Consider the following 65,794-nt stretch of genomic DNA (forward strand, 5'->3'; position numbering starts at 1 on the left):
ATGAAAAGTACAGATTGTCCCGCAATAAATAAGCCCTCACGCAGCTCCGGTCGTGAAAAAATAAAAAAGATCTGGCTCTCAGAATATGGCGATGCAAAATGTGCAGAGTGTTCCAAAATCGGATAAGATCGGGCGCCATTTATCAGTGCGACACCAGCCACATATCTATGAATTATTATTTATTTACCGCATTATTATACCCTCTTATTATACCCCTGATGTACTCCGCACAGATTACATATGCCCCCACATTATAAAATGAAATACCAGCAAAACGCCAAACAGAACTACTACCAAGCAACATCTGCGCTCCAAAAGCAAAATGGCGCTCCCTTTTCTGAACCCTGCAGCGTGCCCAAACCGCAGTTTGCGCCCACATATATGCCATCGCCATACCCGAGAGAACCCGCTTAACGTTTTATCAGGTATTTGTCTTCAGTGGCACAAACGGGGCACGACATATTATGCACTAAAATGGCATATCAGTGGAAAATTGCAAAATTCACACCATCTGCTGTGCATTAACCCCTTTGCGCACTATGACTTAATAGCACATCATGGTGCGGGGGTGATGTATGGAGCGGGCTCACGTGCTGAGCCTGCTCCATATGCTGCGGGTGTCAGCTGTGTATTACAGCTGACACCCAGGACTAACGTACAGGAACAGCCTGTAAAAATAACAATATACTGCAATACATTAGTATTGCAGTATATTATACCAGCGATACAATTATCGCTGGTTCAAGTCCCCTAAGGGGACTAATAAAATGTGAAGAAGAATTAAAGTTATTAGTAGTGAGAAAGAAAAAAGTTTAAAGTTAAAAAAAAAACCTTTTCCCATTTTTCTTCTAAAGTAATGTAAAAAAATAAACAAAATTGGTATCGCTACGTCCGTAAAATGCCAAACTATTACAATATACCATTATTTAACTCGCACGGTGAACACCGTAAAAAACTTCAATAACTTAAACCTCCAAATCACTGTCGTTTTAGTTTTTACGAAAACCCCAAAAAATGTAATCACATTTTTTTCCTATATCAGCCCGCAAAGATTTTTTTTTTCAGTTTCCCAGTACATTTTATGGCACTTTAAATGGTGTCAATAGAAACTACAATTCCTCCCGCAAGGAATAAGCCCTCACATCACTCTACTGACGGAAAAATAAAAAAGTTATGGCTCTTGGAAGGCGGAGAGTGAAAAACGAAAATAAGAAACCAAAAAATGGATCAGTCCTGAAAGAGTTAATTCATTTCTAATGAAAAAAAACTTTTGACCACATGTGGGGTATTTCCGTACTCGGGAGAAATTGCTTTACAAAAATTGGTTGTTTTTTTTCTCCCTTAGCCCTTGTGAAAATGAGAAAATTCAACATTTTAGTGTAAGAAAATTGTGATATTCATTTTCGCGGCCTAATTCTAATAAATTCTGCAAAAGACCCGTGGGGTCTAAATGCTCACTATACCCCTAGAAAAATTCCTTGAGGGGTGTTTCCAAAATGGCGTAACTTGGGGGGTTTCCACTGTTTTGGTCCCTCCAAGGCATTGCAAACGCGACATGGAACCGAAAACCAATCCTGCAAAATCCGTGCTCCAAAATCCAAATGGCGCTCCTTCCCTTCTGAGCGCTGCCATGGTCCAATCAGCCGTTTATTACCACATATGGGGTATTGCCGTAATCAGGAGAAAATGCTTTACAAATGTTGTGGTTCTTTTTTTCCTTTATTCCTTGTAAAAATGTAAAATTTCTATGCTTTCTCAGAAAAAAAGTAGATTTTTATTTTCATGGCCTAATTCCACTGAATTCTGCAAAAAACCTGTGTGGTCAAAATGCTAACTATACCCCTAGATAAATTCCTTGAGAGGTGTAGTTTCCAAAATGGGGTAACTTTTGGGGTGTTTCCACTGTTTTTGTCCCTCCAGGGCGTTGCAAATGCGACATGGCACCGAAAACCACTCCAGCAAAATCTGTGCTCCAAAATCCAAATGGCGCTCCCTCCCTTCTGAGCCCTGCTGTGGGTCCAATCAGCAGTTTATTACCACATATGGGGTATTGCCGTAGTCGGGAGACATTGCTTTACAAATGTTCGGGTGCATTTTCTTCGTTATTCCTTGGAAATATTAAAAATGTCTATGTTTTTTCAGAAAAACAGTAGATTTTCAGTTTTATAGACTAATTCCAATAAATTTAGCGATAAACCTGTGTGGTCAAAATGCTAACTATACCCCTAGATAAATTCCTTGAGGGCTGTAGTTTCCAAAATGGGGTAACTTTTGGGGTGTTGGCACCACAAGACCTCTTCAAACCTGACAAGGTGCCTAAAATATATTCTAAAAAAAAGGAGGCCCAAAATCCACTAGGTGCTCCTTTGCTTCTGAGGCCGGTGCTTCAGTCCATTATCACACTAGAGCCACATGTGGGATATTTCTAAAAACTGCAGAATCTGGGCAATAAAATATTGAGTTGCATTTCTCTGGTAAAACCTTCTGTGTTACAAAAACAAAAATGTATTAGAAATAAATTAAGGCAAAAAAAATACAATTTGTAAATTTCACCTTTACTTTGCTTCAATTTCTGTGAAACGCCTAAAGGGTTAAAACACTTTATGAATGCTGATTCAAATACCTTGAGGGGTGCAGTTTTCAAAATGGGGTGACTTCTGGGGATTTTCTAATATATAAGGCCCTCAAAGCCACTTCAGAAATGAACTGGTCCGTGAAAAAATAGCCTTTTGAAATTTTCTTGAAAATGTGAGAAATTGCTGCTAAAGTTCTAAGCCTTGTAACGTCCTAGAAAAATAAAAGGACGTTCAAAAAACGATGCAAACATAAAGTAGAGATATGGGAAATGTTAACTATTTTGTGTGGCATTACTATCTGTTTTACAAGCAGATACATTTAAATTTAGAAAAATGCTAATTTTTGCAAATTTCTTCTAAATTTTGGTGTTTTTCAGAAATAAATACCGAAATTATCGACCAAATTTTTTCACTAACATAAAGTATAATATGTCACGAGAAAACAATCTCAGAATCACTTGGATAGGTAAAAGCATTCCAACGTTATTACCACATAAAATAACACATGTCAGATTTGAAAAAATCGGCTGTGTCCTGAAGGCCAAAACAGGCTGGTCATTAAGGTCTAAAATAGGCTGGTCATTAAGGGGTTAAAAAAATGTTATACCACCAACCAGCCTGTTTTGCTTATTTTATTTATAGGTAAAATATGATTTATAATCCCATGATGGAGCCCGGACCTTTAGGGTATGTGCACACGATAGCAGGCATTTACGTGTGAAAAGACAGACTGTTTTCAAGAGAAAACAGCTGCCTCGTTTCACACGTAAATGCTCCTCCTCGTAATATACGAGGCGTCTGTGACGCATTTACGTGAGTTCAATGAAGAGCGGCTCAAATTACGTTGCAAAGAAGTGCCCTGCACTTCTTTGCCGAGGCAGTCAATTTACGCGTCGTCGTTTGACAGCTGTCAAACGACGACGCGTAAATTACAGGTTGTCTGCACAGTACGTCGCCAAACCCATTCAAATGAATGGGCAGATGTTTGCCGACGTATTGCAGCCCTATTTTCAGACGTAAAACGAGCCATAATACGCCTCGTTTACGTCTGAAAATAGGTCGTGTGAACCCAGCCTCAGGAGGGATCCACATGGGATTATAATCATCCCTGTAAATACATCATAAATGGTTAAGTTTTAAGCGGGAAAGTTGTCCTGCTGGTGCTGGGCAGACTTTATTTTTTGCCCAGTGATGCCTGTCATTGGGCCGCAGTGTTGGCCCATGGCAACACTGGGGAAGAATTTGCCTGTGTCCAGTAACGGGCATGGGATTGGGAAGAAGGCAGAGGTCAGCTGATCATTGTTTAGGATAAAAAGAGAGGAATATGCGGTGGTCTGGTCAGACCTCCAGGATACTCCTGAAGAGGATGTAAGAACGCTGCTCCCGGCCCGCCAACCCATGTTTGTTTTTTAAACTATTCCAATTGTATGGTTACTGCCACGGCTTTTATTGTAAGGGTATGTGCACACGACAACGCCAAATACGTCTTAAATTACAGAGCTGTTTTCAGGAAAAAACAGCTCCTGAATTTCAGAAGTTTTTACAAGTGCACACGTTTTTCACGGCGTCTTTTACGGACGTAGTTAGAGCTGGTTTTGATTGGTGTCCTGCACTTCTTTGCCGCGGCCGGAATTTTGACAGTGACGCGTAAAATGACAGCTCGTCTGCACAAAACATCGTAAGACCCATTGAAAGCAATGGGCAGATGTTTGCCGACGTATTGGAGCCGTCTTTTCAGGCGTAATTCGAGGCGTAAAACGCCTCCATTACGTCTGAAAAGAGGTCGTGTGCACATACCCTAAGGGGGTAACGTCGCTCAGTACTTTGAGTGGACAGCATGCTTTTTGTAGGCTTGAGCTTACGGCTAAGTATCGTTTCAAGTTCCGAAATGCTAATTTATGTTTATTAACCCGTTAGTGACGCCAATACGCCTTTTAACGGCGGCCACTAACGGGCTTTATTCTGATGCATATGCCTTTTTACGGCACTGCATCAGGATAAAGTAAACAGAGCAGGGAGCGTCAAATCTCCCTGCTCTCAGCTGCCAGAGGCAGCTGAGGGCTGGGGGCGTCCCTGCTCTGCCGGGTGAGATCGATATTAGTATCGATCTCACACGTTTAACCCCTCAGATGCGGTGCTCAATAGTGTGCACCGCATCTGAGTGGTTTTGGAGAGAGGGAGGGAGCTCCCTCTCTCTCCCACCGACACCCGGCGATATGATCGCCGAGTGTCTGTGTCTCTGATGGCAGCCGGGGCCTAATAAAGGCCCCCAGGTCTGCCTGGAGCGAATGCCTGCTAGATCATGCCGGAGGCATGACCTAGCAGATGCCTGTCCGTTTTAAATGGACAGGCAGTAATACACTGCAATACAAAAGTATTGCAGTGTATTACAATAGCGATCGGAGAATCGCATATTAAAGTCCCCTAGTGGGACTAGTAAAAAAGTTAAAAAAAAGTTTCATAAAGTTAATTTAAAAAAAAAGGTGAAAAAAATGAAAAACCCAGCTTTTCCCCTTAAAAAATGCTTTACTATTAAAAAAACAAAATAAAGTAAAAAAGTTACACATATTTGGTATCGCCGCGTCCGTAACGACCCCGACTATAAATCTATTACATTATTTAACCCGCACGGTGAACGCCGTAAAAAATTTAATAAAAAACTATGGAAAAATTGCTGTTTTCTGTGAATCCTGACTTAAAAAAAATGTGATAAAAAGTGATCAAAAAGTCGCATCTACTCCAAAATGCTACCAATAAAAACTACAAGTCTTCCCGCAAAAAAAAAGCCCTCACACAACCGCATCGGCGAAAAAATAAAAACGTTACGGCTCTTCAAATATGGAGACACAAAAACAAATAATTTTGAAAAAAAAGCGTTTTTACTGTGTAAAAGTAGTAAAACATACAAAAACTATACAAATTTGGTATCGTTGCAATCGTAACAATCCGCTGAATAAAGTTATTGTGTTATTTATATCACACGGTAAATGGCGTAGATTTAAGACGCGAAAAAGAGTGGCGAAATTTCAGGGTTTTTTCTATTCCCCCCCCCCCAAAAAAAGTTAATCAATAAATAAAATGTCCCTAAAAATGGTGCTATTAAAAAATACAACTTGTCCCGCAAAAAACAAGACCTTATACAGCTATGTCGACACAAAAATAAAAAGGTTATAGCTCTCGATGGAAAAACGTAAAAAATGGCTTGGTCATTAAGGTTTAAAATAGGCTGGTCATTAAGGGGTTAAAGTTTATTTGGTAAACTTTAATAGAGGCCGCGGCGAAAAAAAAATGAATACCACCAATCTGCCCGTTTTATTTATAGGTTAAGTATGATTTACAATCCCATAAAAATACGCCTTGTATGAACTACACAGCCTATTTTCCATTGAAACCAATGAGAAGCTGTTTGCAGGCGTATTACGCTCCGAAATACGTCTGAAAATATAAAGTGTGAACATGGCCTAACAGGGCATTCGAGTAGTGTTTATATTTGGACATGGAAGAAGTGGTTAATACGAATGACAACTTAGGACGATTCAGGACGTTTAGTCCGAGCTGACAGTGGAAAGCTCGGCTCTGTCTTCCGGTGGTTGCTAGGACAGCCCTGTTTACTCAGCACATCATTATTAATTCATTGACCATCCCACAAACAATGGCTTTCTAGCCAGCAGAACTTGCATTCTTTTTGGTTCCTTCCTCCCTATGTCTTGTTTTTCACACTATATACAGCACAGGACTGCCCACATCTGACAGCTTCCAGACAAGGAAGAATGTAGAACCTGAAAGCAGGTGAGGTCAGTAAACACTTGTCTGTATGTGTAATAACAGTCCAGTCATATGTGGCTTCATATTAACCGCAGTGTTCTTTATCTCGAATGCCTTTAACTAGACTGTAAGCTCTTTGGACTAGGAACCTTCCTTTGTTTTCATTAAAGGGGCACTTAAGTCACCCATACATGTTAGTCAGGAGTGAGTGGCTCCTGTCATTTCTTACCAATGCTCTAAGATATGCCGGGTCACAGACGTCTACCCAACTCCTCCATACAAATGAACATGCACATTTGCTTGAGCCTTACAAGCATTTTAATGGGCAGATCAGGGGCTCATGACTTCCGTCTTATTTCTATGGCTTATTCCCATTTGCTGTGCAGCTAAATGCAATTGTTTGTTCCCTGTTATCAGCCATTTCAGCAGGAGTAAAGGCTGACTGTAGTGTTTTTCAATTTAACAACTCACAGCAAATCCAGAAACATTTATATACCTCTGTGTGAATGATATTAGCAGCTCTTTTGTGTTACTTTTATAAGGTGTCGACAGTAGGATTAGTGCGCTTTTCTCAGCAATTCTTTTTGTAAAAATTGACAATAAGCAACTGCTATCCGTGACATCGGTAAGACCTGTAGACATAAGATATTGATTGAATTTAAAGTGTAGCTAAACTTTTAACAAACTTCTGACATGTCATAAGTTTGGATTGGTGGGGGTCCGAGCACTGAGACCCCCAGCAATCGCTAGAACGAAGCGGCTGAAGCATTCATGTGAGCGCTCAGCCGCTTCGTGTCTGTTCGGCTTTTTCCGGAAATCCGATGTATCGGAGTACGGGCTCATAGACTTTCTATTGAGTCTGTCCTCCAATACATTGATTCCGTTGCACTTCAGCTGCTTCGTTCTAGCGATTGGTGGGGGTCTCAGTGCTCGGACCTCCACCAAACCAAACTTCTGACATGTCTCTATGACATTTTGTATAGAAGATTTTCCACAGCGCTCACCGCAATTGGAGCTTTCCACTCAAAGACAAATATGATGCAAATTCCACATCCAGAAATCCCATCTGGATATTCTTCAAATGGTGAACAAATAGGAGAGCATCATCCGTATGGCAAAAGTATAGTAGTGTTTATTAACACATCCCAAAAAGCATGCTTGAGAAAGACTCCATTGGGGTCGAAACGTAGCCTTTGTCTTTATATATTTGGGATGTGTCAATAAACACTACTATACTTTTGCCATACGGATGCTGTCCTATTTGTTCACCATGTCACTATGACATGTCAGAAGTTTGTTAAACGTTTAGCTACACTTCAAGGCCTCGTTCACATCTGCGTCGGGTTACGTTTGGGGTTTCCTTTCGTCCATTCAGTCAGTGGAACACAAATGAACGGAAAGCCAAACGGAAACGAAAGCTTGCGTTGCAAATGGTTTCCGTTCTGTAAGGTTTCTGTCTTTTTTCGCGGAAACAATAGCGTAGTCGGCTATGCTATTGTTTCCGCTAAAAAGAAAACTGAAAACTTACGGAACAGAGGCCTACACAGATTTATTTTCAGACATTACAAACAATCGTTTTAGATTGTCTATTGTTTAGAGTGACTGTTGCACTGTAATAAAATGACATATAACCGCACATATCTCCCTGTACTGAGCCGCTCTGCGGTAGTGATGCCCAGCAGGTGTGTATGGCAGTAGGATTACCATATATATATATATATATATATATATATATATATATATATATATATATATATATGTGTGTGTGTGAGTGCGTAATATGGTGCCTGAGGTTATGGGCCCGCATTCCCTAGGGGATTTGCTGGTATAATAATATAACATATTCTCGAGGGATAAGAGGCTTTCCCAGGCTGAGGCAGAGTGCAGGGCACTGGATAGAATGTGGAAACCCCCCACTCCGGTCTATACACTGGGTGAGGGATGGATGAGTGTGGTACTGGGCTCCTGGGCTCGTTGAGAAGCAGCATGCCCCCCTGCCACTTTCCCCCTGAGCCCTGTCCCTCACCTTCCTCCTCCATGCTCTCTGCCCCTCCTCGTCCACCTCCCCCCGCTGATAAGAAATGCTTTCTCCACAACTCTCAGAATTCGCTGAGTGATCTTGTCTTCTTTCGAAATCCTGTTGTTTCTGTACCTTGCCCCCTCCCTCTGAGCTCCTGCTGTTAACGAGTTGTTCTCCTCTACTCAGCCTCTTCAGTCTCAGGAGCAGCCGAGGGCAGCAGAAGGCTTCCAGGAGCTGTGAGTGTGACCCCAACATCCCACCTGCCTGGCATCATTACCCCACTGACTGCCTGTCACCCCCACATCACCACACAGTGCATGTACCCCTCATATTACACATACACTTATTATTGGACCCACCTGCCTGGCATCCCTAGTCCTATCCTACTGACTGCCTGTCACCCCCACATCACCACACACAGTGCATGTACCCCTCATATCACACATACACTTATTATTGGACCCACCTGCCTGGCATCCCTAGTCCTATCCTACTGACTGCCTGTCACCCCCACATCACCACACACAGTGCATGTACCCCTCATATTACACATACACTTATTATTGTACCCACCTGCCTGGCATCACTAGACCTATCCCACTGACTGCCTGTCACTCCTACATCACCACACAGTGCATGTACCCCTCATATTACACATACACTTATTATTGTACCCACCTGCCTGGCATCCCTAGTCCTATCCCACTGACTGCCTGTCACCCCCACATCTCCACACAGCGCATGTACCCCTCATATTACACATACACTTATTATTGGACCCACCTGCCTGGCATCCCTAGTCCTATCCCACTGACTGCCTGTTACCCCCACAGCACTACACACAGTGCATGTACCCCTCATATTACACATACACTTATTATTGTACCCACCTGCCTGGCATCACTACCCCACTGACTGCCTGTCACCCCATCACCACACAGTGCATGTACCCCTCATATTACACATACACTTATTATTGTACCCACTTGCCTGGCAACCCTACCCCACTGACTGCCTGTCACCCCCACATCACCACACAGTGCATGTACCCCTCATATTACACATACACTTATTATTGTACCCACCTGCCTGTCACCACTACCCCACTGACTGCCAGTCACCCCTACCCCACTGACTGCCAGTCACCCCCACATCACCACACAGTGCATGTACCCCTCATATTACACATACACTTATTATTGTACCCACTTGCCTGGCATCATTACCCCACTGACTGCCTGTCACCCCCACATCACCACACAGTGCATGTACCCAACATATTACACATACACTTATTGTACTCACCTGCCTGCCATCACTAGACCTATCCCACTGACTGCCTGTCACCCCCACATCACCACACAGTGCATGTACCCCTCATATTACACATACACTTATTATTGGACCCACCTGCCTGGCATCCCTAGTCCTATCCTACTGACTGCCTGTCACCCCCACATCACCACACACAGTGCATGTACCCCTCATATCACACATACACTTATTATTGGACCCACCTGCCTGGCATCCCTAGTCCTATCCTACTGACTGCCTGTCACCCCCACATCACCACACACAGTGCATGTACCCCTCATATTACACATACACTTATTATTGTACCCACCTGCCTGGCATCACTAGACCTATCCCACTGACTGCCTGTCACTCCTACATCACCACACACAGTGCATGTACCCCTCATATTACACATACACTTATTATTGTACCCACCTGCCTGGCATCACTAGTCCTATCCCACTGACTGCCTGTCACCCCCACATCTCCACACAGCGCATGTACCCCTCATATTACACATACACTTATTATTGGACCCACCTGCCTGGCATCCCTAGTCCTATCCCACTGACTGCCTGTTACCCCCACAGCACTACACACAGTGCATGTACCCCTCATATTACACATACACTTATTATTGTACCCACCTGCCTGGCATCACTACCCCACTGACTGCCTGTCACCCCATCACCACACAGTGCATGTACCCCTCATACTACACATACACTTATTATTGTACCCACTTGCCTGGCAACCCTACCCCACTGACTGCCTGTCACCCCCACATCACCACACAGTGCATGTACCCCTCATATTACACATACACTTATTATTGTACCCACCTGCCTGTCACCACTACCCCACTGACTGCCAGTCACCCCCACATCACCACACAGTGCATGTACCCCTCATATTACACATACACTTATTATTGTACCCACCTGCCTGTCACCACTACCCCACTGACTGCCAGTCACCCCCACATCACCACACAGTGCATGTACCCCTCATATTACACATACACTTATTATTGTACTCACTTGCCTGGCATCATTACCCCACTGACTGCCTGTCACCCCCACATCACCACACAGTGCATGTACCCAACATATTACACATACACTTATTGTACTCACCTGCCTGGCATCACTAGACCTATCCCACTGACTGCCTGTCACCCCCACATCACCACACAGTGCATGTACCCCTCATATTACACATACACTTATTATTGTACCCACTTGCCTGGCAACCCTACCCCACTGACTGCCTGTCACCCCCACATCACCACACAGTGCATGTACCCCTCATATTACACATACACTTATTATTGTACCCACCTGCCTGTCACCACTACCCCACTGACTGCTTGTCACCCCCACATCACCACACAGTGCATGTACCCCTCATATTACACATACACTTATTATTGTACCCACTTGCCTGGCATCATTACCCCACTGACTGCCTGTCACCCCCACATCACCACACAGTGCATGTACCCAACATATTACACATACACTTATTATTGTACTCACCTGCCTGGCATCATTAGACCTATCCCACTGACTGCCTGTCACCCCCACATCACCACACAGTGCATGTACCCCTCATATTACACATACACTTATTATTGTACCCACAAACCCTACAACATCCCTGTTACCACTAAACCCTTCCTATTGCCTCCCTGTTACCATATCATCACCATGCAGGTACCCCTAATATTCCATACACTCACTAATGTACCCACAATCCCCCCCTATCATAACCTACTTCCTCCCTGTCACCCCCTGCATCACCACACACAGTGCATGTCCCCCATGTATTACACACATATTCATTAATGTACCCACAATTCCTCATCCCTGTCATCACCAGACCTATCCTAACTCATATTACACATACCCTCATTAACATACCCACAATCATGCCTACTGCCACCTATCATGACTAGACCTATCCCACTGACTGCCGGTCACCCCATCATCACCACACACAGAGCATGTACCCCTCATATTACACATACCCTCATAAATATATCCACCCTAGCTTCTTGTGATGACTTATCCCTCTGACCCTCAGCATCACCGCGTACACACCACACATGAAATATTACGGCTCCCACACACATATTCTTATGTTTTTCACTATAGATATTTTTCAACAATCCGTACATTTGTTAAAAGTTTATTGTATATTTGGCCTCATGTGCAGTGATTATTCCAGAGATTACAGGTTACCTTCAGACTAGGATTTACAGCAGTATAATAATGGACAGTGCTATGTTCACACAGAGTATTTTGGGGGAGGAATATCTGCCTCAAAATTCCGTTTGAGACAGATATTCCTCTCCCTGCACGCCGATTTTCGCGGCGATTATAGCGCCGTTTTTCGCCCGCAGCCATTGAGCGCCGCGGGCATAAAACAGCGAGATATACGCTTTCTCCTGCCTCCCATTGAAGTCAATGGGAGGTCAGAGGCGGAAGCGCCCGAAGATAGGGCATGTCGCTTCTTTTTCCCGCGAGGCAGTTTTACTGCTTGCGGGAAAAAGACGCCGACGCCTCCCATTGAAATCAATGGGAGGCGTTCTTGGGCCGTTTTTGCCGAGTTTTGCGACGCGGTTTCCGCGTCAAAAAACTCGGCAAAATACCCCGTGTGAACATAGCCTAATGTTGTTTACAGTCTAGAGTAGAATAAGTGCGTAAATGGTGACTATCATTGGATCTATGGGATCCCTTCATTAGGATCATAGTAAGTGAACCTCAATTATGGGGAACAAACATTTTTTGTTTTTCTAAAATTGGAATGGGAATATGGCAAAATATTTCTTTGTGTAAATGGGGAAATATAATCGACATTGAAATTATTATCGGGATGATTGTGGCCAAAATCTGGACGCGTGAACCCAGGGTTTATGTTACTAAGAGGAAATAAACTATAATTAATATAATCATTAATAGGAATGTTATTGTACTTAGGAACTTGCCCAGGATGAGGTGCTGTGTAGAGGATACGGAGCTGACATAGAATTACAGTGTAATTAGCCTTGATCTGTACCAGGGCAGTGCCAGGGTCACAGCTTGTTGCGGAATCTCTCGCCTGGGTAGATGTGTTGTTTATAACTCTCATACGCTGGGCATTAATGACTAACTTCCTAGAATCCCATTTGCTTATCTTTTACTTTAAGCTGCTGGTTCAGGATTCTTTTATCAAGCAAGCACTAAACATGTGAAAGTTCTATCACTTTGTGCGGTTATTAGAAATGGATGGAGCGCTGCCTTGGCATCATTGATCTACAGGATCACTATTTAGCCGAATGATAGTGACCTGGCTGGCTTTTTCCCCCAACCTATTTTTTTCCACTACTCCTGTTCTACTGTGTTCTGTTGTTATTGTCATGGTTGTTTTGGATCCCATTCATTAATAATGGTTGTTATGGCCCATTCACATGTAGCAAATATCAATTACAATTGGAACTATTCAAGGTGGTGTCCAATGCAAATGCAGAAAATGATCAACGATCTTTTTTTGGCCAGGGCCACAATCACACACACAGATTTGAGGCAGTTTTTGGATACGTTTTATGAGCCAAGGCCAGATGTGGATTCCTAAGAAAGGGTAAGGTATAAAAAAGTCTGACGTATCTTCTTTCTATTCTGTCCACTTCTGTGTTTGGCTGAGGCCCCATGCACACGACCGTAAAAATCGCAATTAGGGTATGTTCACACGCAGTAGCAAAATACGTCTGAAAATACGGAGCTGATTTCAGAGAAAACAGCCTCTGATTTTCAGGCGTTTTTCGAGGCGTAAACGTCCCGAAATACGCCTGAAAACACTACGTGTGAACATACCCTCAGGGTATGTGCACACAACCTCTTTTCAGACGTAATGGAGGCGTTTTACACCTCTAATTATACCTGAAAAGACGGCTCCAATACGTCGGCAAACATCTGCCCATTGCTTGCAATGGGTCTTACGATGTTCTGTGCAGACGAGCTGTCATTTTACGCGTCGCTGTCAAAATACGGCGCGTAAAATGACGGCTTGCCAAAAGAAGTGCAGGACACTTCTTGGGACGTAATTGGAGCCGTTTTCTCATAGACTCTATTGAAAACAGCTCCAAAAACGGCCGTAAAAAACACTGCGAATACGACGCGAAAAATGAGAGTTGCTCAAAAAACATCTGAAAATCAGGAGCTGTTTTCCCTTGAAAACAGCTCCGTATTTTCAGACGTATTTTGTTAATCGTGTGAACATACCCTTACATTCACTACTATTGTCCACGTACACCTTCCCATTTATTTACGGGAAGGTGTCCGGGCCGTAAAAGTGTACAGCAAAAGATAGGACATTTTCTATCTTTTGCTTTTTATGGACTGCGCTCCCATACCGTCGGCGGCCGGCCGTGCCCGCAATCATGCACACGCAAGTGATTACGGGCACTTCCGTGTGCATGAAGCCTAAAAAACAAGAAATGAGACAAGAAATGGACCAAAACTGACATCAAAACTGTGTGTGTGATCCTGGCCTTTGGCACAAAAAACTGCCACGAAAATAACGTGTCATTCCAGCCTAAGTCTTGCCAAAAATAAGCAAAAGTATTAAGAAAACACTGATAATTTTTTTTCTCTTTTGTGTCCACTCCTGTATTTGGCTTAAAAAACTGCATCACAAACTGCCACGAAATGGCATTCAAAACGTTTTGTCCAGGGATTTAACACATTTCACTTTTATGACCAGTCAATTAACAGATCATAAAAATTTAAGAAATGGGGGTCTGACCAGGATCATAGTGAAGGAGGAGGCTGGTGGGGCATGTTCTGGAGGCCAAAAAGTCACCTTGCCTTTGTAGATACAGGGCTAGGACAGCAAATTCAATGTTTGACCCAGATGAAGGAAAGCTACACTTCTGAGTCTGACCTCTGGAACGCACACCAATGCCGAAAGCAAGGGGCTCCCAAGTCCAGACAGTGGTCTGCACTTTCATGCTTACATTCAAAGATGGCTCTACTTGACTGTTCTATGTAGCATGATCTTAGGCTGGGCTCGCACCAGTGTTTGGTTTTCTGTTGAACATCGGAAATACCAGAATCGCTGGTTGCCTTGCACCACGGACACCACCAGCGGCCCACGGAACCCAATGAGTTTAATAGGTTCCACCGGGTTTCTGCCAGGGTATCCATGACTTTACTGGAAACTGCAGCGCAGCACACTGTGCTATTGATTCTGGTATTTTTGGCCGGATGTGCGATGTAGGCCCCTAACGGAGCCTCCAACGCAGATGTGAACTAGGTCTAAAGGTGCTATTATACGGCCGACGAGGGCCGTGTAAACGATTGCCGATCAACGAGACAGCTCTATGATCGGCGCTCGTTTGCTCCTTTCACAAGGACCTAGTATGGGGACGAGCACTTGTTACTTCGAGCGCTCGACCCCATACATTTATATCATGTCGGCAGGACGTCTCCCTGTATACACACATTGATGTGCTGCTGACAACAATAAAAGTTTATGCATTTAAAATGATACAATCAGCCGATGAACGTTGCCCTGTTTATACAGGGCCATGATCGGGAACGAGCGTTTTGTGAACGTTCGTTTGCCCGACATTTGGCCAGTGTAAAAGGTGTTTGCCACCTGCTAGTCCTGTTTTGGTAATATCTGAGACAACTGCTGCCTAGAGCAGAAACAAGTTACACATGATAACAGCTGAAAAACACTAATGTGTACATACAATAAAGATATCTGACCATGAGATACAGACGAGGAATAGGATAGGCTCTAAATGCTACAGATAAAAGAATGATGGATTATAGATTATCTCTTATTCTTTTGGCATGAGATTATACAGGGTTTCCTACGTAGTTAGATAAGGGCCTATAACTCTCTGGACATTGCAAATAACACTTCTAAGAACCATCTGCTCACCCCGAGGGGATTCATTCTGACAGCCTAGAATAATGTCAGTACTTTTACTAGCCTTGTATTTTGGATCTCTGTAAAATAACACAATACACAAGCCATGGTTATTTAGGCCTGACTGAGTTGTCAGATTATAAATAGGCCAATAAGTGCCCTCATAAGGGTCCTGAAAACCACATCAAAATGTGTTAAGAACATTTTGCAGTAATTGTGGCAATAAACTGCGATTTGACTGCACCGTTTGAATAGATCCTAGGGTGTGTTCACATCAGCGTTCGGTTTCCGTTGATGGGTTCCGTCAGACCTTTCCGTCGGAGGAATCCATCAACGGAAAGGAAAACAGAAACCATAGCTTCTGTTTGCATTACCATTGATTTCAATGGTAATGCTTCCGTTGTTAATAGTTTCCGTTTTTCTCTGTTCTGCAAAGTTTCCATTGTTTTGGCAGAATCAATAGCGTAGTCGACTGCGCTATTGTTTCTGTCAAATATCCATTGTACAAACGGAATGGAGACAAACGGAAACCATTAATAACGGAAGCTTTACCATTGAAATCAATGGTAATGCAAACGGAAGCTATGGTTTCTGTTTGCCTTTCCGTTGATGGATTCCTCCAACGGAAAGGTCTGACGGAAACCATCAACGGAAACCGAACGCTGATGTGAACAAGCCCATAGAAACATTTTAAAAGAAATCGCACTAGTATAGAGGTCCGCTAAATAATGCAAAGCTCAGGAGTTGACTAGTCGAGTCAGAGTCTTGGCAGGAGAGATGAACCTTCTTTTGACAACTCTCAGTGGTAAGGTGCCTGCCGAAGCTTTTGGTGAATTGGCTCTGCCTCTTAAACGGAAATAAAAATGGAAATAGCTTTTCTTTACTTACTACACTAGATTGTAGATAAAACATGTAAATATAGAGAGTATAGATGAAGATATGTATGAAGATGAAGATTGGTAATGTGAAGAAGAGGTTCCTATTGTGCATGTTATTTGATAGTATGGATTCGGTCACATTTTACGGCTTTAATGTTTTGAAATTTATTTAGGTTGACAATACATCATTGATATCATCCAGTCCATTTCACTTGTATTATTTCAGCAGAATACCTATGTAGCCTGTATATAGGACTGTGTAACCAAATACAACACTACACAAATACGTTTTGGCTGACTTCCAAGTTCTTTATTAAATAAATGACCGTACTATTGTGATGGATTTTATTTAGTCTTAGATGATGTTTCTGTATTCCTAGGCATGTGATTCCGATGTTTATTACCTAAAAAATATTTCCACTCCCGGGAAACCCCGGCATCCATTTCTACCGTAAATAATTTTGGTGTAGAGGCAGGTAAAACATTCTATAATTCTGGCCAAGATTTGTTGCCTGCTTTGTCTGCCCCCATGCTAAGCATCTTTGAGCAAGCTGAAATAAGTTTTCCTTTTCTACTGTTGAACTGCTGTGGTCTTATGGGGAACCCCTGACCTGGTTCCAAGGAGCCATAGGGCTCTAGAGAATCCTAGTTGGGGAACGCTGTCTTAGGCCATGGGCTTCTTTGATGCTGCTCAGATTCTGCAACTTGGAAAACCAACGTATTACTTTTTATGAAACTAATTTTCCAACTTGAAAATATCACATTATGTTAGTAGTCTAGATCCTACTGAATTACAAATGTTAAAATGAAGTGTACATGTCTCTCCATACACACCTGAGTGCTGTCCCTGATCACTTGTGTGTTCGGAGTTAACAACGCGCAGCCAGCACTGAAGAGGTTAAATTCCTCTTTGTAACATTTTGATGTGTATAGCTATCTTACTCACTCTCTGACCTCTCCTGTTCTCCTAGCTGGACATGCTGTTGTGCTGCTGACTCTTTTCATTCCACCATGGGTACCTCCACTAAATACACACCAGCTTCCACAGAGGAACCAACTCCCAATGGAAAAAATGGAACTCCAACCGACTCCAACTCCCAGGAATCCATGAAACTCAAGAAGGAAATCTCATTGCTAAATGGGGTCTGTCTGATCGTGGGCAACATGATCGGCTCTGGGATCTTTGTGTCACCAAAAGGGGTCTTGATGTATAGTGCCTCATTTGGCCTCTCACTTGTGATCTGGGCAGTTGGAGGAGTGTTTTCTATATTTGGTGCCTTATGTTATGCAGAATTAGGCACAACCATTACCAAGTCAGGAGCAAGCTATGCCTACATCCTGGAGGCTTTTGGTGGTTTTATAGCCTTTATTAGGCTGTGGACTTCTCTATTAATTATTGAGCCTACTAGCCAAGCTGTTATTGCCATTACCTTCTCCAACTACATGGTGCAACCCATCTTCCCATCATGTGAGTCTCCCTACTCTGCCAACAGACTCCTAGCAGCAGCGTGCATAGGTAAGAATTAAATAACGTCAGTGTTGCCGTATCTGATTTAGCTGGTGTCCTCTTCCTTTCACTACATGACATTATTATCAACACTTCTTTGTCTGCCTTCACTGTATATATGTAAAAAAAAATTGTACATATTAGGATATGTCCACCTTTGAACACCATTTTACAACATATATAAATACAGTTATACTACTTATCTTGTACTGATTCTGGGTTCCCGTCTGTTATATCCCAGAGCTGCATTCACAATTCTGCTGGTTGTTATTCAAAACAGCCAACAAGCCTGTAAACAGTCTACAAAGTTTAAAGACTGCATTTACGAGAATGCAACACTGAACAAGCAAGAAATGCTGGATGATTTCAGCTCTGAAGCTAGCAGATTTGCTAATGCAGCTCTGGACTATAATTCAGTTGAACAATCACTTAAAATAAATCCATAAGCTTAGGCCTCATGAACATGGCAGTATTACAGCTCTCTCCTGTAGAAGTGCATGGGGCGGTTGCCGTACCTCTGATTTCACACGATGGCATATGGAGGTTCTTTCTTTATAAGTAATCGGATACTGTATGTACAGAGCTTTTCTACCCTTGCTTTGTACATACTCACCCGAGCGAGGCTCCCACGTGCTGCCTTACAAGCTCTCTACCATGTACATAAGACCTAAAGCACCATTCCAGCTTCTTTTTTGGTTTTGTAAAGGAAGCAAGGAGTGATCTATGGCTAGCAGACCCCTCTCCATAACTTGTACATGCATGGGGGGAAATACGATGTGTCAGACCACTGATCATGCATCTGGGCATCATAGGAATTAGCTTGTAAAGGTGATAGTAAGAGCTGCAAAGATCATTCAAACATATGTATAGAAATAGATTGTATTCAACAGCATAGTGAGTGAATATTATAAAAAACTTAAGGTTAAGTGTCCCTTTACGCTCTTCCCATCATGTGATAAAGTCTTGTGCCGGACCCATATGGAAGTGAAACTATGTGTAGGCTTATGCTGAGTGAAGTAGTTAGGAAGTGGGAAGGAGCTTTCTGCTTGTCTTTTTAATATGATATGAGGTTCTCTGTATTTTCTCAGTAGTCCTTCCCTCATTTCGGTTTTCCTGTCTGCTGGCCTTCACTTATTAGGGTCTTTTGAAATCCGAAGTCCTCGGTTTATGTCTAACAGGATGTGGTTGGAAAGTAGTACACGAGGAAGCGCAGCAGTGGCTCTTCTGCTGACAGCAGCAGGACAGTCTCATGACCGGCGTGTACAATACATCCTCACTGATGTCAGAAAGTATTCCAAATCTCTGTCTACAAAGAGAGAAGTTCAGGCAGTCCAGAGCATGACACATGTCCATATGGCTGCCTGACAATGTAGGAACACTAGACACTTCTCATGGGGTGGGGCTGGACTTTATTAGCTAGCTGTTTAAAGGGGTTATCAAAGATGTATGGTTTTACATGAGGCGTTTGTACTGAACACTAAATGTTAACTAACAATGCCATTTATTTATTTTAAAAATGTGATCCTTGACCTGAGGGATCGCTGTATGGTCATCTTGTGCTGGTTAGGGTGCTTTTTTACGTGTTTCTATAATGCAAATGATTCATCGATCTCTCGCAAGACTATTTGCTACAGGTCTTAAAAAGAAATGAGCAACGTGTTTACATGTGGCGATTCCTTGATATTACGGTGAAGTTGTAATCGTAGTCACATGGTACAGAGGAGGGGCACCCAAGTCTAGATTGGGGTTTGATTGGCTGACCATCCCATTTAGTGATTGGATATACACACAGAAATTTGCAGATCACCTGGTTCAAATTTTTGCAAGTGGTTACCTACAGGTATTTATATGTAAAGAGGATCGTAATTAGTCGAATCGTATGCATTATAGAAGCAAGTAAAGGCACCTTCAGGCACAATCTTGCCAATACACCGGCCGCTATGAATGAGTTGTGTACAATGATATCTATGTACACATGTTGTACAGGAGCTGGTCCATGCACATTCATGGCTCTTATATGATAGGTGACATGGCCGTCCTGCAGAGCACAAAGTGGTGTCCACAGCCATAGCAAGCGTCCATGGATGTAACCACGGGACATCACTAATAACAAATGCTTGTTTACATCCAGAGCAAATTCATCAAATGGTCCATTCATGTCTGTTGAGATGGGAGATTTGTCAACTGAGGGTATGTTCACATGCAGTGTTTTCAGGCGTATTTCGGGGCATTTACACCTCGAAAAACGCCTGAAAAAACGGAAGCTGAACGCCTACAAAGAAAAACAGCATTTAGCTCATACGGGGCGTCTTTTTACGCCTGCGTTTTAAAAAACGGAGAGTAAAAAGACACTCCGTAAAATGAAGGGCATGTCACTTCTTGAGGCGTATTTTGGAGCTGATTTTCCAATGAACACTATGAAAAACGCCTTAAAAAACGCCTGAAAAGAAGACTCAAAAGAAGCTCCAAATTAAAAGAAGCTTCATTTTCAGCTTTAAAAACACCTGAAAATCAGAGGCTGTTTTCTCTGAATACAGCTCCGAATTTTCAGACGTTTTTATTCTAGCGTGTGAACATACCTTAAGGCTAAAAAGATAATTTTAGTTTCAAATGGATCAAATAGATATTAATGATCCTAAATACATTATAGAACAATTATCATTTTACCGTCAATTAGCTTTTAAAGTATTAATATTTCATTGCTCCATATGAAAGACTCTTCTGTATATCTCACTTTTTATCTCTGCCTAGGGCTCCTGACCTTTGTGAACTGTGCATATGTGAAATGGGGCACACGGGTACAGGATCTCTTCACTTATGCCAAAGTACTGGCTCTCATCGCTGTCATCATTGCTGGAATTGTGAAAATCTGTCAGGGTAAGTCATTGTGGAAACTGACTAAAGATTATTACAGCACGCATATCCACTGGGTACAAATGCAGCAAATGTATTGGTTGTATGCCTCCAGAGCTATTTATTAGATTGGATTGGATTATTATTGACATACACACGCGCAGGAAGTGAAGTCATTATCTCACTGTGTGCACTATCATCCTCCACATTAGGTAATTTTGTGCAATTTGCCTATCTTGTCACAGTCAAACTTGACTCTCACAGTTTGAAGGTCACAAGATTATACAGCAAAAACAGCTGTATAACATAGGTTTAGATATGTTCAGAGTGTCCCTGAGACTTTACATTACACAGCCATGGAATCCTACTTGTCACTGTGAACTATGATCCAATATGATATAACTATGATCAGCTGTTATGCAGTTCCCATATACGCTTAACACATAAAATTCACTCAACCCTTCTGGGTCAAAACTTCATGTAAGAAGGCTAGCTGCTCCTATCAAAATATATTAACGTTTCTATGTGCATCTTAATGGGCATTAGAAGTGTTACACAAATTATCACAACTGGTTTATAGAAAAAGTAGCCATGATGGCTATAGCTACTAAAGTCCACGGTACATTTTATCCAATCTAGTTTAGAACATGGAAGCTGAGTTCTAGTTACAGACAACAAGTTCTAGTTAAGGATAACAAGTTTATACAGAAAGCTATTATATTTAGACATATATGATTATATGATATCAAAGAAAGGTTTGATGACAAGATAAAGAGACTGATTTTATGGAGATGATTAGAGTTGTAGTAACTTAACAAATGGTCTATAATTACAGTACTCATTTGCTGGCAAGTGTAAATATGTTATGCCCAAGACACTGCAACATATTCTCATGGGACATGAATTAAAAGCCTGCAATATCCGACAGGAGTGTAAGGCCTAGTTCACATTGCATTTTAGCACTTTGTTTATTGTGTACGTCGCAAAAACTCCCGGCATACACGCTAGAGGTGTCCATGATGCTCCATTAGCCTGACAGAGGAGACTCTTTTGGCCTCCGTCAGGCTTGTATACCTTTTTTTGGAGGCTACAATAACGTAGCAGACTACGCTATATTATTCTAAGGGATCCTGCTAACATGGGAGCCTATGTGTGATAAATTCTATTGTATGCCATTTCTCAGGGGTATACGTTAAATGTATACCTCAGGGAGCTTCCCCATGGTCGGAGTCCCAGGACAGAGCATCAGGTAGCGCTTGGCCCTGGAATTCCGACCCTGGGTAAGCCCCTAACGTGACTGTCCATATATGGAGAGTAATGTCAGAGTTTTGCCAACAACAGATTCCCCAGCCAGAGCATCGGAAGCGCTCTGGCCGGGGATTCCAGGACTGTAGGAGTTGCTGATGTTACTGTCCATATATGGTCATTGATGTCGGGGGCTTCTGCAGGAGCGGAATACACAGCCAGAGCATTGCCGATGCTCTAGCTGGGGATTCCACCATCTGAAAGATCCTATTGTCACTGTTCATATATGGACAGTAACGTCAGGGGCTCCTCCATGATCAGATTCCACGGCCAGAGCGTTGCCGACGCTCTGGCCAGGGATTTCGGGATCTTAAAGCTCCTAACATCACTGTCCATATATGGACAGTGACATCAAGGGCTTTCCAAAGACAGGAGTTCCTGGCCAAAGCGCTTGCGATGCCCCGGCCGGGAACTTCATAGTTGAAAGCCCCTGACATCACTGTCCATATATGGACAGTAATGTCAGGGGCTACCCTGGGCACAGCGCTTCAAGTAGTGCTCTGCTTGGGGAGTAGGGGAGACGTATCCCACTGTATGCCTTTACAGTGGGATACGTCGCTACCTTCCATTGGAGGTATGCATCGGGGCTCTTCCCGAGCTATACCTCCGATAGAAGGAAAATAACGTGATCTGAACCGGCCCTAACATGCATTTCAGGTCTGCTGCTATTCAAAAATGTTACTGGGAATAGAAATTATGAATTCCTGTCGATACATTTAGAAAGTATTATCTGGGTTGCAGTTGCAGGGGAAGCATAGAGAATACAAGTTCTGTATCATCCCGCATATTACTAAGTAAATAATTTACGTTTATCAGTATTGACAATTATAAACACAATAGATAACATCCCCGGTTGACTAGGGCATTCCTGGTGTTCTAAGGCAGTGAAGGAGTTAACTCTTTGTGAAGGAGTTAACTACCTGTACTGAAGGCTGCAGTCTGTGCTTGTAGATTCTTCAGACACACAGATACTGAATCATCAGCTATCAGCCAATCACAGAGCATCTCTGACCGGGATGATTTAGTGTCTGATTAATCTTTAGAAGACTTTTGGTGTGTGAGCAGGGGGAGGGGATGAGAGGATCCTTGTTTTAAAAATCCCTGTGACATGAGTGGCCTCCTCTGGGTCCCTGTGCACATGCTATATGTCCAACCCTGTATAGACATGGGAGGCAAAAATCATGTTACATGTTTCGTAAAATGCACACCGCGTTTTTGATGCACTTTTCAGTGCGTTTTCAACTGCGTTATTGATTACGTCAAAACAACGGAACCCTCTCACAGCGGTGACACACGGAAACCATTAGCAAAGTTTCCGTCACTGTTAGATCAATGGTGATGCAAACAGAAGCTAAGGTTTCCATTTGACTTTCCATTGAGGGGTTCCCCCTGACTGAAACCTCCAACAGAACCCCTCAACGGAAAGCCAACGCTGATGTGAACACAGCCTGAGTAAAATTGTGCCCTAGTCAAAGTAAGAGATAATTAATATACGCATTATAGGAGTACATTTCTAAGATTTAGTGGTGCTCAGTCTAAGTAAATGTGTAGGATGTGATCAATGAGGTGCAGGAGGATGGAATGGGAAATGGAATTGATATATGAAGTATTGGCTGGTGTCTTAAGCTTCCTCTTCTGTTCTCCCATCCATTGTCATTCATGACCATCTGTTAATGGGGACAGATAACAGAGGAGAGGGGACGGGTTAGAAATAGGGCCAGATGAGAACTTCCCCCTACATTTCCATGATAAAACAATGGCACAGCTGTTCTATTGTCCTGTAATAAAAGGCCAGGACTCTAAGCTGTCATCCATCTCTGCTACAAGGTGAGTAGGAACTAAAAGTGGGATCACAGCTGGCCTTATACAAGCAGACGCCAATATTGGGCACAGAACTGCTCTATCTCTACGTGTATAAGTGACAAACATGTATATCATGCTGAAAATGGCATTGCTGTAATTCTACAGTATGAAAAATATAAACCTTGTTGGGAATAGGAACAATTTGGCATATTGATGATAAAAATCCACTATACTCAAATGTATTTTCCTCGTACAATTATTTATACTTACAGAGATTAGTTCATCAAAACTTTATCATAAATGCAAAATCTTTACGTGCACAGCCACCTTTAGACACATTCTTCCTGTACCCAATCTTTTATTGCCATAGGAATGTGGCTTTATCTTATCAGTATGCCTGCTCAGTGTCATTCCATGGCACATATGCTGGAAGATTGCTACAGCATGAACCGTGCTTTTTCGTCACCAAAGTTGAAGTTTCAGATAGACGCAGAGATGTTTCCCTGAACTGATGAATGTACTGTGTTTTCTAAACATCACAATGTTTATTGTAGCAAGAAGTCACTATATAGGAAATCCTTGGCATTTCGTCTTTATACACTACTGTGGTTGGCAGCAGCATAGGAAACCATTGGCATTTCGTCTTTATACACTACTGTGGTTGCCCGATTAACCTTACTTTCTCTCTGTATTAGGTAAGAAAGAGAATTTTGACGATGCTTTCGCTGGTTCCTCCAATGATGTAGGGCACATTGCTCTTGCCTTGTATTCCGCACTCTTTTCTTACTCTGGATGGGATACTCTCAACTTTGTTACAGAAGAAATTAAGAACCCAGAAAGGTAAGGTTTTCTTCCGGGGAGAGGAAAAAAATAAGTGCCCATAAGTTAGAGGATGCCGGGAAATAAAGAAGAACATTTTAAAACATTACATAGGGATTTGGGGGCTACGGTAAACATGCAATAAAGTGCAATAATGTAGAACCAGGATCTTGGCTATACCTGACTCTCCATCTAACCGTCAAGGACTTCACAGGCTACAGCTTCTTATAATGACATTCTATACAGAATCTACATGCATAATAATATACATTTATCTATATAGTGAAATGGTTGTGACTAGCATTATATTATTATTATTATTATGCATTTAGAAGAAATCTTTGCACCCCCTCATAATTTTGCTTTCATATGTGGTTGGGTAAACTATAGGTCCCCATGGACAATCCCTATGGCTTTGTTTCATATAGGTAATTGAGACTGCCGCAATACACTTATGTGTATTTTGTAGAAATCGTAACAGCTTGTAGTAAACATTAGTGATAACTTTTAATAGAATACAACATAACTGATGAAGGTAATGCAAAACAAGTGATGGAGATTAGAAATCGATTGCTAATAAAACAATATTTACTAATGTATCATGGCAGACAAATGACTCCTATCATGTTATGTCCTCCACAGGAACCTGCCTCTTGCAATTGGGATCTCCATGCCAATTGTGACTGTCATTTATCTACTCACTAACGTAGCATATTACACCGTTCTGGACATGCGCTCCATACTGGGAAGTGATGCCGTAGCAGTGGTAAATACACAAAACATACCTCGTATTCATGTATATGTTCAGTTCAAGTTAGTCACAAGGTAAAGGGACCATTTGTAAATTGCTGGCCTTTGAGAAAGCACAAGGAATGTAAATACTACATTTTATAACTTATAATGCATCTTTGTAGGGGGTAGAAAGATGACAGGGAAATACATGTGAAATCTTAGCTTGCTCTAGATCAGGGGTCTCAAACACGCGGCCTGCATGCAGCCCCTGAGGCTGTCATCTGCGGCTCGCGGGGACAGAGAGCGCTAGTATAGGCTCTGCTCCGGGACTCTGTGGAAGCCCCTGACATCGCTGTCCATATATGGACAGTGATGTCTGGGGCTTCCCCAGATCCGGAGTCCCGGGCAGAGTGCTAGTATAGGCTCTGCTCTGGGACTCTGTGGAATCCCTTGACATCGCTGTCCATATATGGACAGTGATGTCAGGGGCTTCCCCAGAGCCGGAGTCCCGGGCAGAGCTCCTAGTATAGGCTCTGCTCCGGGACTCTGTGGAATCCCCTGACATCACTGTCCATATATGGACAGAGCGCTAGTAGCGCTCTGCCTGGGACTCCGTCTCTGGGGTTGCCCTGACATCATCGTCCATATTTGAACAGGGATGTCAGGATTTGAGCTGGAGTCCCAGATAGAGCGCTACTAGCGCTCTGCCCGGGACTCTAGCTCTGGGGTTACCCCTGACATCTCTGTCCATATATGGACAAGTGATGTCAGGAGCAGTGTAATCCCTGGCAGAGTGCTAGAAGCGGCTCTGCTCCGGGACTCCAGCTCTAGGCAATCCCTTGACATCACTGTCTATATATGGACACTGATGTCTGTGACTTCCCCATAGTTCCGGAGCAGAGCCTATACTAGTGCTCTGCTCTTGGACACCGGCTCTGGGGTTGTCCCTGACATCACATTCCGGTTCAGGAGGATCCCCTCCAGCAGAGGAATCCCCGGCCAAAGCGTCGGAAATGCTCTTGCTGGGGATTCCACTCCTAGAGGGAGACCCAATGGAGCTATCTACAGGGGGGGGGGGGTGTGCAAGTGTGGCAGTATCTACAAGTAGTGTGTGTGGCAGTATCTACAGAGGGCATTGTGGCAGTATCTACAGAGGGCATTGTGGCAGTATCTACAGAGGGCACTGGCAGTATCTACAGAGGGCACTGTGGCAGTATCTTCAGCGGGCACAGTGTGGCAGTATCTACAGCGGGCACAGTGTGGCAGTATCTACAGCGGGCACTGTGGCAGTATCTACAGAGGGCACTGTGGCAGTATCTACTGAGGGCACTGTGGCATTATCTAGGGCAGGAGTCTCAAACTCGGCCGGGTAAGTGGGCCGCATATAGAAAAAATGGGAAGTTGACGGGCCGCATTACTTTCAAATTTGATACAATACAAAATTATTGGGCAGCCCCTTTTTAGATAGTGCCGCAGTGCCCTCTGTGGATACTGCCGCAGTGCCCTCTGTGGATGCTGCCGCAGTGCCCTCTGTGGATGCTGCCGCAGTGCCCTCTGTGGATAATGCAACACACCCCTAGATAAGGCCACAGTGCCCTCTGTAGATAAGGCCACAGTGCCCTCTGTAGATAAGGCCACAGTGCCCTCTGTAGATAAGGCCACAGTGCCCTCTGTAGATAAGGCCACAGTGCCCTCTGTTTGTAAGGCCACAGTGCCCTCTGTAGATAAGGCCACAGTGCCCTCTGTAGATAATGCAACACACCCCTAGATAATGCCAGTGTCCTCTTCAGATACTGTCACACACCCACTTGTAGATAACGCCACAGTGCCCTCTGTAGAGGCTGCCACAGTGCACTCTGTAGAGGCTGCCAAAGTGCCCTCTGTAGAGGCTGCCCCAGTGCCCTCTGTAGAGGCTGCCCCAGTGCCCTCTGTAGAGGCTGCCCCAGTGCAATCTGTAGAGGCTGCCCCAGTGCAATCTGTAGAGGCTGCCCCAGTGCCCTCTGTAGAGGCTGCCCCAGTGATGTCAGGGGCTTGCCCAGAGCTGGAGTCCCAGGCAGAGCGCTTGTAGGCTCTTCCTGGGACTCCAGCTGTGCTCCTGACATCACAGGGACTCCTGCTCTGGGGAAGCCCCTGACATCATTGTCGATGTATGGACAGCGATGTCAGAGGCTTCCCCAGAGTCCCGGAGCAGAGCCGACACCAGCGCTCTGCTCGGGACTCCGGCTCTGGGGAAGCCCCAGACATCGCTGTTCATATGTGGACAGCGATGTCAGGGAATTCCACAGAGTCCAGGAGCAGAGCCGACACCAGCGCTCTGCTCTGCTCTGGGCAAGACCCTGACACACTGTCCATATATGGGCAGCGATGTCAGGGAATTCCACAGAGTCCCGGAGCAGAGCCGACACCAGCGCTTTGCTCGGGACTCCGGCTCTGGGGAAGCCCCAGACATCGCTGTTCATATGTGGACAGCGATGTCAGGGAATTCCACAGAGTCCAGGAGCAGAGCCGACACCAGCGCTCTGCTCCGCTCTGGGCAAGACCCTGACACACTGTCCATATATGGGCAGCGATGTCAGGGAATTCCACAGAGTCCCGGAGCAGAGCCGACACCAGCGCTCTGCTCGGGACTCCGGCTCTGGGGAAGCCCCAGACATCGCTGTTCATATGTGGACAGCGATGTCAGGGAATTCCACAGAGTCCAGGAGCAGAGCCGACACCAGTGCTCTGCTCCGCTCTGGGCAAGACCCTGACACACTGTCCATATATGGGCAGCGATGTCAGGGAATTCCACAGAGTCCCGAAGCAGACTGTACTAGCGCTCTGCCCGGGACTCCGGCTCTGGGGAAGCCCCAGACATCGCTGTTCATATGTGGACAGCGATGTCAGGGAATTCCAGAGTCTCGGAGCAGAGCCGATACTAGCGGCTCTGTGTCCCGCGGGCCACAGATGACAGCCCCAGGGGCCGCATGCGGCCCGCGTGCTTGAGACCCCTGATCTAGGGGGATAGCATCTACAGAGAGCACTGTGGCTTTATCTACGGAGGGCACTGTGGCATTATCTATGGGTGGGTGTGTGGCAGTATCTACAGAGGGCACTGTGACATTATCTACAGAGGGCTCTGTGGCACTCTAAAAAGGGGCTGCCCAATTTTGAAATTCGTGTGTCTGCAAAACGCTGCCAACTGACCCGCCGACTCCATTTAGCGACACTTAAACTGGAAAACTCGATTGTTAAAATAAGAACGTGGAGAAAACTCGCAAATTTCCATCAAGTTTAAACCTAGCAGTATTATTATAGTAATGTAGTATTGTTATAGTAATGTAGAATTGTTATAGTAATGTAGTACTGTTATAGTAATGTAGTATTATTATAGTAATGTAGTATTGTTATAGTAATGTAGTATTGTTATAGTAATGTAGTAGTATTATAGTAGTGTAGTATTGTTCCAGTAATGTAGTATTATTATAGTAATGTAGTATTGTTCTAGTAATGTAGTATTGTTCTAGTAATGTAGTATTATTATAGTAATGTAGTATTAGAGTAATGTAGTATTATAGTATGATAGTATTGTTATAGTAATGTAGTAGTATTATAGTAATGTAGTATTGTTATAGTAATGTAGTAGTATTATAGTAATGTAGTATTGTTATAATAATGTAGTATTATAGTAATTCAGTATTATAGCAATGTAGTATTCTTATAATAATGTAGTATTATTATAGTAATATAGTATTATAGTAATATAGTATTATTATAGTAATGTAGAATTGTTATAGTAATGTAGTATTATTATAGTAATGTAGTATTATTATTATAGTAATGTAGTATTATTATAGTAATGTAGTAGTATTATCGTAATGTAGTATTATAGTAATGTAGTAGTATTATAGTAATGTAGTATTATAGTTATGTAGTATTATTATAGTAACGTATTATTATAGAAATGTACTGTAGTATTGTTATAGTAATGTATTATAGTAATGTAGTGATATAGTAATGTAGTTGTCACGTGGACCCACTGGGCCGTACCGCCTTGATGGTATAGCAGCTGGCCAACAAGATGCAAAGTCAAAGTCTATAGTTCAGATAGGTGTACCTGTGGTAACTTCAGACAGTAGCGAAGAAAGGTTCAGATGGGACCTTGGCAGCAGGCAGACACCAGGCGTGGTGTAACCAGGAAGGCGTAGTATACAGCACAACACGACTCCAACTCTAAAACGGTACTTGGACCAGGATAGCATGGGATATAGGATACAGGTAGCAGGTGCGGGCACACTGGGAACTGGATAACACTAAAGGGACCATTTGCAGAGACGAACATAAGTAAATGACAACAACGCTCAGGCAATACAGAAAGGGGCAGGGCCCTTCCTATAGTCCAGGGTGCTCATGGGCTAATTTAGGGCATCTAATTGAGGTGCGCACCCTACGGGACACAGCAGAGTGAAGGGGAAGTGAGTGCTGGCGTCTCCTGAGGAGGAGATGCGTGCCAGCGCTCTCTGATTCATGGCTTGGGCCAGAGCGAGAGAGAAACTTCTTCAGGAGAGTAGGGGAATTGAGGTTCTCCTCTGGCTCCCAGGACCTCTCTTCAGGACCAAACCCCCTCCAATCCACCAAATAAAAAGTTCTTCCTCCTACTCTCTTGGTGTCCAGGATCTTCTTAACCTCGAATGTATCCGATGAACCGCTGGGAGCAACTGCAGGAATAGGAATCTTGGTGTAGTGGTTCAGGACCACAGGCTTCAGGAAGGAGATATGGAAGGAGTTGGGGATCTTGAGGGTAGGAGGCAGCCAAAGCTTGTAGGAGACAGGGTTGATCTGTTGCAAGATCTCGAAGGGTCCGAGGAACATGGGAGCAAACTTGTATAATGGCACCCTCAGCCGGATATTTCTGGAGGACAGCCAGACCTTGGTACCTGGAAGAAACTGGTGGGGGGGGTTCTCTTCTCCTCGTGTCTGCCTTACATTCCATGCGGTCGACCGCCAACAGAATGGAGGATCGGGTCTGCTGCCAGATCTGCAGGAAGTCTCTAAAAGCAGAATCAGCTGCGGGCACTTCGGACATAACGGACACCGGGAGAGGAATTTGTGGCTGTTGGCCATAGACGATGAAGAACGGTGTAGTTCTTGTGGACTCGCTTGTATGGTTATTGTATGAGAACTCGGCCCAAGGAAGAAGCTGCACCCAGTCATCATGCTGCCTGGAGATGAAGTGTCGTAGGTAGTTCTCCATGATCTGATTGATCCACTCGACTTGACCATTGGACTGGGGATGGTAGGCTGAGGAAAAGTCCAACTTTACATTGAGGAGTTTACAGAGGGCTCTCCAGAACCTTGAGGTGAACTGAACCCCCCGATCAGACACGATATGGCGAAGTAAGCAGTGCAGGCGGAAGATGTGTTGGATGAAGAGGTTTGCCAGTCGAGAAGCAGAAGGTAAACCGGTCAGCGGAACGAAGTGAGCCATCTTCGAAAATCGGTCCACCACTACCCAGACCGTACTGCATCTTGCAGAGGGAGGCAGGTCCGTAACAAAGTCCATTGCTATATGCTACCAGGGAGCATCGGGCTCAGGCAGCGGCTGGAGCAGGATAGCAGGTTTGGAGTGAGCAACCTTGTTAGCTGCGCACACCGAGCAGGACGAAACAAAGTCCATGATGTTTTTGGGCAGCGTGGGCCACCAGAAATGATGGGCAATCAGGTCTCGGGTCTTACGGGTACCCACATGACCTGCCATTCTGGAGCTGTGTCCCCAGGGGAGGATTCTCCCTCTGTCTGCCAGGCGCACAAAAGTCCTCCCCGGAGGGATGTCTCTAGCTTGCAGGGGGTTGACAGAGACAATGCAAGACGGATCAATAATATTTTATGGAGACTCCATGGTGTCCTCTGTCTCGAATTACCTGGATAAGGCATCGGCCCTCACATTCTTGTTGGCCGGACGGTAGTGGAGCTCAAACTGGAACCGGGCAAAGACCAGCGACTACCTGGCCTGACGAGGGTTCAGCTGTTGGGCCGTCTGGAGATAGGTGAGATTATTGTGGTCAGTGAAAATCAGGATGGTATGAAATGCGCCCTCTAGTAGATGTCTCCACTCCTCTGGGGCCAATTTGATGGCCAGTAACTCCCTATCCCCAATCGAGTAGTTGCGTTCTGCGGGAGAAAAGAGTTTAGAGCAATAGCCACATACCACTGTCTTGCCCTTGGAACCTCACTGGAACAACGAAAACTGTCGAGATACATCAGGATGATGGAGGCTAGAGGCTCACATCGTCATGGTCTCGGAATGACCAGCGGGTTCCATGGCCTGAGCGTACCGTCTCGTGGGGTGTGTGGACTCACTGGGTCGTACCGCCTTGACGGTATAGCAGCTGGCCAACAGGATACAAAGTCTATAGGGGCCTTCTTATAGTCCACGGTGCTCATGGGCTAATTTGGGTATGTAATTCATACGCTGGCCCTTAAGACCGTTATAGTAGTATTATTATAGTAATGTAGTATTATAGTAATGTAGTACTGTTATAGTAATGTAGTAGTATAGTAATGTAGTATTATAGTAATGTAGTATTATTATGGTAATGTAGTATTATGGTAATTTAGTATTGTTATAGTAATGTAGTACTGTTATAGTAATGTAGTATTATTATAGTAATATAGTATTATTATAGTAATATAGTATTGTTACAGTAAAGTAGTATTGTTATAGTAATGTAGTATTATTATTATAGTAATGTAGTACTGTTATAGTAATGCAGTGTTGTTACAGTAATGTAGTATTGTTACACTAATGTAGTATTATAGTAATGTAGTATTATTATAGTAATATAGTATTGTTATAGTAATGTAGTATTGTTACAGTAATGTAGTATTATAGTAATGTAGTATTATTATAGTAATGTATTGTTATAGTAATGTAGTATTATTATAGTAATGTCGTATTATCATAGTAATGTAGCATTCTTATAGTAATGTAGTATTGTTATTGTAATGTAGTATTATAGTAATGTAGTATTGTTATAGTAATGTAGTATTGTTACAGTAATGTAGTATTATAGTAATGTAGTATTATTATAGTAATGTATTGTTATAGTAATGTAGCATTATTATAGTAATGTCGTATTATCATAGTAATGTAGCATTCTTATAGTAATGTAGTATTATAGTAATGTAGTATTGTTATAGTAATGTAGTATTATAGTAATGTAGTATCGTTATAGTAATGTAGTATTGTTATTGTAATGTAGTATTATAGTAATGTAGTATTATAGTAATGTAGTACTATAGTAATGTAGTATTGTTATAGTAATGTAGTATTATTATTATAGTAATGTAGTATTATAGAAATTTAGTATTATTATTGTAGTGTAGTATTATTATAGTAATGTAGTATTGTTATAGTAATGTAGTAGTATTATAGTAATGTAGTATTAGTATAGTAATGTAATATTATTATAATAATGTAGTATTGTTATATTAATGTAGTATTGTTATAGTAATGTAGTATTATAGTAATGTAGTATTGTTATAGTAATGTAGTAGTATTATAGTAATGTAGTATTATTATAGTAATGTAGTATTATTATAGTAATGTAGTAGTATTATAGTAATGTAGTATTATAGTAATGTAGTATTGTTATAGTAATGTAGTATTATAGTAATGTAGTATTGTTATAGTAATGTAGTATTATAGTAATGTAGTATTGTTATAGTAATGTAGTATTGTTATAGTAATGTAGTAGTGTTATAGTAATGTAGTATTGTTTATAGTAATGTAGTAATGTAGTATTGTTATAGTAATGTAGTATTGTTATAGTAATGTAGATTGTTATAGTAATGTAGTATTGTTATAGTAATGGAGTTTTATTATAGTAATGTAGTAGTGTTATAGTAATGTAGTAATGTAGTATTGTTATAGTAATGTAGTAGTATTATAGTAATGTAGTATTATTATAGTAATGTATTATTATAGTAATGTAGTAGTGTTACAGTAATGTAGTATTGTTATAGTAATGTGGTATTGTTATAGTAATGTAGTATTGTTATAGTAATGTAGTATTATAGTAATGTAATATTATAGTAATGTAGTAGTATTGTAATGTAGTATTGTTACAGTAATGTAGTATTGTTATAGTAATGTAGTATTATTATAGTAATGTAGTATTGTTATAGTAATGTAGTATTATTATAGTAATGTATTATTGTTACAGTAATGTAGTATTGTTATAGTAATGTAGTATTATTATAGTAATGTAGTATTGTTTATAGTAATGTAGTAATGTAGTATTGTTATAGTAATGTAGATTGTTATAGTAATGTAGTATTGTTATAGTAATGGAGTTTTATTATAGTAATGTAGTAGTGTTATAGTAATGTAGTAATGTAGTATTGTTATAGTAATGTAGTAGTATTATAGTAATGTAGTATTATTATAGTAATGTATTATTATAGTAATGTAGTAGTGTTACAGTAATGTAGTATTGTTATAGTAATGTGGTATTGTTATAGTAATGTAGTATTGTTATAGTAATGTAGTATTATAGTAATGTAATATTATAGTAATGTAGTAGTATTGTAATGTAGTATTGTTACAGTAATGTAGTATTGTTATAGTAATGTAGTATTATTATAGTAATGTAGTATTGTTATAGTAATGTAGTATTATTATAGTAATGTATTATTGTTACAGTAATGTAGTATTGTTATAGTAATGTAGTATTATTATAGTAATGTATTATTGTTACAGTAATGTAGTATTGTTATAGTAATGTAGTATTGTTATAGTAATGTAGAATTGTTATAGTAATGTAGTGTTATAGTAATGTAGTATTATAGTAATGTAGTATTATTATTATTATAGTAATGTAGTATTATTATAGTAATATAGTAATGTTATAGTAATGTAGTATTATAGTAATGTAGTATTGTTATAGTAATGTAGTATTATTATTATAGTAATGTAGTATTATTATAGTAATGTAGTATTGTTATATTAATGTAGTATTATTATAGTAATGTAGTATTATTATAGTAATGTAGTATTGTTATATTAATGTAGTATTATTATAGTAATGTAGTTTTATTATAGTAATGTAGTATTGTTATATTAATGTAGTATTATTATAGTAGTTCCAATAACTAATTAATTAACAATAATTTTGTAATGTGTCAAATTTGAAAGTAATGCGGCCCGTCTACTTCCCATTTTTTCTATGTGTGGCCCATTTACCCGGCCGAGTTTGAGACCCCTGCTCTAGATAGACTGAGGTTCTCTGTCTTCATACATGTAGTCACACTAGTCATGAATCCCTCTTTCATCAGACTTTTGCTGATCAGATATTCGGAGTATTTAACTGGACGATACCCCTGGCTGTCGCACTTTCATGTTTTGGAGGCCTGAATGCTTCAATTCTAGCTGCATCAAGGTAAAAAAAAAAAAAGAGATGTTTACATGATTTATACAAAAAATTTCTTCCAGATAATATCCAAATATAAAGATAATGTTGGGACAACCATTTACTGTGGAAAAGGTCACATTTATTCACCTTTTTGGCTCAAGGCACAAAGCGGATCTCCAGTCGGACGCTCCTCTTCATCCTGACGCTGCAGTGTGGAGTGGGTTACGACTACTGCTCTAGTTGTGCTATCGGCCTTTTTCTCGTCACATTTTTGTTATAGAAATAAAAAATCAAGGCCAAATGCAGATATTCAGCTGCTGACATTCTATGAAAAGTGACCCTCAGAGTGGAGGGTAGCTTTAAGAATGGATTCACACGCGGCAGATTTTGTTGCAGAAATTTCTGCGACTGAAAATCAGTTCCATTCTCCTGAATATGGGTACGAACACACAGCTTAAACACTGTGGATTTTCCGCAGCGGATTCATTGCGGAAAATCCGCAGCGAATTACAGTAGCAGCAGTGTGGGTGAGATTTTTACAAATCTCGTTCCCCACACAGCGGAAAAAAGGCACTAAAAACACATAAATTGACCTGCGTTGCAGTTTCTTCAACCAGAGCATGTACATTAAAATGCTGCGGAATTGCAGCTCTTCTGTTTTCCCCATTGAAATCAAAGGGGTGCTTAAACCCGCAACAAAGTGGTATGTGTTGCGATTCCGCCGTAAAAATCGCAAGTGTGAAAAAAAATAAGTTCCCTGCTTCTTCTCCAGTCCAGCCTCCTGGGATGACATTTCATCCCATCTGACCGCTGCAGCCAATCACAGGAGGCCAGACTACGTGCAGAGAAGTGGGAGTGGTACGTATGAACGGGTTTTATTTATTTTTCCAGCGCTGCTTTACACAGTGGAAATTCAGGTTTTTAGGACGGCATTCCCTGCGGTGTTCAGGGCGGATACGCTGCGCAGCTTGAAGCCGCGTATCCTCCCTGAACACGCTGTGTGTGTTCCTACCTTAAGGCCTTATTCACACGAGCGTATTTTACTTCCGTGTTACGCGCGTTAAAACAACGTACGCCACACGGACCTATGCAATTCAATGGGGCCATTCAGACATTCAGTGTTTTTCATGCAGCGTGTGTCCGCTGTGTGAAACTCACTGCATGTCCTATATTTGTGCGTTTTTTGCGCACCACTCACCCATTGATGTTAATGGGTGCGTGAAAATCACGGACAGCACACGGACGCACATCCGTGTGCCATGCGTTTTTCATGCAACAATTGCTAAAGAAATGATAAGGAAAATAAAAAACACCTCCATCAGTTTATTTTGCTGACGTAAAAAACGTGTGACATATGGATGACATACGCGCGTAAAAACCGCAGACAAGCACTGTACACGGATGTCACACAGAACAGCAATGCAAGTAAAACGCTGCGTTTTTTTATGCGCGGAAAACGGACACATTCGTGTGAATAAGGCCTAAGGCTGTTTCTGGCTCTGGTGCATGCATTTCTGCAACAAAATGTGCCACATGTGAATCCACCCTGAGGGCATGTTCACACACAAACTCAAAAACGTCTGAAAATACGGAGCTGTTTTCAAAGGAAAACAGCTCCTGATTTTCAGACGTTTTTTAGCCACTCGAGATTTTCGCTGCATTTTTAACGGCCGTTTTTGGAGCTGTTTTCTGTAGAGTCAATGAAAAATGGCTCCAAAAACGTCCTAAGAAGTGACCTAAACTTCTTTTCCGCGGCCGTTTTTCAAAACTGCCGCGTAAAAAAATGGCCCGTCGGAACACCGTTTTTCCCATTGAAATCAATGGGCAGATGTTTGCAGGCGTTCTGCTTCCGATTTTTCGGACGTTTTTCAGGCGTTTACGGCCCGAAAATAGGCCGTGTGAACATACCCTAAGACTTTCCACTTTTCGCTAAAATGTTGAATGGATGATGCTATTTCTTTTTGGAATTAAATATAAGAGCTACAGATAAAACTCTTAGAGGCTTTCACACAGAGTTACATTTTGATGTTTTTCAAAGCAGTCTTTTAAAAAACTTGTGACATGTCAGAAGTTTTGATCACTGGGGGTCCAAGCACTGAGATTGCTAAAAAAAGCGGCAGTAGCGCTCGGGGCAAGCGCTGTGCCGCTTTGTTTCTGATCCGTTTTTCTCGGAAAGCCGAGCAAGCGGTGCATGGACTCATAGACTTTCTATTGGGCATGTACACTGCTCCAAGCAAAGCCGATCGGAAATGGAGCGACACAGTGCTCACCCAAGCGCCTTTGTCGCTTCGTTTTAGCGATTGGTGAGGGTCTCAGTACTCGGACCCCCACTGATCAAAACTTCTGACATGTAACTATGACTTGTCAAAGGTTTTTTTAGAAGTTTAGTTACCCTTTAAGGCGAGGATCACACAGTTTTAATGCAGTTTTGGCTTAGTTGTTTTCTTAGTCAAACACAGATACAATAGTCTCCGCTATACCTTTCCTTCCTTTTGTATCCGCTTCTGGATTTGGCTCAAAAATCTGCACCAAAACTGGGAGTGATCCTGGCCTAAACGTCATCTTTGGCTACTTTTGGAAGTTTTTTTTTTTTTTTGCATCAGTTGGGTAAAAATGCTATAATAATATTAGAGCGATAAAAAAAATTGTAAATTGAGCAGAAAAATATTTGGTCTTCTAAGTGCTGCATGCCCTTCTAAAAACAGTTCACATTGTGGTGTTATCGGAGATTCATTGACATAGTTGTTCAATTAATTGTTGTCCTCAATTTCAGGCTCTTCTTTGTTGGGTCTCGCGAGGGACACCTTCCCGATGCTCTCAGCATGATCCATGTGGAGAGATTTACCCCAATACCAGCCCTGCTATTTAATGTAAGTAAGTGTGCCAATGAACAGGAGATACCCATGATTCTTAGATTTATATACTAAACCTACATGTGTTGAAATGTGCAGCAGTACATTAAGTAGGAACAAAATCTTAATTGTTAATAATACAACCCGAAAAGACAAATATTAAGGATTTAGTCCTAAATGCCACAGCATAGGGCTATGGTGAAGGAAAATCCTTACATGATTATTTTATCTATGTATTATATGCGCCAAACCTGGAAACATGGGCCTGTCAGTTGTGCAGGATTAGTTAAGTCTTCAGGGTAACACTGACTTCCGGGCAAAGTGTGCAAATAGATCAGGAGGCTGACGTAATAGATCAGGAGGGCGACGTAACAGATCAGGAGGGCGACGTAACAGATCAGGAGGGCGACGTAACAGATCAGGAGGGCGACGTAACAGATCAGGAGGGCGACGTAACAGATCAGGAGGGCGACGTAACAGATCAGGAGGGCGACGTAACAGATCAGCAGGGCGACGTAACAGATCAGCAGGGCGACGTAACAGATCAGCAGGGCGACGTAACAGATCAGGAGGGCGACGTAACAGATCAGCAGGGCGACGTAACAGATCAGCAAGGCGACGTAACAGATCAGCAGGGCGACGTAACAGATCAGCAGGGCGACGTAACAGATCAGCAGGGCGACGTAACAGATCAGCAGGGCGACGTAACAGATCAGCAGGGCGACGTAACAGATCAGCAGGGCGACGTAACAGATCAGCAGGGCGACGTAACAGATCAGCAGGGCGACGTAACAGATCAGCAGGGCGACGTAACAGATCAGCAGGGCGACGTAACAGATCAGCAGGGCGACGTAACAGATCAGCAGGGCGACGTAACAGATCAGCAGGGCGACGTAACAGATCAGCAGGGCGACGTAACAGATCAGCAGGGCGACGTAACAGATCAGCAGGGCGACGTAACAGATCAGCAGGGCGACGTAACAGATCAGCAGGGCGACGTAACAGATCAGGAGGGCGGCGTAACAGATCAGGAGGGCGACGTAACAGATCAGGAGGGCGACGTAACAGATCAGGAGGGCGACGTAACAGATCAGGAGGGCGACGTAACCGATCAGGAGGGCGACGTAATCGATCAGGAGGGCGACGTAATCGATCAGGAGGGCGACGTAATCGATCAGGAGGGCGACGTAATCGATCAGGAGGGCGACGTAATCGATCAGGGAGTAAGACAGTATGAAGACATTGAGCATCCAGAGAATATCCACAGGAACGAAACCACCGGTGGTGAGTTTGCTTTAGATTCACAAGAAAAGTAAGCACTGAAGTTCTTCTTTTACAGTTATTGTTTTGTCTACATTGACCGAAAAAAATTCTATCCCATTCCCATCATTGCAGATATCATGCCGTGCCTGACCTTGCAACCGTGCGGTTTATGCCTCGCTTAGAATAATAGATAAAATAGCTTTCATACATGACATCAGTTATGAAACAGGTTGTCATAGCAGAGGTTAATTAAAAGAAGTAGTGATGCATATGAAAGTAATGAATGCAGAAGTGTTACTAAGAGGTCAGTGGATAAAGTTCACATTTTAGTATAGATTTGACATTGATGAAACTGAGTGGGGAATTTATTAGGACTGGTGCTTCATACGCCAGTCTAATTCCAAAGAGCGCTGGAATAAGATGCGCCTAATCTATTAAGAGACGCACGCCATTAATAAATTAGGAGCATTTCTGGCTGTCCATGCGCCAGAAACTCAAATCTGCTCCAGCTACGAGCTGGTGTAGATTTGCGCTATAATTCTCTGGCATAAATTATAGTAAATTTGTCGGGCTACAGAAGGCCCCGTCCCTTCCACTAAGCCCCCACCCACTTTTTTGTAAAATGACGTGAGTGGCATTAATGTTTCAAAAGTGAATTTTGCGCAAATTGCAACTTTTGGGACATTTGCAACTTTTCCACACCAGAGAACTGGCGTAGAAAGAATAGACAATTTCCCCTAGGGGTATGTTCACACATATTGAAAAATATGAGGCTGATTTCAAGTGAATCCAGGCATTTTTTAAGTATATTTTGAGCCATTTTTTGCAATGTCAATGGAAAATTTGCTTCAAAAACGCCCAAGCAGTGACATGCCACTTCTTTTTACCAGGCTTCTTTTATTGAGGTGCTTTTTTTCTAATTCAGCAGCGTAAAAATACCCTCCTGTGAACTACACTGTGTATTTCCTATTGAAATCAATCGGAAACTGTTTGCAGGCTTAATTCAAGTGTATTTTGTAGCGTAATACGGGGCTTTTACGCTTCAAAATACGCCTGAATATAAGCCTTGTGAACGTACCCTTAGGGTATAAAATGGTTCGGAATGCACTAGATCAGAGTAGGTGCACGAATAGGGTCCCAACCCAATCGTATTGTGAAAAAGTATTCGGCACAGAGTGGTAAGTATCAATTTCTTGAAATTTTTATTTGATGCCAAAGGGAAATCCGCCATTCTGACACGCAGCGCCGATCATCTGGACATACCAGTAACCAGGGAAACGAGTGCCTGACGAAGGTCCTTTGACCGAAACGTTGCACCAAACCCTTGGCATCAAATAAAAATTTCAAGAAATTGATACTTACGACTCAGTGTGCCGAATACTTTTTCACAGTACCCTTAGGGTATGTTCACACGCAGTGACCAAAAACTTCTGAAAATACGGAGCGGTATTCAGGCGAAAACAGCTCCTGATTTTCAGATGTTTTTGTAGCAAGTCGTGTTTTTTGCGGCGTATTTTACGGCCGTTATTGGAGCTGTTTTTCAATGGAGTCAATGAAAAACGGCTCCAAAAACGTTCCAAAAAGTGACATGCACATGTTGTGAATAAAGACTACTAATCCCATGAATCAAAGCACCGATGTTTCCTTCCCTAGTAGTTTCTCCCCACTGCAGATCCTGTGTCTCCGCCCGCTGTGCCCCTGTGTCTCTCCACTCTGCCCCTATCTCTCCCTGCTCAGCCCGTCTCTCCCCTTGTCTCCCCCTGAGTCTCTCCCTGTGTTCAGCGTGCAGCATAAAACGGCGCTGAACACGGGGAGAGCATGCCAGTGTGTCTCTCCACTCTGCCACTGTGTCTCTCCATTCTGCCACTCTGCCTTTCCATTCTGCCCCTGTCTCTCCCCGAGTCTCTCCCTGCGTTCAGCGCGCAGCATACAACGGCACTGAACACGGGGAGAGCATGCCAGTGTCTCTCCACTCTGCCACTGTGTCTCTCCGCTCCGCCCCTGTGTCTCCCCACTCTGGCGCTGTGTGTATCTGCTCTGCCCCTGAGTCTCTCCCTGTGTTCAGCGACGCAGCATACAACAGCGCTGAACACGGGGAGAGTATGCCAGTGTGTCTCCCTGATCTGCCACTGTCGCTCTGCCCCTTTGTCTATCCGCTCTGCCCCAGAGCCTCTCCCTTGATTTCTGGCATGCTCTCCCCGTGTTCAGCGCCGTTGTATGCTGTGGCGCTGAACACGGGGAGAGCATGCCGGAAATCAAGGCCCCGCGTGCCAGCTGTCGCACCAGTGCGGGAGATTGCCGAACCCTTGAATAGAGCATGCGTGTTGGACACAGTGTGTATCAACCACACATGCTCTGAATAGGAGAACATGGTACAACCCCTGAAAGGGAATGTGTCGCTAGAAAAATATATATTTTTTTTTAGTTAAACTGTTAGTATATAAATGATTACACATTGTTCTAATTTTTTTAATTTTTTCACAAGTCAGGAAATATTATAAATTAGATTCTAATTTATAATATTTCCATGTGCTGGTCACTAGAGAGAGCAATTCCCAAAATTGCAGCATTGGCATGTGGTAAAGCAACCTCATTGCTTTATGCTGCAAAATTGGAGAAGACACACTCGCTCTAGTGTCCTCAAACAATCCCCCCTCCTTTTTCCTGGCTAGTGCCAGGAGAAAGGAGGGGGTTGAATGTTCAAACCTCCTACACTGTGTGCCGCCATTTTTGGAGTGAATGCACAGTGTCGGAGGATTAGATACAGTGGTAATCACACAGTATAACACGAACATACACACACATCACATACACAAACATAACTTACCTGCTCCTGCCGCCGCCACTGTCACCGCTCCCTGCGCTCCTAGTCCTTGCTTCTGAACATATGGACGGAAGCCGCGACCGGAAGTAGTCATCTTACTGTCCAGCCGCGGCTTCCGGTCCACATGAACATGGCGCCGGACGTCGCTCTGCGCCGTTCCCACACAGACGGCATTCTCTATGGGGATGTATGTGCCGTATTCCATCTCTATGTGTCGTTAATCGACACATACAGAGATGACAAAAAAAATGGCAGCCCCATAGAGAAGTAAAAGAAAGAAGAAAAAAGTACAACACAAAAACATAAATAAATAAAATGTATTTTAATGACATACTAAAACCAATAACATATAAAAAAAATTATTTCGTGACACCTTCCCTTTAACACAGTGTACGGTTACATCATTTATGACGTCACTGTACACTAAGACTGCCAGAAAATGGAAGTTAGAGCTCATGGACGGGGCTGAGGCGGAAGTTAGGATTTCGGGTTAGCGAGGCATCACGTGATAGAAGATGAGATACCCCACTAGGAACATCTTTTCAAACGCAAGTACATTGCAAAAAGATTTGGTTTGACATGTTTAGTTTAACAGGATTGGATTAATTTGTTCCGGAAAACCCCTTTAAAGTCTGTAGTAAACTATAAAATGCACTACACACAACTGCGTTTTGGTTTGCAGAGTTTTTGAGGCAATTTTGGGCTCACTGGCGGTTTTTCCCAAACGCAGCATGCTCTGGGTATGGCGTTTTTTTCAGGCATTTTTTCTATAGGCTTCTATATGGGTCTTCAAAAAAGGCAGAAAAAAAGCATGTAAAAATTAACACCACATTAAAAAAAATCCACCAAAAACACAACTAAAGACGCCATTAAAAAACGCATGTTACGTTTTATTAACGCTAGTGTTTTTAAAAGCGATTTTAAAGCGGCAGAAATGTTGTGTGTGTGAAGGAGGCCTTACTCAGCTGTATCACAAATTGAGCTCAGGTATGCTTTATTGCTGCTGCTTACATGGATATGTTCTAAAACGTCTCTCTAGCGCCTATATAGCCTTTTTGGGACGTCAAAACTGATGGAAAAAAAACTTTAGGCAGCATTCACACGAGCGTGTTCGGTCCATGACATACGGACCTTATATAGGTCCAGTATTACGTGTGTGCCTATATAGTGTGGCATATTTTGCAGCCGGAAGGTATGCGTGTTGTTTCGGTCCGTGATATACGGACCATATGTCGGCAGTATTTCCAGGAATGAACACAGTGCAGGGAGCCGGGCTCCTAGCATCATAGTTATGTACGACACTAGGAGTCCCTGCCTCGCTGCGGGACAACTGTCCCGTACTGTAATCATGTTTTCAGTACGAGACAGTAGTTCCACGGAGAGGCAGGGACTCCTAGCATCGTACATAACAATGATACTAGGAGCCCGGCTCCCTGCACTGTGTTCGGTCCGGGACTTGCGGCCGAAATACGTTCTGTCCTTTACGGACGTAACATGCTCGTGTGAACCCAGCCTTACAGTGAAGGAACTAGGGAAGCAGGCCGCAACCAGTAACTCACGGCTGCTGTACTACATTCTCTTTAATTCATACATTCTGACTTTACTCCACATTTAAATACAATGGGGGAGATTTCTCAAAACTGGTGCAAAGGAAAAGTGGAGTAGCTGCCCATAGCAACCAATAAGCTTCAAGCTTTCATTTTTTGGAAAGAAGGCCTTTTTGGAAAGAAGCAATCTAATTGGTTGCTATGGGTAACTACTCCGGTTTTCCTTTGCACCAGTTTTGAGAAATCTCCCCATCGATGTGTGCTTCATGTTCTTTATCTAAATGTTTACTAGTATTCCGGTGTTACCCCGGCATAGACTTGGAGTACTGACTGTTGTCTGCTTACAGGGTGCCATGGCTCTGGTGTACCTCTGTGTAGAAGATATCTTCCAGCTTATTAATTACTACAGCTTCAGCTATTGGTTATTTGTGGGCCTGTCTATTGCTGGTCAGCTTTATTTGCGCTGGAAGGAGCCAGACAGGCCACGACCCCTCAAGGTTAGTGTTGCATGCACAATTGTCTGTATAAACTATCTGCTTTAGTGTTTTTTTTCTGTCTTGACCTCTGACCTCTGACCAGTCAGGTTGTCTCCTTGGGTCACATGATCTTTTCCTTTGTAGAGTCTAATACCAACCTTTGTTCCCTGCACCACTGGCATCAGATTAAATGTCTACTTGAAGGCACATACTCTGATACCTGAGATTTCATTTCAGTCTGAATGGGCCTTTGGGTACAAATTGCGGCAAAAAAACGTGAAAAATATTTTTCGTTAAATATACCTATACTGGTATTACTTATATTACTCTTAGAGCTTATTCAGACTAACGCTGTATACGTCCGTGTGCTGTCCGTGAAAAAAAACGGACAGCACACGGACCTATGCAATTCAATGGGGCTATTCAGGCGTCCGTGGTTTTTCATGCAGCGTGTTTCCGTTGCGTGACACTCACTGCATCGTTTTTGCAGACCATGTCGCCCATTGAAGTCTATGGGTGCATGAAAATCATGGACAGCACACAGACGTCATCCGTGTGCTGTCCGTGTGTCACGCACCAGTTGCTAAAGAAATGCTGAGAAAAAAAAAAAAAATGTATGCCAACACGGACATTGAAAATTGATGCCACACGGAACAAACACTGATGGCACACGGAACAAAAATGCGTTAAATATGGTTTGTTTTTTTCGGATGCAAAACGGACACGCTCGTCTGAATAAGGCCTTAGGCTGGGTTCACACGAGCATGTTCGGTCCGTAAAGGACGGACGTATTTCAGCCGCAAGTCCCAGACTGAACACAGTGCAGGGAGCCGGGCTCCTAGCATCATAGTTATGTAGAATGCTAGGAGTCCCTGCCTCGCTGCAGGACAACTGTCCCGTACTGTAATCATGTTTTCAGTACGGGACAGTAGTTCCACGGAGAGGCAGGGACTCCTAGCATCGTACATAACTATGATGCTAGGAGCCAGGCTCCCTGCACTGTGTTCTGTCCGGGACTTGTGGCTGAAATACGTCCGTCCTTTACAGACCGAACATGCTCGTGTGAATCCAGCCTTAGAGTGCTGTAGGTGTCAGTGACTTTTGTTTTCTTGTCAATTACAGCTCAGCCTGGTGTTTCCAGTAGTATTTTGTCTTTGCACGGTGTTCCTGGTGGCCGTACCTCTGTACAGTGACTTGATCAACTCCCTGATCGGAATAGCCATAGCCCTCTCTGGTGTCCCTGTCTATTTCCTTCTTGTACGTGTTCCAGAGAGAAAGAAACCAGAGTGCCTACGTCGTGTAGCAGGTATGAACCTTTCAATGTCTAGATCTTATAAGCAGCACTCCACCTTTAAACCACAAAATAAGGCCACACACCGCATTAGTTTAAGAAAAAAAGCCACATATTTTAACTGTACCAAATATATTACAGCATATGCATTTATTTTTAAAGGATTTTACAGTTTCAGCAAATAAAGATTGTTCAGTGTAATTAAAAGTTCTAACATTTTCCAATATACTTTCCCCCCAGTTTCTAAGATCTCTGCTTGCTGTCATTCAATAAGAACAGTCATTGTTTACTTCCACTGGAAAAAAAATCTGTCCTGATCATGTGCTGATCACACGTGCTCAGCTTGTTACAGGACGCAGATCTGATAACTGCTTTGTGTTCACACGTCGCAGTCCATTTGCGTTTTTCGCTGCGACTTTCTAAAAGTCAGCGGCATTTTGCTGCAACTTTCAGATCTGCTACAAAAACTGCATATTGATCGCTATGTGCAAACACATCCTAAGGCCGAATTCAGATGAACATAGAATACGTCAGTGTGATGGTCGTTAAAACAACGGCCGTCACACGGATGCATGTATTTCAATGGGGCCGTTCACACGGCCGTTGTTTCAACAGACCGTGTGAAGGGTCCGTTGAAAACTAGAACATGTCCTTTTTTCTTCCTTTGTCAAGTCTATGGGGCTCCATGAAAATGGGACTCTATGAAAACGGGACCTGCACGGGGGCAACTCGGACATGAAAAACAACCATTTTTCACGTCTGAGTTTCCCCACCTTCGTGTGAATAAGCCCTAAACCTGGGCATACACTTTAGATAGCTGTTGGCTGAACGAGCCAACTCCCCCATGCACATGCACGCTTGGCCAAGCATGCATGTGTTTTCAATGGGAAAAGGGGTATAAGCCATTGCCAGACACATCTAATAGCAGCTTATCTCCAGCGGAACTAAGTGCAGGCCATATTGAAATCCAGCATGCCCGATCCTTCTTTCCCTTGACATCTGCGGAGACTCAGGACACACCCATATACATTAAATGTTTGGCAGGTCCTGAAAAAATTGGCAGGTTTGACCAACTGTCGTCTAACGTGTATGGGTATACTAAGGGTGTATTCAGATGCGCTTTCGATGCGGTTGTGGTAGAAAAAATGCACCTGCATCAAATAAAGGTAAAAACGCATGCATGGTTTTCGGATGCTGTTTTAACTGCAACGTCTGAATTCCCCCCTTAAAGGGGTATTCCCATTTAAAACATATGTATGCTGCTCTATCCATTCTGTTCAATGGGAGGTACAGATGTTTTCATAGCGCCCAGACAACAGAATGTGCGGCCCTCTCTCAAATAGTCCCTGTCTGGAATCTGCAACCCTGTTCTTGATATAGGTGCGGCTCCCAGAGCTGGCACCCGCTTCTATCTGACATTTATGACATATCCTGACTGTGCCATAAATGTCTAAGATGGGAATAACCTTTGAACTGTACCTGGCTGTGTGACCATCGCATGACCATAATAGATAAGTAAACAATGAAGGTTTCTATTAAATGACAGCAAGCAGCGGTCTGATTGATGCAGACAGTATATCGGAAAATTAAATAACTAGAATTTGCTGAAACTATAATACTCCTTTAATTGGATGAGTACTTGCCTACACAGAGAGCTTTCAAGGACTGTATATTAGCGCTTGCACTTGTATATACTCCCTTTTTTCACTTTATAATCCATACATGTTACATAAAAGAGTATAGTAAACGGACTATGCATGGACTGTTCCTATTCTTTGCACGGGCACTGCAGGCAAAATAAGCAAAAACATTACCGTTTTCTACTTGCATGGGTATGTGGCGGTTGCATTTGTAAGGAGCTTCATTGACTGTCACAGATGACATTGACACTTGTATGTATTTCCATGTAGCGACCATTACTCGGTATACTCAGATCATATGCTATTGTGTCATCACGGAGATGGATTTAGAAGAGGAAGAAAAACTACCAGCAAAATCGGACTGAGAAACACATGATCACATCTGGGAGCTGCTGGAACTCTGGAAACCTCATTTGTCACATAATTTATTTCTGATACTGGATGCGGATAGACATATTTTTTGTCATTAAAGGCTTCAATGCCAGGTGGCTGCAGGGCAGTGCTCTGACATGAAGTTAGCTGAACAAGTTCTCTCTGGCAGGGGAAGTGTTAATCTTTTTTTTTCTTTCTCTCATCTTGAAAAAATATTTTCCCCTGAAATGGGATGTTAATTGTTAAGTCCCTGGATGGGGGCAGCAACCCGGAAATGCAGGGCTGGCCCATGAAAGCAGAGGTGATATCAGAAGCACTGACTATATGGACCAACAATCATACACCCAGGAATGGGCAACGTGCCTTACATGACAGAGGACTTCTCTGACCTTTTGCACTGACCGGAAAGATATGAAAATTGTCTCTTTGCACAGGATTGGTGGGAACACACTGGAATAAAAATGTTAGAACAAATCACTAAATTTGGTGTTGTCGATTAGAAATGGAATGAAATCTCTGCTTGGAGTCCTTGATTGGGTGTCCAGGATTTGAAAAACGGCGGCTTTCTTCCAGACACAGTGCCACATCTGTCCATTGGTTGTATCTGGTATTGCAGCTCAGCTGCATGGTAGGGAATGGAGCTGAGCTGCAATACCACATATAACCTGTGGACAAAAGTGGCACTAGTTTTTTAAGAAAGCAGCCATGTTTTTCTAATCATAGACAACCGTGTAATTGCTTACTTTTTGGTCATGTGACGGACACACGTGTCATTACAAGACACAGCTGTGATCAGACACGGACATTTCACATGTGCAGCTGCGCAGGGGTCCACCATCTCATAAGGAAACACTGCTTCCTATTTTCCTACATGATTGCATGTGAAGGACTATCACGGATTGTCATAGCTAATAATTCCTGACGCATTAGGCTGCCCGTACAGTATATTATGGTAGAGACCACACGTAATACGCATCTTGTGCATTTGGTCTTAGGCCGGATTCACACGAGCGTGTGCGTTTTGCACGCGTTGCAGTTCCGTGTGTCATCAGTGAATGGTGAAGGAAGGTTTAATTTTTTCCTTAATTTCTCTATCTACTGTTGCGCGAATCACGCGCGACACACGGAAGTGCATCCGTGTGCCGTGCGCGATTTTAACGCACCCATTGACTTCAATGGGTGCGTGATGCGTGAAAAACGGCCAAGTATAGGACATGTCGTGAGTTTTACGCAGCGGACACACGCTACGTGAAAATCACAGAATGTCTGAACGGCCCCATTGACTAACATAGGTCCGTGCGACGCGCGTGATTTTCATGTGCGTATCACGGACGTTAAATACGCTCATGTAAATAAGGCCTTAAACTGTGATCAATTAATACACAAATCAGATAGTCAACAGAACACAACTTCCCATACTTTTTTCTAAGTGTCACCATAGTAGTTTTAATTTAACACTTGAAAGTTAGGTCCCAAATTACCAGTAAAAAACATATGCTGTGAAATGGAAATGCTACTCGAGCCGCTTATCTCCTGCCGGAACAAAGGATCCATCACATTGTCCCCACCTCCACGATTGTCTGCTGGGGGGAGGCTCCCAAAACATTAGATTGCGCCAAAATCAGCAGGTTCCGACGACTTATCTAATGTGTATGACTAGGAGGCACCCAATTTCTCATTGTTAGTGAATATGAAACAAATGCTTCGGAAATGGGGTAGGGCTTAGGCTAGAAGATAAAGATAGTATTATATGGCCCAACGTAGGCCGTGTAAATGAGCGCCGATCAATGAGACAACTCGCTGATCGGCACTCGCTCCTTTCACAAGGAGCTAGTATGGGGACGAGCGCTCATTATTCCGATAATTGGCCAGTGTAACTTTCCCTTATCTGCAGTGGAAACCAGGCCAGTGAAACCCCACCACTCACACAGTCACCAGTCAAACATGGCAACAAACCAACATTTTCTCTTCCAGATTACGAGTTTGCATAAAGTCCTGAAGATTGACAATTAAGCCCCCTCCCCCCACCCTATTTCTAGGCTTACTGTCCCTTTGAAACAGAAAACATGCCCATAGACTTCAAAGCTTATAGGTAATAATATGTTTCTGTACTATTGAGTAACAGATTTTTTTCGTTAACATTACAGTAAATGACCTACAGGTTGGACTTGTTGTTTTCAGTCTCAGCAACAATACAATATTTATGACATAATTATGTACTAAAGGATGAAACATTTGTGACCTTTACTCTCCCCTGTTATCGGCTCCTTAGCACATGGGAGATTCCTATTACAAGGAAACATGTTTTCTAATGAACCCAAAATTGTTCCACTCAAGAATAGATCTACAAACATAAACCAGCCGACCAGGATTCTGGACACGGCTTTACTTTACAAGGTAGTGTATTGTCCGAAGTTTTGACCTATGGGTGCGGAGACTCCCAGTGATCGCTGGAAGAAGTGCTCAGCTGTGCCCCATGGGTTCTGGGCTTTTTGCACCTCTCCCGTGACAGACAGGGGTTAGCAGTGTAGACTTTGCTTTTACACCTTTCTACTTGGCTCTACCACAAGAGCCGAAAAAAGCCAAAAGGTGAGCGGCACGTCCTAGTTGAGCACTTCTGCCCCTTCTTTTCAGTAATCTGTGGCTGTCATTTTCCCTCTGGATCTACGGAAGCCCCTGTTATAAGCATTAGTGACATGTGGGGGTGCCTAACTGAGCAATATGTATCTACTATAGGTAGCGGCAGTGTTGCTTTCTGTATTAACCTTTAAATCACATGACTGGTTATGTAATCCCCAGGCCTCCCACAAATGTTGGCCTATCCTACACATGGACGTCTATCAAGTGCCATGACTTACGTCAAACAAAGTTCCATATTTTCCATACTATCGAGTGCACGAGGTAAATTACCTAAAATAATATCATTATGCTCATAACTCGCCGTACAAGAGGTAGAGATTAGGATAATCGAGTAGTGACAGAGAACGCAAATTCCCATGGCAGCCCATAGTCTGAATGGAGAGGGCAGAGAGGTGTCAATGTGTGGTGGGCAGGAATCCTAATTGCTTCTCTGGCAACTGAGCCTCAAGGTCTTGAAGATCCGCTTTAAAAATGCAGCTCTCAGTGTTTTCAGACGTAGGCTTTACATGTTACCGAAACAAAGCCATGTGCTTTTAGACTACTTTTTGTCAAATGCAAATATTAGGGTTTATCCACATGGTACGGTCAAATTGCGTAGTTTGTTTTTTTTGCGCCAATTCCACAAAATCGACACATAACCACAGCATTGTGGAAACATGTTTGATCGCTAGGGGTCTGGCCGCTGGGACTCCTAGCGATGAGGAGAACAGGGGGACTGAAAGTCCCCCGAAGTGCTCTCTTTGAGGGTGGAGCGCTGGTGCACATGCTCGGCCAGCGCTCCATTAATTTCTATAGGACTTCCAGGACTGCTGTCACCGCTGCATCCTGTGGATAGGGGATACATTTGTTTGTGGGAAAACCCCTTTAACCGCCAAGGATCTATACGTCAAACCTTGTGGCGACTACAATAAAAGGACTGAGGCCTCATGCACACAACCATAATTTTCAACCGTAATTACGGATGAAATTGCGGACCCATTTAATTCTATTGGCCACGGACACCTTTCCGTATATTTATGGATGTGTGTCCGGGCCGTCGAAATGAGCCGCAAATTACAGGACATGTCCTATTGTCCGCTATTGCGGCACGGACTCGCCAATAGAAGTCTATGGGCGCTTCTGTAATTGTGGACGGCTACGGATGTGTATCCGTAGCCGTCGGATCTGTATTTGCGTACAGCAAAATCCCTTACAGTCGTGTGCATGAGGCCTAAAGCTTAGATCTTGGTTTTATAGTACTATTATCAAAGCTCCAGGTGCAATATTCAGGTCACATCACTGATTTGAAGTCAGGGTGCAGGATGAAGTGATATCTCCTGGTTTTGTGTTTAAGTTAGGCCGAATTTACACGAGCGTGTGTGTTTTGCGCGTGCAAAAGGCACTTAACAGCTCCGTGTGTCAGCTGCGTATGATGCACGGCTGTGTGATTTTCGCGCAGCCGCCATCATTATGACACTCTGTTTGTATGTTTGTAAACAGAAAAGCACCTGGTGCTTTTCTGTTTTCATTCATAGTTTTTGCTGCTGTTTCGCGAATCACGCGCGTTACACGGAAGTGTGCTGTGCGTGATTTTCACGTACCCATTGACTTCAATGGGTGTGTGATGCGCGAACAACGCACAAATATAGGACATGTCGTGAGTTTTACGCAGCGGACACACGCTGCGTGAAACTCACGGACAGTCTGCACGGCCCCATAGACTAACATAGGTCCGTGCAAGGCGCGTGAAAATCACGCGCGTTGCACGGAGCTATTATACGTTCGTTTGAATAAGCCCTTAGGGAGAGGGGAAGCTGCAAGGCCCTGTTCGCAGATATTTTTTTGCAGGCAGAAAAAAATCCACCTCCGAGATCCTTCACAAATTTTGAGACAGCTTTTGATCGGTCTGCGCTTTTTGTTCCAATGCAAGGATAATGCCACACACTGCCATCTGTAGATACTGCCATAGCCCCCCTGTGGGTAGTGGCACACAGCCCTCCCATAGGTAATGCCCCACAGCCCCATGCAGGTAGTTCTACACAGCACCCCCACCTGTCTGTAGAAGCGCCACCGTTCCAGGAGAAGTCCATATATGAAGACAGTGAAGTCAGGGACTTCTCCTGGAGCGGAATCCCCTGCCACATCGCCAGGGATTCCGCTTCAGAAGTCCCTGACTTCACTGTGTCCATATATGGACACAGTGAAGTCAGGGACGTCTGCTGGAGCAGAATCCCCAATCCCCGGCCACAGCGTTGCCGAAGCTCCTACAGGGATCAAAAGACATACCCTCCTCCTCACATGCACTTCGCACTGTGAGGAAGAGAAGGCGAGAGAGCGAGCGATGGAAGACACAGCCGTCACTTGGAGCACATTCAAGTGATGGGCGTGCATTACTCGGCCCCATAAACTTCTATGGGAGCCGGGCGGCCAGGATAACGGCCGAAAATAGGGCATGTCCCATTTTGTGACGGCCGGTTTCCCAGGCCGTCAAAAAAATCGGTCGTGTGAATAGCCCCATTAGGGGTCTATTGTTCCTACTGCAGCCGTGTGGCAGACGTTTTTTGAACGTCCGTCACACGGCCGCGAAACCCTGTCGTGTGAATAAGGGCTTCCCATTGCGTGAAACTCACTGCGTGTCCTATTCTGGTCAGTTTTTGCAGACCACGTCGCCCATTAAAGTCTATAGGTGCATGAAAATCACGGACAGCACAGAGACATCATCCATATGCTGTCCATGTTTCACGCACCAGTTGCTAAAGAAATGTTGAGGAAAAAAGTAAATAAAAAAAATGTACACCAACACTGACATTATAAACTGATGCCACACGGAACAAACACGGATGACACACGGAACTCAAATGCATTAAATACGGTCGGGCCTTACAGTGACACCAGGGGGATAAGGGAACTTTTGCACCTGTTACCACACCCTTTACCAATGTGAAAGGATTTCTGCTTAGGTCAGACTTTTATCCATGAACATGAGTGTTTATGTGTTTTTCACACAATGTTCTGCTTTGATGCAAAATTGCATGAAGGCGCCCATGAGTGTAAAGTGCAAGGTGTCTACTTTCATAAAATACTGTATATAGCTATGGGGGTATGAAAATTGTTGCAGTAGTGAAAGGGAAACTCCTTTAGGCTCCTGCCTAGGTGCTGGAGCTTATTGTTAGGCATGCCTGGGCTTGTACTATGCCAGTGTTATTGAAAAGACTGTCAATGAATGCCATAAATACATGAAAGGGATGTACAAATAGTTCAGCGACTAGTTTCAGCGAATAGTTCATTGTTTAAGCAGGAGCGATGAGAGTGCTGTTAGGGTACGTCCCCACACAGCGTAAACACTGCAGAATTTCCGACCAAATTTTCTATGTGGAAATTCTGCAGCATTTTCGCAAGAGAAACTGAAAAGTCTCAGATCAAGAATCCCCATTACAAGTCAATTTCTGCGTATTTTTTCCGCAGTATGAAGACCGATACACTGCGTAAAAATCACAGCATATCCGACCTGGAACCCGCAGTGCATTCCATCTGAAAACCACACCACATTGTGGTGCGTGTTTTCGGACATAATTTCTGCTGCGGTAAAAACGCTCATAATTACGTAGGTCGTTGCTATGGCGATGTGTCCCTCCATCGCAGTCCTGTATGACGCTGCGCCCATGTGGCCACTGCAGCAGTCACATGGGATGCAACATCATTCCAGGAGGCCGGACTGCAGGAATAATGAGGGTGTTCTGGGTGAGTATGATTTTTATTATTTTCCGTAGTTACGATTTTTGCATCGTAAACGCTTCAAATGCTCCGCAAAAGTCGCAACACTGGGCTATTGTGGGTTTTGCATCCCCATTGAATTCAATGGTAAAAACCTGCATTGGAAAATCAACAAAAACGCAGCTTAAAAAGACATCCTGCGGAATTAAAGGTCAAGTTATTAACATTTACGCTGTTTTTTTTTAGCGTGGGCATGAGATTTTGTGAATCTCATCCACTTTGCTGCAGAATTTCCGCACAGAATTCAATTGCGGAGATTCCGCAGCGTTTACTCTATGTGGGAACCCGGCCTTGCTATTTATTGCGGGATTTACATCTCCATTGAATTCAATGGGGAAAACCCGCAACAGAAGAACAACGAATACGCAGCATAAATTGACACGCTGTGGATTTAAAGAGGCTCTGTCACCAGATTTTGCAACCCCTATCTCCTATTGCAGCAGATCGGCGCTGCAATGTAGATTACAGTAACGTTTTTATTTTTAAAAAACGAGCATTTTTGGCCAAGTTATGGCCAATTTTGTATTTATGCAAATGAGGCTTGCAAAAGTACAACTGGGCGTGTAGAAAAGTAAAAGTACAACTGGGCGTGTATTATGTGCGTACATCGGGCGTTTTTACTACTTTTACTAGCTGGGCGTTCTGACGAGAAGTATCATCCACTTCTCTTCAGAACGCCCAGCTTCTGGCAGTGCAGACACAGCCGTGTTCTCAAGAGATCACGCTGTGACGTCACTCACAGGTCCTGCATCGTGTCGGCCACATCGGCACCAGAGGCTACAGTTGATTCTGCAGCAGCATCAGCATTTGCAGGTAAGTAGCTACATCGATTTACCTGCAAACGCTGATGCTGCTGCAGAATCATCTGTAGCCTCTGGTGCCGGTGTGTCCTCGCTCGTCTGACACGATGCAGGACCTGGGGAAGTGACGTCACAGCGTGATCTCTCGAGAACACGGCTGTGTCTGCACTGCCAGAAGCTGGGTGTTCTGAAGAGAAGTGGATGATACTTCTTTTACTAGCTGGGCGTTCTGATGAGAAGTAAAAACGCCCCGATGTACGCACATAATACACGCCCAGTTGTACTTTTACTTTTCAACACGCCGACTTGGACGTTTGCAAGCCTCATTTGCATAAATACAAAAATGGTCATAACTTGACCAAAAATGCTTGTTTTTTTAAAAATAAAAACGTTACTGTAATCTACATTGCAGCGCCTATCTGCTGCAATAGCAGATAGGGGTTGCAAAATCTGGTGACAGAGCCTCTTTAAGTTCCGTACATTATGAATGTTTTCGCTCCAGATTTTTTCTGCAGCGTGTACATGAGATTTCTTCAAATCTCATTCACTTTGCTGCTACTGTAAACGCTGCAGAATTTCCGCACAGAATTCATTTGTGGACATTTTGCAGCTTTTACGCTACTTGGGAACCCGGCCTTACAACTACAACTGTCTGAACTAAACATCTCACTAAATAATTCTGACATATTCTATTTCACTCAATCAGATTGTAAATGGGGTTGTAAACTTAGGACCTTAAATAGTGTGAGCACACGTCACACTTTGTAATATAGAGATAATGGGGTTGGGGGATTTGGGAGATGTCATTGACTGGACTTATCTGATCTGTGCGCACAATTCCGAGCTGTTATTATTGATGCCTATTTCTTAAACACCTCAAAACTGAGAGCATGGATGCGCCCAGGATGATGATGATGATGGATGAAGAATGGCCAGGACTTGTAAGGTCAACCCAGATCTATCAGCACCTCTCATTGGCAAGATTTTGACACAGTACATGAAATGATAAATTAAAAAAAGTTACCATTACATGTGCCAACAGTGTTTAAAGAGGCTCTGTCACCAGATTTTGCCACCCCTATCTGCTATTGCAGCAGATCGGCGCTGCAATGTAGATTACAGTAACGTTTTTATTTTTAAAAAATGAGCATTTTTGGCCAAGTTATGACCATTTTTGTATTTATGCAAATGAGGCTTGCAAAAGTCCAAGTGGGCGTGTTGAAAAGTAAAAGTCCAAGTGGGCGTGTATTATGTGCGTACATCGGGGCGTGTTTACTACTTTTACTAGCTGGGCGTTCTGACGAGAAGTATCATCCACTTCTCTTCAGAACGCCCAGCTTTTGGCAGATCACGCTGTGACGTCACTTCCCCAGGTCCTGCATCGTGTCAGACGAGCGAGGACACATCGGCACCAGAGGCTACAGTTGATTCTGCAGCAGCATCAGCGTTTGCAGGTAAGTAGCTACATCGACTTACCTGCAAACGCTGATGCTGCTGCAGAATCAACTGTAGCCTCTGGTGCCGATGTGTCCTCGCTCGTCTGACACGATGCAGGACCTGTGAGTGACGTCACAGCGTGATCTCTCGAGAACACGGCTGTGTCTGCACTGCCAGAAGCTGGGTGTTCTGAAGAGAAGTGGATGATACTTCTCGTCAGAACGCCGAGCTAGTAAAAGAAGTAAAAACGCCCCGATCTACGCACATAATACACGCCCACTTGGACTTTTACTTTAAACATGCCCAGTTGTACTTTTGCAAGCCTCATTTGCATAAATACAAAAATGGTCATAACTTGGCCAAAAATGCTCGTTTTAAAAAAATAAAAACGTTACTGTAATCTACATTGCAGCGCCTATCTGCTGCAATAGCAGATAGGGGTTGCAAAATCTGGTGACAGAGCCTCTTTAAGCCCATTTATAATTAGTATACGCCTTTAAAAGGGTATTACAATCTAATAAAGGGTTGGCATATCACGAAGATCACAGTACCAGATTTAAACAAATCTCACCCACATGCTGCAGAACATTTTCCACACATATCAGAGCATGCTGCGGATTTTTAAATATGAAGCATGCTTATTCCGTTACGGCTGTTTAGGGTGTGTTCACACGGCCCATTTTCAGCCGTTTTTCGGACTGTAAACGTCCCGAAAAATGGCTGAAAAATCGGAAGCAGAACGCCTACAAACATCTGCCCATTGATTTAAATGGGAAATACGGTGTTCTGTTCCGATGGGTCGTTTTTTTACACCTCTTTTTTTTTTTAAAAACGGCGCGTAAAAAGATGCCCCCTAAAAAGATGTATATGTCACTTCTTGAGCCGTTTTTTGGAGCAATTTTTCATTGACGCTATAGAAAAAAAGCTCCAAAGACGGCCGTAAAAAACAGTTTTCCCTTGAAAACAGCTCCGTATTTTCTTAACCGAGTGAACATACCCCTTACAGTGGATTTAACCCTTTTCAATTTGAAGGGGTTAAATCTGTGGTGAATCTGTATGTAACAGCAAGTCTTCCGTGTGTGGGGGTACACTTAAAGGGGTATTTCTATCTTATAAAATTATATGCCATCACTGTGATCAGTGGGGGTCGGAACTCTGGAACCTCCACCGATTCTGAGAATGTAGGAACAGTTCTACAAACTCTCTACTGTTTTTCCCTGCACAGTGGCGCCCGCTGTGCAGGGAACTGTAGCACGGCCCCATTCAAGTGAACCTAAATCGGTGCTGCAGTCCCTTCAAACTCAGGAATGGTTGGAGACCCAGAAGTCAGACCCTAACGATCATAAAGTGAGGGCATATCTTGGCAATATGCCATCACTTTAGAAGATGGAAATACCCCTTTAATGCTACACATACTCTATAACAGCAGAATGCAGTTGTGGCCTTAATAAGTAAACTTATGGTTAATGTTTACTTGACATTTTACTACATGTTGGCTGCTTCACGCTCCAATAGGAAGTGTAATTAGCTCAATTGTCAACTGGGACTCTGAGGCTGCTGCCCTGTCCCCCATGCTTTACATTGGTGTTCCCCAACCTCTGGTTACTCATCTGAGGCAAATCTACAGCTCCCAGCATGCCAATAAAGCTTTATACAGGGGAGTTGCAGGCTTTATTCACATCTGCGTCAGGGTTCCGTTCAGACGTTCCATCAGAGAGTTCCGTTGGAACGGAACCCTGACGGAAACAAACATTCCGTCAAACCGACAAAACCCTTGCACAACTGAGACAGACGGAAACCATTTGCACCGCATTGAAATCAACGTAGATGAAACCTATGGTTTCCGTTTGTGTCAGTCAGGGTTCCATTCTGGCAGGAAGCACCAATGGAACGTCAGAACGGAGCTCTGACGCAGATGTGAACGAAGCCTTAGCAACAGCTGGAGACACAGATTAGGGAACACTTCACCTGGGCCTGTTTTGACTGACTGCTTTGTATAAGTGCAAGACCACCACAAGATCCCAGGTCAAGTCAGTCCACGAAGGGTTAATTTCCAGCCAGGACGCGATGTCTATTCACAATCCCGACAATTCGGTAACGTTTGTTTGGGACTCAGTGACAGCAAGCGTGATCTCGCGAGATCACGATGTAAACGACAGCACAGCGTGATCTCGATGTGCTGTGTAAGTGACACACAAACGTTACCGAAGTGTCGGGATTGTGAATAGACATCGCGTCCTAGCTGGAAGCGATGTCTATTCACTCAAGACACTTCAGTAACGTTAATGTGTAAGTGACTGCACATCGTGATCTCGCAAGATCACGATGTCTGAGTACATGAATGGAGAGAAGTGTATGATGCGGATTGGTCAGTGTCATACACTTCTCTTTACAATGCCCACTTGGTCAAAAGCTGTTGGGCATTAAGAAAGTCATTAGCATAAATCTAAAATAGGTCATAATTTGGTCAAAATTGATAGTTTTCTAAATAAAAAAAACACTGCTGTAATCTACATTACAGCGCCGATCACATTATGTAGGAGATAGGGAACTTATAATTTGGTGACAGAGCCTCTTTAACCGCTTCACGCTCAGTGACGTACTATTCTGTCATGCTGACCGCACTGTTCGCACTCAGGTGACAGAATAGTACGTCACAGGGAAAATGCATCGCCATTTTCCGCCGGCGCATTCACGAGCTGCGACAGCTGCTGTTTCGGACAGCAGGCTATCACAGCTCAATATGCCAGGACCTGTCGCGATGGTCCCGCCTCCTCGATCGCCGCTGTTGGTCAGTCAGTGACTAACTGTCCAATAGTGGTGATTGGTCTCCACTTCCTCTCCGACATCACATCCTGCTGCAACCACCCTGAATGCCTCTGTTGGATATAGCGAGGTTTTCAGAGCGGTTGTGCGAAGATAAAAGCGCAAAGTGCAAAAAAAACGACCTTTTTTTTGCTTATTTCTGCTTCCCACATCCACTACCAAATCCTGTACCCTAAGGCTGGGTTCACACTACCTATTTTCAGGCGTAAACGAGGCGTATAATGCCTCGATTTACGCCTGAAAATATGGCTACAATACGTCGGCAAACATCTGCCCATTCATTTGAATGGGTTTGCCGACGTACTGTGCAGACGACCGGTAATTTACGCGTCGTCGTTTCACAGCTGTCAAACGACGACGCGTAAATTGACTGCCTCGGCAAAGAAGTGCAGGACACTTCTTTGCAACGTAATTTGAGCCGTTCTTCATTGAAGTCAATGAAGAGCAGCTCAAGATTTACGAGCGTCAAAGACGCCTCGCATAATGCGAGGAGCTTTTACGTCTGAAACTACGCAGCCGTTTTCTCCTGAAAACAGTCTGTCTTTTCAGTCGTAAAAGACAGTTCACGTGTGCACATACCCTTAGGGTATGTTCACACGAGGGCGTCCGTAACGGCTGAAATTACGGGGATGTTTCAGCCTGAAAACATCCCCGTAATTTCAGCCATAACGGTATGTGCAGGCGCTTGAACGCCGCGTCCATTACGGACGTAATTGGCGCTGCTATTCATTGGAGTCAATGAATAACGGCTCCAATTACGGCCAAAGAAGTGACAGGTCACTTCTTTGACGCGGGCGTCTATTTACGCGCCGTCATTTGACAGCGGCGCGTAAATATACGCCTCGTGTGAACAGACAAACGTCTGCCCATTGCTTTCAATGGGCAGATGTTTGTCAGCGCTATTGAGGTGCTATTTTCGGACGTAATTCGGGGCAAAAACGCCCGAATTACGTCCGTAAATAGGCCGTGTGAACATACCCTTACTCCTCGTGTTCCCCCCACGTTTTTGGTCAGTCATGTCCTATCACTGACCACTTCTTAGTCTTCAGGACCAATTTCTTGGCCCCTGGGGATTATTTTTTTTCTTTATAAAATATACAAAAAAAATAAACATTTTGTTTAGACAATTTAACTGGTTAGTTTAGTATTAGGGTTAGATAGTGTCAGGGAACATTCCAAAAGCGTAGTTAGGTATAGCGTCAGGGAATTTAGCCTCAGGAATCAGTCACCGTAGTTAGATCCAGCGTTAGGGGTCCATCACCGTAGTTAGAGATAGCGTCAGGGAAGCTCGGAATAATCTAGTTAGGTTTAGTGTTAGGAACCCTCGCCCTAGTTAGGTTTAGTCTAAGGGAAGCCCACTCTGTCTATAAAAACCACAATTTTTTTGGGCTAGTTTAGGTAGCAGCCTATTGCTCCTAGTTAGGGAAGCAAACAAACATGTCCCAACGGACATTTACTGCCGAAGAGGCATATTCACTTCTTGCCTCCGACACAGACTCGTCGAATGGTGAGACTCTGTTTTATTTATCCACCTCATCCAGTGATGAAGAGGAACCCCCTAGGAGACGCCCCAGGACCACCACTACAGTTGAAATCACCGAGCGAAATGACCCAGCCGCATTTGAAACCCCCGAGCGAAGTGACCCCTCCGCAGTTGAAACCCCAGAGCGAAGTGACCCCATTTGGACCCCCACACCAGACATTTGAGCCCCAAATCCCTGAGTACACGGGCAGTCTGGGGATCAAATTTAATACGGCAGAGCTCAGTGAGATGGACTTTTTCAAGTTCTTCTTCACTGATGACTTTATAGAGCTTATGGTCTCCCAGACAAATTTATATCCCCAACAGTATATTACTAAGAACCCCACATCATTTTATGCCCAATCCCACAGGTGGACCCCTGTAGACACAGCAGAGTTTTAGCAAGTTCTGGGGACTTCACTTGAACATGGGGCTTCTGAAAAAGCCGTCCATTAGGGCCTACTGGAGCACGGACATCTTATACCACACCCCGATATACCGTATGGCCATGTCCAGGATGCGTTATTAGGAAATACTTCACTTCTTACATTATACCTATAATGAGCAGTGCCCACCCAAAGATGACCCCAGTTTTGACCGTTTGTATAAACCGAGACCCTTATTAGACCATTTCAGTGCCCGATTTGCCCAAGCATACACCCCTGAGAAGTGTATTTCTGTTGATGAGTCCCTGGTACATTTTAAAGGGAGGCTTCAATTTCGCCAGTACCTGCCGAGTAAGAGGGCAAGGTATGGCGTGAAGATGTATAAGCTGTGCGAGAGTGCATCAGGGTATACGTACAAATTTAGGATATATGAAGGGAAGAACACCAGTATTCAGCCCCCAGAATGCCCCCCCTTACTGGGAGTTCATGCAAAAACTGTGTAGGATTTGGTGCACCCACTGCTGGACCAGGGTTACCCCCTCTACCTGGATCATTTTTATACCAGCATCCCACTCTTCAAGTGCCTCGCTTCCAGAAGTACAACGGCATGCGGCACTGCTAGAAGAAATCTGAAAGGCCTCCCTAAGACTCTGCTTGGGCAAACACCCAGAAGGGGTGAGAGCAGGGCACAATTCAGCAGCAACATATTGTGTGTCAAGTACAAGAGAGATGTCCTTGTATTGGCAACAATACATGGCCACACCAGTACGAGGTACCAGTACAGAGACCCCCAAACCAGACTGCATCCTGGACTACAATAGGTACATGGGAGGGGTGGACTTGTCAGATCAAGTTCTGAAGCCCTACAATGCCATGCAGAAATCGAGGGTGTGGTATAAGAAACTGGCCGTGCACATCATACAGATGGCATTGAACAATGCGTACGTGCTACGTTGATGTGCAGGCCAGAGGGGAAATTTCCTGGAATTTTAAGAGGTGGTTATCAAGAAACTAATCCTTTGGGACCAAGAAGGGGGGGCACCCAGTACTTCTAGAAGCGGGGCCACACGCATCGTACCAGGGCAACACTTTCCAGGAGAAGTTCCCCAAACTGGCAAAAAGGGAAAAAGTCAAAAGAGGTGCAAAGTCTGCTATAATAGGGGGATATGTCCCAAAAAAACAGGGCTCTGTATGAGAGTGTTTGTTTTAAAATTTATCATACATCACTTGATTTTTAATCCACCCCAATTTTACTTACCCTGATGCACTCCGCACAGCTTATCCCCCTCATCTTTCCCTTCCTAGCCCAGCCATGTGCCCAGGCAGCTGTTAACAGCCACATGTAGGGTATTGCCATACCTGGGAGAACCCACATTACAGTTTATGGGGTGTATGTCTCCGGTCAAAATGCTCACTACACCTCTAGATTAATGCCTTAAGGGGTGTAGTTTTTAAAACGGGGTCACTTCTCGGGGGTTTCAACTGTACTGGTACCTCAGGGGCTTCTGCATACATGACTTAGCACCAGAAAATCCCCAATAGGCCAAATGGTGGTCCTTTCCTTCTGAGGCCTCCCATGGGCCCAAACAGCAGTTTATCACCACAAATGGGGTATTGCCGCACAAATTGAGAAAACAAAATGGGGTATTTTATTCCTTGTGAAAATAAGACATTTTGAGCCAAAACGACATCTTATTGGAAGAAATTATTATTTTTTTTTTAATTCACAGGCCAATTCAAATAAATTCTGTCAAAAAACTGTGGGGTCTAAATTGTCACAATACCCATAAATGAATTCCTTGAGGGGCGTAGTGGGGTCACTTCTTGTGGGTTTTCATTGCTTTGATACCTCTGGGGCTCTGCAAATGCGACATGGTACCCGAAAACCAATCCAGCAAACTCTGGACTCCAAAGAACACATAGCGCTCCTTTCTTTCTGAGCCTTGCCATGGGCCCAAATGGCAGTTCATCACCACAAATCGGGTATTGCTGTACTCAGGAGAAATTATGGGGTATTTTGTTCCCTGTGGAAATAAGACATTTTGATCAAAAAGGACATCTTATTGGAACAAATGTCTTTTTTAATTTCACAAAATACGTGCTGTGAAAAAAACTGTGGGGTCAAAATGGTAACAACAACCATAAATGAATTCCTTGAGGGGTGTAGTTTCCAAAATGGGGTCATTTTTGGGGGATTCCTACTGTTTTGGCACCTCAACACCTCTTCAAACCTGACATGCTGCCTAAAATATATTCTAATAAAAAAGAGGCCCCAAAATTTTGTTTTAGTCCACGAGCACACTAGAGCCACATGTGGGACATTTCTAAAAACTGCAGAATCTGGACAATACATATTTAGTAGTGTTTCTCTGGTAAAACCTTCTGTGTTACCGGAAAAAAAAATAATTTATAAAATTTTAATTCAGCAAGAAAAATGAAATTTGCAAATTTCACCTCCACTTTGCTTTAATTCCTGTGAAATGCCTAAAGGGTTAAAAAAAACTTTCTAAATGCGTTTTTTAATACTTTGAGGGGTCTGGTTTTTAAAATGGGGTGTTTTATGGGGGTTTCTAATACGTAGGCCCCTCAAAGCCACTTCAGAACTGAACAAGTACCTTAAAAAAAAAAAAGGCTTTTGAAATTTTATTAAAAATATGAGAAATTGCTGTTTATGTTCTAAGCCTTGTAACGTCCAAGAAAAATAAAAGAATGGTCAAAAAACGATGCAAATCTAAAGTAGACATATGGGAAATGTGAACTAGTAACTATTTTGGGTGGTATAACTATCTGCCTTACAAGCAGATGCATTTAAATTCAGAAAAATGCAATTCTTTTCTAAATTTTGCAATTTTTCAAAAATAAACACTCAATATATGACCAAAGTTTACCACTAACATGAAGCCCAATGTCTCACGAGACAACAATCTCAGAATCGCTTGGATAGGTTTAAAGCATTCCGAAGTTATTACCACATAAAGTGAAATATGTCAGATTTCAAAAAGGGGCGCTGAGCCTTAAGGAATGTGTCGCTAGAATTTTTTTAATTTTTTTTTTCAGTTAAACAATTATTATTTAAGTGATTACACATTGTTTTAATTTTTTCACAAGTCAGGAAATATTATAAATTAGATTCTAATTTATAACATTTCCATGTGCAGGCCACTAGAGGGAGCAGTTCCCAAAATTGCAGCATGGTCAATGTGGTAAAGCAACCTCATTGATTTATGCTGCATATTTGGGGTGGGCACACTCTCTCTAGTGTCCTCACACAATCCCCCCCCTCCCTTCTTCTGGCTAGTGCTAGGAGAGGGAGGGGCTTGAATGTATTCAAACCTCCTACACGGTGTGCGGCCATTTTCTGAGCGACTGCACAGTGTAGGAGGATAAGATACAGGGCTCAGCAGACAGTAATACACGAACATAATACACACAAACATAAATTACCTGCTCCTGCTGCCGCCTCTGCTGGTCTACGCTCCTCTTCCTTGCGCCTTCACTTAGTTGAACATATGGCCGGAAGCCGCGGCCGGAAGTAGTCATCTTACTGTCCGGCAGCGGGATGCGCCGTTCCCACACAGACAGCGCACGCAACTGCGAATGGAACGGCTCCCGTTCGCATTCTCTATGGGGTTGTATGTGCCGTATTCCATCTCTGTATGTGTCTTTAATCGACACATACAGAGATGAAAAAAAAATGGCAGCCCCCATAGAGAAGTAAAAGTAAGAAAACAAAGTGAAACATGAGAACACAATTTAATAAAATGTTTGAAAATATTACATTAAAAGCATTATAAAAAATAAAAAATTAATGACACCTTCCCTTTAAAGAGGCTCTGTCACCACATTATAAGTGGCCTATCTTGTACATGATGTGATCGGCGCTGTAATGTTGGTTACACCAGTGTTTGTTATTTAGAAAAAAAAATCATTTTTGACGGAGTTATGACCTATATTAGCTTTATGCTAATGAGTTTCTTAATGAACAACTGGGCGTGTTTTACTTTTTGGCCAATGGGCGTTGTGGAGAGAAGTGTATGACGCTGACCAATCAGTGTCATACACTTCTCCCCATTCATTTATACAGCACATAGCTATATCGCTATGTGCAGCCACATAAACACACTATAACATTACTGCAGTGTCTCGACAATGAATAGACATTACCTCCAGCCAGGACGTGATGTGTATTCAGAATCCTGTCAGTTCTGTAGCGTCTCTGTGATATTTACAGCAAGGCAAGCGTAATCTCGTTTGAAATGACACGTTATATCGTAATCTTGCGAGATTACGCTTGCCTTGCTGTAAATATCATGAGAAGCTACAGAAGTGACAGGATTCTGAATACACATAACGTCCCGGCTGGAGGTAATGTATATTCACTGTCAGGACACTGCAGTAACGTTATAGTGTGTTTATGTGACTGCACATAGTGATCTAGCAGGATCACTATGTGCTGTGTAAATGAATGGAGAGAAGTATATAACGCTGATTGGTCACTGATGGGTCAGCGTCATACACTCCTCTGTACAACGCCCAGTTGGTCATATAGTAAAACTTGCCCAGTTGTCAATTAAGAAACTTATTAGCATAAAGCTAATATAGGTCAGAACTCCATCAAAAATGATCGTTTTTCTAAATAAAAAACACTGCTGTAATCTACATTACAGCGCCGATCACATTATGTACAATATAGGCCACTTATAATGTGGTGACAGATCCTCTAAGGTCAAAACAAGGCTGCGTCCTTAAGTGGTTAAGTGACAGGACTGGTTACCAGGGTCAATAATATCCCCTATTGTCTGCTTCAAACCGTAGTTGCAGACTGTAGTATATCATATATAAATGTTCAGTTTACTACCTACAAATTTGTTTCACAATCAACACAATGAAAATACGATTACCTACAGGGGCACAAGATGATGAGCAGATAAGAATTCTTTACGTGGACTTATAATTTCTACGGTTTTCTTCCTAGCCCCCCAAAAAAACGTACTGGGTAACAGAATAAAAACACAGCCATATTAAAAAGCTCTTATATAATTTTGAAAGTAATATGTCTGAAAATAAAAGGTAACAGGGCCAGAGTTAAAAAAAAAAAAAAAGTAACAAAAAGTCTGGAAGTGAACTCTTTACTTATGTCATTACGCTTTCTCAAGATTTCTGCGTACTATCAGTGAATGGAAACATCCATTGTTCACATTCAGATGCTGAAACCTGCCTCTGCTCATAAAGCTGCAGGTCTTAAGGGTAACCTATGATATACGGTCTCACGTAGCGGTGGCCGCTATATGCGAGACCGT

The 65,794-nt window shown here is 43.2% G+C and overlaps 1 protein-coding gene across 3 annotated transcripts; it reads left to right on the top strand.

The window, feature by feature from the left end:
- The first annotated feature begins 6,224 nt into the window (after positions 1 to 6,224).
- Positions 6,225 to 47,612, top strand: SLC7A7 (solute carrier family 7 member 7). 3 transcript variants are annotated; one of them, XM_075828947.1, is made up of 10 exons: positions 6,225 to 6,370; positions 17,426 to 17,970; positions 20,713 to 20,838; positions 24,618 to 24,762; positions 25,384 to 25,507; positions 34,789 to 34,892; positions 37,639 to 37,735; positions 43,699 to 43,848; positions 44,950 to 45,133; positions 47,029 to 47,612. In XM_075828947.1, exons 2-10 carry the CDS (start codon positions 17,466 to 17,468, stop codon positions 47,121 to 47,123), a joined length of 1,530 nt encoding a protein of 509 aa, XP_075685062.1. In that variant the 5' UTR covers positions 6,225 to 6,370; positions 17,426 to 17,465; the 3' UTR covers positions 47,124 to 47,612. The 3 variants fall into 3 exon arrangements, with proteins under 3 accessions (XP_075685062.1, XP_075685061.1, XP_075685060.1); XM_075828946.1 differs by having other exon boundaries at positions 6,225 to 6,365; XM_075828945.1 differs by lacking the exon at positions 6,225 to 6,370 and adding an exon at positions 8,384 to 8,597.
- Positions 47,613 to 65,794: the final 18,182 nt, after the last annotated feature.

This window comes from Rhinoderma darwinii, chromosome 1 (assembly GCF_050947455.1).
Source record: "Rhinoderma darwinii isolate aRhiDar2 chromosome 1, aRhiDar2.hap1, whole genome shotgun sequence".
NCBI classification, from domain to species: domain Eukaryota; kingdom Metazoa; phylum Chordata; class Amphibia; order Anura; family Rhinodermatidae; genus Rhinoderma; species Rhinoderma darwinii.

Coding starts and splice junctions, on each gene's coding strand:
- SLC7A7 (XM_075828947.1), top strand. CDS start 17,466: ATGGGTACCTCCACTAAATACACACCAGCTTCCACAGAGGAACCAACT. Junction 24,763..25,383: donor GAAATTAAGAACCCAGAAAG/GTAAGGTTTTCT, acceptor TGTCCTCCACAG/GAACCTGCCTCTTGCAATTG. Junction 45,134..47,028: donor GTGCCTACGTCGTGTAGCAG/GTATGAACCTTT, acceptor ATTTCCATGTAG/CGACCATTACTCGGTATACT.